This window comes from Labrus mixtus, chromosome 20 (assembly GCF_963584025.1).
Source record: "Labrus mixtus chromosome 20, fLabMix1.1, whole genome shotgun sequence".
Classification (NCBI taxonomy): Eukaryota; Metazoa; Chordata; class Actinopteri; order Labriformes; family Labridae; genus Labrus; species Labrus mixtus.
In genome coordinates, this window is record NC_083631.1 from 2902487 (window position 1) to 2972308 (window position 69822).

The following is a 69822-nucleotide window of genomic DNA, read 5'->3' on the forward strand; positions in this document are numbered from 1 at the left end:
TTTATTTTCAATGAGGCTGGTTTGATGGGCTCTTCTTGGACAGAGCCTCTGTTGTTTCATGCAGTGATCACGACTTGCTGAGAGCTCAAAGGCTGGAGAAAAAAAACTCACTTTCTGCTGTAGAAATAATCGAAGCCTTATGATGAGTTCTCTGCAGCACTGCCACCTTCAGCTGCTTTTGTCTGATTTCATTTTCCGCTGTATACATTCATAGAGGAAAAGATTAATGCTGTATTCAAGAATGAAGCTTAGCAGAGAAAATTGAAGGCCATGTTTTACTTTAAAGCTCTTAACATGGAACATTTGAAAATTACTTTTTCAGTTGCTTTAAGGGGTCAGAACACACTGAATAACTGTGCCCATCAAACATTTCTCATCACAAACCAAGGCCAACCTGAATGGAAAGCCTTCAGGTTGAATCACTCCTCCGGATAACCCGAAGAGTGAGTGGGCAGGATGTGCATCAAGATTGCTTTTTTTTTTTTTTTTTACTATTGAGAGGATATTAATGGAACTTGTGGTCAGCTGCAGAACAGTTTAGTCAGAGCTGCGTGTGGGCTCTCTCCATGGTGCTGATTTCACAGAGTCCAGTGTCTCTCACCTCCCCCTCATTAAAAAACGATGCTCTTACTCTTTGTTTCCTCTTAGCACCATGGTGATACATGAGTGTGTAGAGTAGTGGCGCTGATTAATCAGGCTGTGTACACACAAAGGGTCGTGTGAGGATTACAAGTGTGAACAATGTCATGTCTTAAGTTCTGTTTCAGGTCGGTGTTTGAGTCATCACACACACACACCCCCCTCCCCCCGCACTCTTATGGTCATGTTTTGAATCACAACTAGAGATGTTGATTACGTCCTTGCCAGTCTAAAAATATCTGCCCCTGTCTTTTTGCATGCACATTTATTAAATGTTTGGAAATGAGCAGATTGATAAAACAGAAGACAAAGCACTTATTCGTATGAAGAAAAACAGGTTTTTATTATTACAGTAAAATAATACACTTCATAAAATATGAATGCACTGGTCCAGCCAGCTGCGTCAGAGTATAACTCCTTACATAAAATGACATTGCAGCATACTACTACAATTGGTTTTTGGAGAAGGCTCTCAATTCATTGAATCTGACACCTCTCGGGTTTGTTGTGCTTGGTGCTGGAATTCAGCACGAGCCGCAGGTCGCTGGTGAAGCTCGGTCGGCGCGCCAAAGGGTCTGTGGCGGCGCAGGGCGCACCGAGTGCCCGCGTGCGGCTCCATCTCCTGCCCCGCTGGTCGAGGTACAGAGACTGATATGTGAGGAGGGGTATCATCTGATGCCGCGAGGGACTTGTCTCGTCAGGCAGTCCGCCCAGAGTGGCGAGGGCTTTGAACATAGCATCCAGTCCCGTTCCGTCTTTGGCCGAGGTCTGAAAGAACGCGACATCTTCACCGAGGATTTCGCTCACCTCGGACCGTGTGACGGCCCTCGGTGCGTCCAAGTCTGATTTGTTCCCGCAGATCACAACTGGGACTCTGGCAGGATGTTTCAACTTCAACAGCTTTGCTTTCGCAGCTTTGACCTCGTTGAGCAGCTCACAGATGTCATTGAACGACTCTCTGTCATCCAAACTGAACACGAGCAGAAAGGTGTCACCTGGAGGGAAAGAGAGCATCACTTGAGTTATTGAAAATCCACTTGAGGCATAATATTGAATCTCATTGTGAGGCTATGACATCCATAGAACAAGTCATTTGCGTAAAATAGTATTCACAAACTTTAAAACACAGTGATTCAAAGCGCTCACCTGTCAGTATGGATAATCTCCTCTTCGCAGGGAAGTTCCTCTCATTCGCGGCGTCCAGCAGATCCACTTGGTAAGCCTCCCCGTTTATGTGGAACAGTTTCCTGTGAAAGTCCTCCACTGTGGGCTCATAGTCCTCTTCAAATTCTTTACCCAAGAACCACTGAATGATGTTGGTTTTACCCACTTTCGGCGCACCAAGCACAACTATTCTGTGACAGTTCCTTGGCTTGGTCAGACCCAGCTCCAGCAGATCCACGGACCTTTTGGGGAGTCGATCAGTCGAAACCTGTCGATTGCCAGAACTGGAGGATCTACTTTCTCGGTTATCCTGTTGCCTCCAATGGCCTCTGACCGTTTTGATTATGCCCATGCCTGTCTTCGATATGTTTGAGACTTTGGGATGCTGGGTTGATGTGGTAAAGGCTGCGCCCTGGAGCTGGAGGGCTGTGTGCGTAATGTTTGATTGGTGGTGAAGCGAGTTGAACATTTCGAAGATGCCATCAACGGGAAGGTAAAACTTCTCTGTTGTGTTCATCTCGCTGTTCTTTCCAAGCGTCTCCAGGCACCGAGGTATCTCACCGAACCAGCTGCTGCTCCATGAGTGCTTCGAAACAGAGCCGAGCATCGTCCTTTATACTCCCACACCGAGCGCAGCCCCTGCGTCACGATCTCATCCAGAGAACACACTCCTTTTATAGAAGCATAAAGCATCCTCAGGACTAAGAAAAAAAACCTCACAAGCTATCCACTCAAGATTCTTGTTATTTTCCTTTGAAGAAATGACATTAGTCTTGAAATATACAGAGATGAGTTTTGGTAACTTCTCCAATAATGATGTGACTTCAATTATGCATTTGAACATTTTATTCTGACATAAAGGTTTGTTAATTTAAAAAAAAAAAATCTGATTTAAAAGCCTAATTAAATGAAGGGTATTTTTAGCATCACACTAGCAGGGGTTTCCTGCCTCATTCTAGATAAATGGATGCATAGACAGAGTGTCCACATAATTGACTAAATCCCTGTAGTCATGGACACTGAAGGCGTAGAGATTGAGCACTAATTAGCCGTGTTCATTTAGTTCTATTTCAGCACTGTCAAGATGAGGGCTGCCTATTATTTTCATGTATTCTATGTTTGTATAAACGGAAACCAGTGTTTGTCCAACAGATTATTGGAAATATGTGCCTGCATAGTCTGACATAACAGTGCATTTGGGATTTTGTTATTCAATACTTGTGTACAACCCCCGTAGATTTCTGCAGTGCTCACGATGCGCTGATTTGCAGAAAGGCTGGAGAAACAGGCCACTCTCTGCTGCAGGAATCATGAGGTCCGATGATGAGTCCTCTGCAACACTGTCAGTATCATCTTCAGTAATTCCCTGTATGAAGAAACTGTGGGAGCACCCCTTTAAGGGCGTGAATCAATACTGCATTGGAGAGTGAAGGTTTCGGCTTAGAACACAAAAAATGACCATCAAAGGTTTCACTTTCCTGACTTTATACTGAACAGCTGACATGTATTAGAGTCCAAGAATCAGAACATATTGAACAATTGTGACTTTGTACTGCATCAAACTATCCTTACAACAACCAAGGCCACTCTGATGAAGAGCCCACATGTGGAAGCCTAGAGAATGGGTTGCATATGCTGGCATACACAAAGGGAAGGCGGATTGTCATGGAGCTGGCTATCTGACTTCAATAAGTGCAGTACATCTTTTGATCATCAAATGTATTTTGGTCCTTTAGAGGGAAACATTGCTCTGCAGAAGTGTCACCATAAAGTTGGACAGAGACAAAATATTTAGTTTCAGATAACATTAAATAGAGATTATTAACAAGGTTAAAATGTGTATAGATTTCAAAATGACCTCAAAAAGAGGTTAGGAATCATAAATAAAGATGTGTTAGTATGAATGTGCAAATCGAAAATACACACAATGCAAAATGAGCAATAATGACAGCTCAGTAAGAGCTGTGACGATGCAGATCCAAATATACATAAGAGCATTTAAACATGTTAATATGATAACAGTGTAAATAACATCTGATAACAATGATGTGCAAGACTACAGCACAGTGTCAACACTGGAGGTAACTAAAGTTATTTATAAAACTGACAGCAAAGTATTTTCAAAATCCGTCACGATGTTTGGTTTTTATGTAAGATGGATTCTCAAACTGGTCCACGTTTTCTAAACTTCCAATCTCATTTCAACCTGATAACATTTTCAGCAGTCTGCTACAGAAAACAACCCATCGAGAGGCCTCGGCTGTAAAATGTGCTGAAATGCAATGTTTCATACAATAAATTGCTGTGATTTGTTTTGTGCCGTGGTGCGTCAGAGCAGAGTCGGAATTTGATATATATTCGATGCAATCTTTCCAAACCATGTGAAGGATAAAATTGTTTCTGTCTCAAATTTAAAATAAATCCACTGAAATTTTGTAATAAAAACACACAGGAATCCGTCAACTATTTGACCATCCAGAGGTATACAGAGTCCTCCTGGAGGACATTTCATCAGTTTCTCTATACTAACCTAAGCTACCTTACTGACGTCAATGACGGCACGCACAAAAAAAAACACTCTCCTCTGAGTCTACAAGGTGTGGTGATAGTTGTTTTTATATAACTCTGACTCGTCCCATTTCAACTTTTCCAGCAGACTTTTTGGGGCCTAATTGACACCAATGGCTTCATATGTGAGGGGCTTTTTGGGATCTTTATTAAAAGAAGGAAGAATGCTTTAAGGTCTGAACACATTTATGACTTCTTCAAATGTGCAAACATTCATACATTTTGATTTTAATGAGGTCAGAAGAAAGTAAAAGTCTTAAAAAGAAGACTAAATTTTGATTTAGTCAATTATCCCCCCCCCCCCTCAAAAAAAAGAAAAAAGAAAAGAAGTCTGGGAAGGTAAAGTCAATGTGACCTGTAAATATTTATACAGTTTCTATGTCGTGCATCAATATTATGGTCAAACTGCCCTCTCTCCCAGCACAACATCATCCTGCACTAATGGCTGATAATTACACTGACACCCACTGTCGTTCACCTGTTCACTTCCTGGTTACGTGACTCAAAATAGAAACCATTTCCCTCCTAATGGGATACAGCTGGGTTATCGTTTAAGGAAATGATTGGACAACATCATCAACCCATCAAAAAGTCCCTCACTGTAGCGTCATCTTAGACTACATATGATTAATTTTAGCCACCTGCATGATTACAAAACATCAGTCACACACATTATGATGTTAAAAATACCCTGTTAGCAGAGCGTCACCTACACAGTCTGTTCAGCCTCAGAGACTTCATTTGTTACTAGGTCCCCATGGACCCCAATAATATAATGTCAGTGATGTACATTTTGTTGGTACAGAGAAACTTCCCAGCACTCGAAGTTGAAGAAATAATTGAAAGAAAACAAAGTTACAACAAATATGGTAATAGATGCTCCATTTAATTTGCTCTCCTAAGCAAACATACTCCAAATTGTAAGTATCTACTTCTTATTGTCCATGAAATTAAACTGAACATTTCTGCATCCTATCTGCTAATGAAACAAAAACAGACATGTACATATATTAAATTATGCTCTGTGGTATAATTAAAGGCCTTTTCCATTATTTTCAAAAAATAAAAGTAACAGGTCCTATTGATGGAAATAATCCTTGCTTGAAGCCTTCATAATGTTACAATGTTGGTTTGACAAATTGAGGAACATTTCTGAAAACAAAACTTTACAAATGAAATTTTTACAACACATTAAGAAATCAATCAAAGTATGTAGGACCAACAGATTTAGATCTATCAGATGGTTCCTCTTGACAGGAGCTAATTTTACAACAACAACAAAAAGGCCACAAGAGGGCAGCAAAGACTCCAAAGTCTTTAAAAGTAAGCTACTAAAGTGGACAAAAGAGATAACATATATTAAGAAGTTCTTTGTAGCAAGAACCATTCAATGTACAGTATATATTTAAAAAATGTCTCTCTCTCTCTCAGACACACGCACACACACGCGCACACACACACACACACACACACACACACACACACACACACACACACACACGACAAATACAAACAAACTAACTGACAAACACACATGTCCCATTTCCTCTGGTGTGTGATGTCACTGCTCGTGCAGTAGTAGACTGGTGTTACTTGTCAGCTGTCTCTCCTCCCCCTCTGTGTGCTCCCAGACCTTGCCTGCATACCCCCGCTCTGCACTGACCTCACCAGGCCTTTGTTGGGAAACAAAGAATGTTCAGGCATCTGTTTTCAGGAGAAATAAAGACACGGGATGCCAAGACAGAGAGGAGGAGGGCCGCAGGAGGTGTCTGAAGTTGAGCGGGATTGACCTGATCAATGGGAGTCATACGAGAATCAAACAGCTGCAACAAGTAAATGTACACTCCCACAGCGAGGAGAGCACACTTCAAACGTATGTGAACCATATATGAGCTATAAATATCAAAGTTTATCTTCACTTCTTGATAAGCTTCTGATTTCTATACAGTTCGCCCTTTGTCGTCTTCAAGAGTTGTGCCTTTGTTGTTTCAAGGTGGAGCTGGTATTTCCTGTATATCCTGCTCAGTGAACCAGCAACAAGGCCTACACTGCTCATGTCCTGCTGCTTCTCTCTCTCTCTCTTTAGGTAATCATTATTCAGTTGAACCCAGTGATATGATCCGTCTGTACAGTGTACTCTCATATTGATAACTTGGGTTTGGCCAAAGATTACTTTGCACAACTGATTGAAATGAAGCCAACATACACACAGAAGAGATTTAGGTCGTGTATAATGTATAAGGACGTGACTTCACATAACATCCCATTAGTGGTGATGAATAAGTAAAGAGCAGGGATGCAATGATGATCTTCCAAAAAGGAAATGTGGCTTTTTGTTGAATCCCCACTGGGGCAGCTTTCACTTTCTCTGGAGGAAGCATTACCAGCACATGTCTATGGGATATTAAAGGGTCTGGGGTGCACACTTTTAAAACCACCTTATTTTGACCTTCCATTTCTAAAGTGTTACATCCCTTTATATTTATGCCTGTACAATATGTATTGTGTATATATTCTTTTATATTAAATTACTTACAGTTTTGTTGGGCTCATTGATCTGCTGAAATGTAATCCAGCAGCTGAGGCTATCACTGTAATTCTTCAGGCTATGTGATAAATGGGATTAGCAGTTGTGGCTGAACAAATTCAGGCTTTTGTCCAAGTGTTATATCTCTCCTAAAACATAGTCTAAAATTATTTATGTTTTGTGCTTGTACAGTAAAATCCATGAGTGTGATTCATCACCTGCCCCAGTGAGCACAGATGCTTTTTACAGCCGGCAGTGAAAGGGTTAAGTCTGACTCTGCATGCACCGAGCAGGCCTCCCTCCCTCCCTCCCTCTCCTCTCCTCTCCCTCTACATCCATTTTCACCGTGTGTGTGTGTGTGTGTGTGTGTGTGTTTTTGTCGGGGGGCCTGTTCCATCTGCAAGCCCAGCGGATTTGTGTTATGAACACACAACTTAGTTTGATAAGAGAGCAGCTCCGCCGCGCGTTACTTTTGGATTGGTTCTGAGCGCGCGCGGCTCTGCGCGGATGATTTCCTCTGCGGTTGAACAATCTTTTTTGGACTCTTGTTGGTTTCTCGCTGTCCGAAAGCTCTCCGGGATATGTCGAGGGGCGGAGGCATTTCTCCTTCCACCCGAAGCCTCCCCAACTTTGGACCCCGCTGACGCGTTAAATGACATGAAGGTAAGAGGGGGGAAATCGAGGGCTGCGAGTCGAATATCGAGTCAGTTTGCTTCTTCTCCATTTAGACGAGATTGCAACTTTTAAACTCCGAAACAACGCTGAGTCACGGTCCCGTACTTCACCTTACACGATCGTCCTATTTGACGCAACGTGAATGATAATGTCCCGAGCAGCCGTCCCAGTGTGGGACAGAAGGATATGTCAGAGAAGTTAGACCTGGATCTGCATGCGTTCATGCAGCGATTTATTGTCTTTTTATTGTAGGACACATAAAACATACCTGGCCCAGCCTGTAGCCTATAGGCCTGATCTGGTAACAGTTCAGACTTTGTCTCGGAAACAGGGCTCAGGAAAATATGCTTGAATGACCTGAATGACAGATAACATACATATTTTAAAATGCCTATAAAAGGAGAATGCAATTTTGCTACGGTTTTATTCTGATGAAATCCAGAGTGAGGATGTATGTGTGACAAAGAGTATTATGTGTGATGCCTCTCTACAGTAGAGTATCACTCTGACTTAAGTGATAGTAATTAGTGTTGCCCCAAAATATATTATTTCCTAATGAGTGTAAGCACAACAGTATGTAGATTGGATTAGAACTCTGCCTAGAGGGACAGTGTAATTGCCTGTCTTTGATGTGTAACTACATCAAAACCCTTTCTCCACTTGAACAACTCTAATTTGAGGAGAATTACAGCAAGAGTGCATTTAAATGGACTATCTTATTATTACTCACCAGCCATATAATCCCCAGGAACCAGGAAGCAGGAGCTAATGGGATTGGATGGTGAACTGGGCCACAAACATTTCCTCTGTCATCACCACTTAACAATCTATTTCCAGCATTAAAGCTCACTCATAGTACGACAGATACCGCAGTCCGGTTTGATGCTGTCACCTTTTATTCATGGTATCATCAGAGCCTAATGAGGGGCGTTTACACCCTAAAATGCTTTCAGCTCTGCATCACATCTTCAGTGTGGCTGATACCAGAGCTAATAAAGATGTGGATTTTCTTGCTCTAACACACCATTTTTTCTTCTTCATATTATTCCCTTACCCCCCTACAGTTATGAGCTATAGAACTATAGAATGCAGTTTCTGCTATAAGATCTCCTCAAAGGGCCAATATTTTTTTCATGTAACATTTTATGCAGAAAACAATGGCCTGAGTTAAATAGTGTCGAAACATAGCATGTCTGCAGTCACATGTACAGCAGCAGATGGTGGTCCATACTAGAAGTGGTTGAAAATGTACAATTATGAAATAATAACATTAAGTTCTTAAATTAAGAGAACAGCTCTCTTAGTACATTTGCATTCTCATGGTCAGTGCACAATGTACAGTAAACTGTCTGCATTATTCCCTAAAACTAATAATAAATAAAGACAACTATTTTGGTAATGTGTGATTTTTTCTTAAAAATCATGCATTGGCGTGGCATTTCACCAAAGGGGCGGATACCAACCACTATAAAAGCCGTCTCTTATCTCATGCTCCTGTTTAATATTTTGTAAGTCAAAGTGCTTACTCACGACACAGCACTTGACTCTCAAGAGAAGAGATTGATTGTTTGTGATCATGCATCTCAATTCTGAATACACGAGACAGATCTGGGAGTGGAGAGTTAAGACTGACTCACTGCCCTGACTGTGAGGGGAGTAGAGGTCTAATGTCCAGGGGGAAGTAACACTGCACTGACTGTACGGTACAATTAAGACGATTATCATGATTATTAAAGCGAGCAAAAGGATCTATAGGTGATTCTGACAGACTGATGTGTGGATGATTTGGCCTTTTTTGTTCTAACAGTTTTTGGAGTCTTGGAATAGTTTTGCTGCTGTGATGATGTAATCAGGTCAGAAAAAACAGGAGAGGTGGAGCCTCCTCCCCTCCCAGAGTTTCTGATAACACAGTCATCAGGCCTGAAACTAATCATTTCATTATGAATAAGAAGAAATCATTTGTGAAAATTAAATTCAGGGAATTGGACACCAAAATGGTCACTGATAAACTAACCACTCAACCAGATCTCTTCATTTGTTTCAGGGAAAACTCATCCCCGGTATTTTATTTCACATCGCTTATTGGTGCTGAGTTGTTCTTTCTCCTTTTAAACACAATGTTGAGCTGTAGTCGCCAGTGTTTTAATAAATGACAAAACAAGGAGCACCAATACTAAAGGTTTGGATTGCTGCATTTAAATGTACCATTATGATATTAAGAATAATACGGAGTGTTCCAGTCTCAAATGATCCTTTTTTGGGTTTCTTTTCAACAGGAGCAAACCTGTGGACGTCACTGAAGTTCCCAACAGGAGGACGACTTTATTGCATTCATCTCTAACGTGCCACCTTGCTCGGGGCAACACAGTAGGCTGGCCTGCTGTTTGACTGTCTTTCTGCTGCTCGTGAAACACTTCCGCCATCATGCAGACCTCGTCGCTCCGCCGCCAGATGAAAAACATGGTCAACAACTACACGGAGGCTGAGATCAAAGTCCGAGAGGCCACCTCAAACGATCCCTGGGGTCCCCCCAGCTCGCTCATGTCTGAGATTGCAGACCTGACCTTTAATGTAGTGGCTTTCACCGAGGTTATGGGCATGATCTGGAAGCGGCTTAATGACCATGGTAAAAACTGGAGGCACGTTTATAAGGCGATGACCCTGCTGGATTACCTGATCAAAACAGGCTCTGAGCGTGTGGCTAAAGAGTGCCGGGAGAACATATACACCATCCAGACACTCAGAGACTTCCAGTACATAGATCGAGATGGACGAGACCAGGGCATCAATGTCCGGGAGAAGGCCAAGCAGCTGGTTACTCTGCTGAAAGATGAGGAAAAGCTGAAGAAGGAGAGGAGTCAGGCACTCAAGACCAAGACACGCATGACAGGTGTCACCAGTGGTTTAGGCTCCGGATCCCTTCCTCCTCCTTACCCGGGGCGCCGCACCAGCCAGCCCAGCTCATCTGGGGGTTATGGGGATGAGTTAGGCAGGTGCAGAGACTCGCCATCCTCTTTTCACTGTGAGTAGTAGCAGGGATAGCTGATGTTTCCAAATCCACTGTGATGTAACTTTGTAGAACCAGGGCACTCAAATTGAAATTAAGTTCCTAAAAGAAAACATGTATCTGAAGTTTGCCTGCATTTTTCTTTGGCATGTGATCAGTCAACTGTCAGGAATGCACACATGACAGGTCACAGGTTTGTCAGATAATTTCAGAACTGAACTTGTGGGTGACGAATGAAACTGAATAACAACATTCCTGCACTTCTTCCTTCACCTAAAATATTCCATTTTGTTACAGAAAGGGATTTATGGAGATGCTGGCAGCTCAGAATTGACTATCCTTTAAGTTTTAATTAATGAGTCTGTAATTTCTCACCAAGATATGTCAGCATTTAAACCCTGATAAGTATAGATTATTAAATATAGTCTTTTGAATTGTTGGTGAATCAGTTTTGCTCTGACATCTGCATTCCTGTCATTCGCCTGTTTACAGTCACGTCAGCTAAACTGGATTTACAAAAGAGAGGAGGCCCTGTGTGTGTGTGTGTGTGTGTGTGTGTGTGTGTGTGTGTGTGTGTGTGTGTGTGTGTGTGTGTGTGTGTGTGTGTGTGTGTGTGTGTGTGTGTGTGTGTGTGTGTGTGTGTGTGTGTGTGTGTGTGTGTGTGTGTGTGTGTGTGTGTGTGTGTGTGTGTGTGTGTGTGTGTGTGTGTGTGTGTGTGTGTGTGTGTGTGTGTGTGTGTGTCTCCAATGTGAAAGCACAACTGGATGCCATGTTGACTTGAGCTGATACAATCTGATACGCAATAGCAGAGCCCTTACTTAGCCGGTTAGGACATCTGATGTCTTTGACTTAACTACTGCCATAAACACTTTCAAACTTTAGTGATATTGTGGAAAGCATCAAGTAGCTTTATGCACAGTGGCATTTGTAAATGTGGTTTTACTGGTGTGTACCATGATTTGCATGTCTGTGCGGTTTGTGCACAAGCTTCTCAGCTACTTTGATGTCTGAGGCTGGTTTAAACACCGACATCTGACTGTTTCGTTACCACTAATTTATCAAAGACTTTTACACTTGAAACACATTCCCCACGCACTTTTCAGGGCCTGAATGTGTGCCAGCGGAAACATGTGGCAGAAACAGTCTCCGCCTCCGGTTGTGTGGTAAAGCTATTTTACAATAGGAGCATGGCTCGCTAAATGGAAAAAAAAAACACACACCCCATTTTCATCTGATATCATTACAAAAATGCTAAGCTAAGTGAAAAGCCTCAGACAGAGGCTGCTTTCATGGTGGATGACCACGTCTGTTTCACACTCGGTCAGTCATGGAGAGAAATTAGAAACACTTGGTTTTTATGCAGACAGGAATGCGACCATAATATTATATTTGCATTATTTTGTGGGAGCAAAATAGACTCATGTGTACATACTGGTGTAAAGTTTGTTTGTGTGCATAATGCAGGAGTTTCTCATTCTGGCTTTTAAATGTAAAGGTGATCTCCGCTTTGGCACATGCTTGGCGGGTTTGACAAAATGATAATGGCTGATTTGGGTATGGGTCAGGAGTCTGGCAGCAGCAGATTGCCAGTAAGCATTCTAGCTCAGGCGGGGGGATATGTGGGGGCAGCACAGACAAAATGATTGCTTTATGAGATCTGACTCTGCCAACATGTGACATGCAGCCTCCTCTTAGCCCCATGACCCACAGCCTGGCACCCCAGTCACCCCCCCCCCCCCCCCCAGTGATGGAACCCACCAAGACGATTCAGGGTAATAAGATGGGCCCCACTCCAACCCGTCCATTCCTCTCCCCTTCCACCAGCCTAACTCTCCACACAGGCGCACCATTGTTCTCTGACCGTGGCAAGCAATGCCAGCAAAGGCCCTAAACAACGTGCCATGGAAAAACTTAACATGCAAAACATGGCCAGCTCTTTTTTGAGCTGGAAAGAAAAGATCAGCTTTAAGTGTTTTTTTTAATTGTTGTCCATTTTGCCCCCTTTACACTTTGACATCCCCCCACTAAGTGTCCCCTGCTTAACACACCAATCCCTCTGCTCCTTCTCTGTCTTTGTAGCCTCCTCTTCCTCACCTCGATTCGCCCCAGACCTGGAGCAGGCTCGGCCCACGACCAGCGGAGAAGAAGAGCTGCAGCTGCAGCTGGCCTTGGCTATGAGCCGAGAAGAAAGTGAAAAGGTACCTCTAACTAAGATTACATGCACAAGCCAAAGCACAAACACACAAACCTCTTATCCTCAGAGCACATGCGCCTGACAGAAAGAGGCTTCTCAGCCGCTCTGCTGCCGACATGTTTTGTTTTTATACTGTTATAAAACATTTAATGGCTCCCACTTCCCAGCTCGATCACTGTCTATCAAGGCGAACAAAAAATCCTTTGGCCTGGCTCTTCTAGGCCACCGTTTCCTTTAACCGAAAATGATATCATCATCCCTGTCTGCGATGTGGTCATTAATGGCACTTTGACCAATCAGTGTCAGAGAAGGGCTTTCTCACTGAAGAGTGAGGAGGCAGTGAGTGAAAGAGTGAGAAGCCAGACAGGATGTGTGCATTGATCCACTCCTAAGCATCCACAGCACGCTCTCGTCTCCACAGCAAGGGCAGCCATTGCCCTCTGTGACTTCTGCTCAGCTACTGCGGGGATATATTGTACTGCACAGCAGCTTCTGCAATCAATCCAAACAGCTCTGATTTTATTGAACAGACTGAAATCCATACATCTGATTTCTGTGAAACCCCTCTCGTCAGAATCACCTTAAATCCTAAAAAAATATTTTAGAATCTCTGCACTTAAATCAAGCGTGGTTTAAAGTTGCCTTTGATCAGTCTTACCCATAATCCTTCCTGCTTGACCCTAGCCGCCTCCCACAGTGGACATGGATGAACAGACCCAGCTCCAGATCGCTATGACTCTCAGCAAGGAGGAGGCCCAGAAGGTACAAGTATGCTGGGACTAAGGACAACACTTAATTTGCATCTTTTGCCCTAAAGCACATCTCCTGTTGCTTCTATACACTGAAACCAACCTCACTGCCAAGGCTGGGCCCTCCTGAGAAACAGCTGCATGTACTAATCACTCTCCTCCCTCAACCCTGAACAGCCAAAGGACATGTAACTTTCTCCGGTGACTAAACAAAAGAGGCTTCATTTTTTCTTTCCACTAACCATTTAATCTCTCCTCCTCTAGTCGGAGATGCCCACATCGAACACTGACTTCATCTGGTGGGGTGTCAGGGAACCTCAAAGAGTTGACCTCCTTTACTCTAACTTTGCTCACGTTTAGAATTGCATGCATTGTACAGCGAGGATGCGCTGGCATTTTTTTTTTTGTCCACATTTGTTGAAACCAAATACTGATTGCCCTTCCCTCCTTGGTTAACACCTTCACAGCCAGTCCCACGTGTCGTACCTCCAACAGTGGATATGGATGAGGACACCCAGCTGCAGTTAGCCCTGAGTCTGAGCAAGGAGGAGCACCAGCAGGTAAGCGTTTGGGTCTGGGGGGTTGAGGGCAGGGATATACTTTGCTCATGTACAAGCTGCCAAGCACTAATGGCAGCACAAGTTTTAAAATTCAAACTGATCAATAGTGGAAGACTTGGCATCATAGATTTAAAATTCAACTGTTTATTGAAGGAATATAGTCGAAGAAAATACTGCAGTGGTTGCAAAATGCTGATTTGTACTTAAAAAATGGGCGGATGATGAGGAAGATCTTTGGCTTATTTCATTCCTATATGAATTAATTTAATACATTGTAACCAAGCTTTTATTGACGGAGGAATGTCCAAAGCTTCAAACATCGCTGGCCCTGTCAGAGGGCACTTTATTCAGTTTGGCTGCTCAAAGACTTTTAGTACAGTGAAAAATGATTTATAACAACAACGGGAAGATTGAAGCAATGGACACAGAAAAGGCATAATCATAGAAATATTTCTACCTGATACCATGTAAAAATGAAATAACATCAGTCAGATAATGGATGGAATCCATCCTTCCATTATCTATACTGCTTTTCAGGGTCGGGGTACACACTGGACTGTACACCAGCCAATCACAGGGCTGACATATACAGTAGAGAAAGACAACCAGCCACATTGACACCTACGGGCAAATTTAGAGTCACCAATTAACCTAACAAGCATGTCTTTGGACTATGAGAGGAGAACCCACGCATGCACAGGGAGAACATGCAAACTCCACACAGAAAGGCTCCTGCCCGACAGGGATTCGAAACCTGGAACCTCCTCGCTGTGAGGCAACAGGGATAACCACTGCACCCCTAATCAGCTAATGTAATTCATATTATTCTCTGCTATATTAGAAGCAGATAGGAGCTATAAAACAAAGGCAACATGATCAGACAATAAACCAGTGGTAAGCTATTCATGTGAGCACTGTTGTTATGAGTCCTCTGTTAGAAGCGTTAATATTGGTCTCTAGTTTTAAACTGGGAGGTGAAGAGTTAGAAAGTTTTGCCCAATTTGCAGGGAAAGCAGACTGACCAACAGAGGTCTAGCATATTGGGACAAGACAATCCGCACTGATGGAGGCTGGTGTGATTGTCCTACGAGAGCTTTGACGCCTAATGGCTAATTCAGAAACCAGTGATGACACGTGTTTAGTGAGACATTTGAAAACCAGTTTAAGGTTACTCAAACTGGTAAAAATGTCATAGCTCATAAGCTTGTAGTTAGTCTTTAATGGATATTCCGTGACAGCAATATGAATTGTCTATTCATGCCATTGTCAGTTCAAGGTTATTTGACTGAAAAATAGGACTGTTATGGTTTGGTGTGTAAAACAAGGGAGGTGGACCCAAGTTATTTAAACAAAAAGGCAAAAACTAAAACTATCTATCAAAAATGTCCAAACTGAGAAAATCCAGAAATTGACAAGCACTGAGGAACACTAGGAAACACTGACACTCTAACATATGACAAACAACACTAGCAACTTACAACAATGAACTGACACAGAAGGGAAGACACACAGAGACTAAATAGACATAGGGTAACCAGACACAGGTGAGACTAACAAGACACAGGTGAGGACAATCAGGGCAATCACACTGGGAAACACACAGAGGCAGGAATACAAGAAACACTGAGGACAAACTAAATCATGAACCACACAAGGGAAAAACCAGCAACACTGGGACAAAACAGGGAAACCCAAACACAAAACCAAATCATGACAAGGACACTACATTGAATGCAGAGCAAATTAAAAAGTATACAGATCATTTTATTGGCATGTGGCATAGGGCTAGTTGGATTTTTATTGCTCATGTATTAGACCAAAAACTGTTACTTTAAGTGAGGTTTGGTGTGAGTTCAGACAATCATGAAGGGCCGGTGGAGGTTTTTCAAGTCCATAGATGACTCTGAGTTTTGCCTTCTTTGAAGCACTGGGGCTTTGAATCTTTTTGGCACAACTCGAAATAGTTCCAAAGCTTCAAATTCTAAAGTCGCCCATCAATAATTTGCAGTCTCCATCTTTGCTTGAAGTGCAAACTAGCACAGAAGCTACAACACAATAAAAGAGTATAAAAATACAAGTGCACTGCAGAGGATGTTTTGGACTATAGGGCACATTTTACAGGGTTTTGGCTGACTCAGCCGCATTTATCCAAGCAGAGTATGTGACTGAAGAAATGCTGCAGATTAAGGTAGAATCTGTGGTTTACAGTAACAGTGGTCCATGATAATTTAATCTATTTTGCAAAACTAAAACTCAACAACTCCTACTCCAACTCTGCATGATCTTTGAAATCAGTCAGCGGTCTTAAAATATGTAAAACAACACAACAAGGCTTCATGAGGGTTATAGCTTAAAGCTTGGATATTAATTATGTAGCGTGTTCCCACTTTAACCTCATTATTCCTGTATTATTGTAGGGAATTTGTGTTTTCAACTTATTTCCTTTGATGATAATCCTGGACATTATAATGCAACACTTCTATTAACACCCTCTGCTTCCTTTGCCTTGTTGTTCTCTTATTGCTTTATTGGGGTAAATCTGGCAACCTTTTTACTCCATCTCTCTCTCCCACTCACCCTATCTTACAGTCTCTGTTTTTTTCTACTGTATGCTAATATACTGTTGCACAATAGAACTGCTCTGACTTCTTCCTTCCTTGACCAAGCAACTTTCTGGTTCATGCTCATAGCACTCGTCTGTCTCAGGGTCATGTGTTGCCGGGGAAAATCACCAGCTGGCGTTTGTGTTTGTGTGAAGCTGCTGAGTAATAAATATAGTATGACGCCGACAATATGTGATTTTTGCCTGAAGATGTCTTGCCTAAAGGAGTCCATGTGTCTGTATGTGTTAACAGGAGCAGCTAAGTCGCCAAGGAGACGAGTCCATGCTTCAAAAAGCTCTCGAGGAGAGCAAACGTGAGATGGACTCTAAAGGCAAGGTATGAAATATTGAGGTATGGAATATCTCAATGGGTGTGTGATGACATATAACAGTACATTGAAGTGAACATTAAGCATATCGTGCTTTGAGATCAACCCAGCCATTTAATACACGCCATATCCTCAACTGACTCATACTTTTTCCTTGTTTCTTTGGTCAGACCGCCTTCATGGACCTAGTAGATGTTTTTGCAGTGCCGTCAGATCCGCCTCCTGTTGACCATCAGTGGAATAACAACCAACACCAGGCAGCTGCTCGTCTAGGGGGAACAGACCCCTGGGACTCCCTGGGTGAGCCTTCAGTCTGCTACAATAACCAAAGCAGGATTTTTCATCTCAGAAAGCATGTGTAGCTGATTTAATTCAGGGCCATCCTTTACTTTTCAAAATAGATTTACAGTGTTTAATATGTTCCACTAACACGCTACAATTAAAGCTCAGCTGTAGAATAAAGGCCTTTCTCTCTTTTACTCAAATCTATGCTAATGAAGAAGGAAGCACCAACACCTCTAGAGTGGATCCTCCCTGGATGGCACCTCCAACATCTAACAGCCCCCCTCCACCATGGGAGCCCCCAGCAGCCCCCTGGGATGATCCGCAGAGCAATGTCTCCAACCCACATGCTGCAGGCCAAGTGTGGGCTTTCCCTGGCAACACAGGTCAGTCTTGGGGTGCACATACAGTCTCAAATCAGCTAAAGACAATTAGTACAAGCCATTCCCATACTTAAAAAACAAAGAACTCCTGAAACTCTGTTCCATTATATTTTTTTCTTTTGCAGGTGCCTCAGGAGTTGATCCGTTCATAGCCTCATCAGCGCTTAGAGGAGCTGCTAGAGTACCTTCTCCCAGAATGGGAAGCCCCTCAGGTAAATAATACATTTCTATACATCTGTGCCACCGACAGCAGTGACCCGGGGCGTTATGTTTTTCATTTGTGCGTCAGTCTGTTCATCCCATTCCTGTAAATACTGTATCTCAGGAGCAGCGGAAGGGATTGTCTTCCAATTCTGACATAACATACACTTGCTCTCAAGGATTAAATGTAGAGTTCGGTGGTCGACAGTCAAAGTCACTGTGATCTCTCAAAAGAGCCATAGCTGTATTTTAGTCCTACAGCTCAAAAATTCACAGTATAATTAAGACAAACATCTCTGAGACCCAAACATGTCAAAGGTCAACTTCACTGTGACATCAAAATGTCTATCATATCCGTCTGCTTCTTGTGAATGTGATAAATCAGGAACGAATATCTTCAGCTTTGCAGACACACACATTTTGACTCCAGGAGAAACTGATATATTTGTTTAACATAAGTCAAGGTCCCTTTTACCTCACATTCTTGTGAATGATATATCCAGCATTAAGGGAATTTTGCTACATGTGGTTCATTTGTTTTATTTCTCTGCTGTAATGGGAACAGTCTAATGGGAATTATAATATAGAGAGTAACTATCTCTGGAAATGTATCCCTCCTGTAATGATGTTGTGCAACCTCTTTAGTATAATGTAGGCTAACTCATGCTGTTTTTTGTTATGGGTAATGTATACTTCCAAATAGTTTTAAATTACAAATCCATTTTCCATCAATGTCCCAGTTATACTATTTTATATTAGATCATTTTGGGGGCTTTTTATGACTTTATTCAGAGGACAGCACTGTGAGAAATGGAGAATGGCATGCAGTAAAATGCAGAGGAGAGTAACATGTAGTAAAGTGCAGAGGGGAGTGACATGTAGAACAGCAGGTCAGAGTTCAAGGACTATAGCCTCTGTTGGGGGTCATTCTATGGAAAACACAACAATGCATGTAAACTGAACACCACAGGTTGGTAGAGACATGCAGCTGTTAGGCAGTAATTATAGTTTGTTCTCATTTTGTAGTTTTACATCCCATCTGCTAACGATTCACTCTTTTTCTGCTTGTCAGATGGGGATCTGTTTGATGAAGCCATGGATGGAGGTCAGGTGAATGTAAATGGCCGAAGGGATGGCAGCCCTGAGATGTTTGACCTCTCACGTCTTGGAGAAAGCCTGGCTGCACCCAGCCCTCGAACGTGCAGGACACCCGAGGCCTTCCTGGGCCCCACAGGAGCTTCTTTGGTGAATTTAGACAGCTTGATCCCAGCAAACCCTCCAGCCAAGACAAAGAACCCCTTTCTTTCAGGTATTTGTTATATAACTGGTTGTAGATGGAATTTCTGTTTAGTTTAGGAGCAACTTAGTTTAGACTTTTGCATTTGTAGCTAATTAATTGTAGATTATCTGTAGATTAGTTTCAGCAATTCACTGATCTGAGCTGTAGAGTTTGCAGAAGAGTCACTACATGAAACTGTGACGCAATTCAAGTCATTGTTAAAAATAACAAACATCTTATGTTCAGTCTTAGAAATGAAAAATCTTATTTTTAAATCACTATAGCAATACTAATTAGTTATTTTTCTTTCTGTCTAGGCCTGAGTGCTCCCTCACCCACCAATCCTTTCCAAACTGAGCAGCCAAAACTTAGTCTGAATCAACTGGGTGCGGGCTCCGCTTCTGCAGCTCCCAACACTTCTCTCCCATACAGTGCCTCCTTGCCCCTGCCTATGAGCCACCAGCCTGCCAGTCTCCCATCGTCACTCACTCACCCCACCCAGCCTGGTTTGGAGCTGCCAGGGAACCTCCCTGAGCCCTTGTTGCCCTTCTCTTCGGCCAGCGCTGAGGGATCACTGGCTAAACACGACAGCCAGAACCCTTTCTTATGAGGACCAACGAAACTGGGAAATATATTAGATAAAAGTGAATGCCTTCAGTTTATGCTATTGAAATATAACAAACTGAAGGCCGAACTACAGACCGAAGGACCTTTACAAAAGCCTGATTTTTGTTGATTTTATATTGTGGTATAACACAGTAACCCTTAGATTGATGAAAGCTGGTTCTCCGCTTCACTGCAACAATCTGTCCTGCTCCTGATGTCATGAATGCAGTAATATGATATAAAAGGGATGATGCTTTTTTAACAGAAAGTATTTATATCACTAGTGTCAAAACACTCTTTAGGGACATAGCACATTGTGAATTGACTACAGCTAGAAACTCACACAAAAGCACAGTTTGACAACATTTTTTCACCTCATCGCCTGGAAAATGTATTACAGTATTTTAACTAGTCACTAAGTCTCCTGCTCACTCAGCTGGTTTTTGTGATTGGCCTAGCTGGCCACTGCTGCTGTCATATACTCTGGAAACAGGAAAAGAAATGAACTTCTGATCAGATACAAGAATAGGATACCTGTCCAGTTCTTGAGATGAACTTTGTGAAGCTTCTGCTGGACCCGATCTAAAGAGGAACATCTGGGTACACACGATTTTACCAAAATGAACTGAAATTCTGGGGTAAACTGAATTGAAATATAGTTTGGGATGAATGTGCTTCTGAATTTACCATAATCAAGGTATTAGAAAATGTATGAATCATGAGTTCAATTCATTGCTTGTGAACCACTGACTCTCATCAAATATAAGGGTATCATCAGAGTATTGCTTCATTATTCAGTTGCTTTTACTGTTTTGTGTTTCCTCGTTTTCTGTGATATCAATACCATTTATATGAAGTCATCACAACTCATGCACACACACCCAGAAACGGTAGAACTGTTTTTTGTGCACTTTATGCCCCCTCCTGGTCATGACTCAGTACTATGATGTTACAGAACTCACACAGAAATCTATCCGAAAAGCCATGGTCTGCTAACGCGTTTCTCACTTATTAGTTATACAAACTAAGGGGAGAGAGTTTATTTTATTTCAGAAAAAATATAGTCCTTATTCAAAGTAGCATAATGTTAGGAACAGATACAAATACATGCTATGACTTTATTACAGTTAGTCATTCAATTTACTGGTTGTGTCTGAGTTGTGTTGAGTTTTAACAGTAAAAGTGACTAATATAAACAATTGTTGGTCACAAAGGAGTGTTGGGACACGTCTTACAATAGCTAATCAGTGTCATTCCACTTTGCCATGATGTCAGCAATATCTCATAAAATACAATGGCAGGTATCTCCTTCCCCATTTACAAATTTTAACGTAGCTTATGTATTACAGAAGACACACCATGAATACTTTCTTCCTACATGTTTTGACACTTTATCCAGAGCATCCAAACCTAGGCCTGCCATTAAAAATTCACTTTTTGTAAACAGTTTTGTACACGGAGCAGCATTAAGTCATTCAGAGTCCTGTGAGAACAGCATCTCTTGATAAGATGTAAACCTAAGAAAGTTCACTTCACTGTGGTGGACTCTAACCAAGTCAGCACCTCCTGGAGTCCCTGTCCAGTGCGAGCACTGAGTTCCAGTGTTGTGATTGGTTGAGAAGCAGATGCAATAATGTCATCCATTCTGAACAGAGACTTCATCTCTGTAAGGCTCATAGAGCAAGGCATGTCCCTGGAAAGGATGGAACACAATAAAATTAGAAGGAAGAATCATAATACTGAATCTATATAATGTTGAATCTGCTGACATTAACATAATGACAGGTGTACATTTTGACGGCGAGCAATGATGTGTGTCACCTTTTATTGAAGACAATAAGCGCTGGGGCTCTGCAAAGAGGCTCAGCAGAGAGCACTGACAGCAGCTGGATACAGGAGGAGGATATCTGAGCAATGTTGGATGAGTCCACCATGAACTATGAAAAACACAGGAGGGAAAAAACATTCAAAAAGTTTTTTTTTTTTTACCTTTGTCAAATGTTGCATTTAGATTCAGTACATATACAAAGTACATACAATCACAGAGGAGCAGTCTTTGAAGTAACTTGGCCAAATAGGGCCCATGCAGCCCCCCAGCTCTCTTAATGTCACTTTCTTCTTCTTCAGTGTCAGGTCAGTCAGGTTCGTCCCTACCTGTGGAGGTTTAAAGAGACGTGAGGCATTACATGGAGGGGTTATCTCATTATAATTAAGCCTGTGAAATGATTCAAAAATAACTTATATTATTGCTTACTGTAGGCAGAGTAGAAGGAGGTGTCCCCAATTCACCTAATCCATGCAAATTGAGGTGTAAACAATATCTATTAGGGAAAATATCCATAGCAGTCAGTGTGGACACATTTTAACAACATATAAGGCAAAAGACAAGCCAACTAAGAGTTCAATATTAAATGTTCATAAAGTAGTATTTGCTGGGTTATGTTTAAAGTAGCATTCGGTCGAACATGAATTTTAATAGGCTATGCAATACGAATGTAGTTCTTTATTAAACTAAAACTCATCTATAGCCAATGGCGTAAAATATTAATCTACACCTGCATTTGTAATCAAACTACACCAAAACTTGTGAGGGGTTTGACCGATATCATTCATAATACAAGTAAATCAATTGTAATAAGTATTGTTAAGGAAAGAACATCCACGTTAGCTCATCAGACTAGGTTAGCTAAACACTTTAAATGTACGTTTCTTACACTGCATAACTAAGTTCTAGTTCAAAAAGTTCAGCATGCTACAAAGGATATTTTGTAGACGTTTCAACAACAACGTTTTTCCGACGCTAGTCGCCCCGAGAAGCAGACAAATGTCATTGTTGTTCATGTCTCTCGTTTAGCAGAAGCATAGCGAGGCCAGTGTGCGATGTAGCCTCACTGACACCATGGCGACGCTCACGTGACCGCGATACGTCATCTTGATAGGACGAATTACAAATCTGTCATTTCCGCCTTGTTTCTTATTGGCTACACTAATCTCTCGTGTTAGCATAACGGAAGCAAAACAAGACCACCATATCTGAACTTGAGCTGCAATGATTCTCGTGTTGGTAAAAATAGCAGTTGTATAATAGTACAACAAAGTGTGAGACAACTGAACACCATGGAAGACAAGTTAAAGAAGGAGTTGGGGACAACCATGCTGAAGTCCACGGGCCACTCAGGAGGAGGATGCATCAGCGAGGGCCACAGTTATGATACTGACACTGGAAGAGTGTTTGTGAAGATAAATCACAAGAGTGAGGTATTCAATTTTTTAATCTTTTAATTTATGAGAAGGACTTTTTTGTACTCGTTGCCAAATGTGTTTAGCACAACAATCATGAGGCGATGCTGATCCATTGGTTATTATCTCTGAACTTTGTGCACATTGCGAAATGTGGCCCACATTAACATTAGACTGTAGATCTGTGCTACTGAATTGCACTCCACATCTATTGTTTGTGTGTTTGTTTTGTTGTTTGTTTGTGTGTTCACTTTTTTTTAAAGGCCAAATTGATGTTTGATGGGGAAATGGCCAGCTTGGAAGCAATTTCAAAGACAGAAACTGTGAAAGTGCCCAAGCCTGTGAAGGTGATTGAGCTTGACACAAGAGGATGTGTGTTTGTAATGGAACATCTTGACATGAGAGGTCTCACCAAGTAAGAAATCTGATTAGAATGTATAAGAATAGAAAGCATTTTGAAAATAAAGTAGATTATGCTTTGCAAATTCATTTTTTAAAACATTATTTCCACATTCAATGTTTAGGTACTCAAAGCACCTGGGAGAGAATCTGGCAGATCTGCACATTCACAACAAGAAACAACTTGAAAAGTTAAATAAAGAGAAGCAGACAGTAGGTAATATGTCTTAACATTCACCTTAACATCTCATTAGAACATGCAAATGTGAACAATTTCATAAAACCATCTCTCACACTCCTACACTAAAATAGTGGTTAACGTTCAATTTTTATGTTTGAGTTAATTACTAAGTCATTATTATTTCCTATTTAACACAGGGAGAGGAGCTGGGCAGTCAGAGGTGACAGTATTTGAAAAATATGGCTTCGGTGTAACTACATGCTGTGGATATCTGCCACAGGTAAAAAAAAAACAATAGAAGATGTAGTAAGTAAGATGGCATAACTGGACTGCATCGTGGTCTGATCTTGTATATTTGTTGTAGGTTTCAAAGTCTGAAGGATGTCAAGGCTTTCCTTAAAAATACCATGGTATCACTGTTTTCTTTGTCTCGTCATACTCTCACAGGAAAATGAGTGGGAGGAGGACTGGGTGACATTTTTCTCCAGGCACAGGCTGCAGCAACAGCTTAACATGGTGGAGAAATCCTATGGAGACAGGGAGGCCAGAGAACTATGGGCAGAACTACAGGTTCATCTTCCCTTATACCTGATCAAAAAAATAATATGAAACACTTCAGTACAAATGTTTGAACGATTCAAAGGTGCAGCATGCATTTTTTTCTGTTATTTATTTACAGAGGAAGATCCCCCAGCTTTTCACAGATGTGGAGATAGTCCCTGCTCTTCTCCATGGAGACTTATGGGGTGGCAATGTGGCAGAGTGTGCAGATGGCCCAGTCATCTTCGATCCAGCGTCCTTCTATGGACATTCAGAGTATGAGCTGGGTATTGCAGGGATGTTCGGTGGCTTCAACAGCTCTTTTTACTCTGCCTACCACGAAAAGATACCTAAAGCACCAGGCTTTGCACAGAGGAACCAGCTCTACCAACTCTTCCACTATCTGAATCACTGGAACCACTTTGGTGGTGGTTACAGGGGCTCTTCAGTAAAGATTATGAAGAGTCTACTGAAATAATTGCACATGCATTCACTTAAGGAAAAACTTCCCAATCTTAAACTCCAGACAAGTATTCTATGTGTATAAATATATTGACTGATTGTAATTGGACCAAAAATGGTATGGGTAGATTCAATCTAATGTCCTCGTATGGCAATACCTATTTAATTATGTAGAAAATACAGAATATGTATAAAAAAAACTATATCTAAGGCATTCTTTCCCTTTAACCACAACTAGATTGAATTAAGCTACTTTACAAATGACATCTGATTTTACTATGAATGCAGAACTATATACTTTATTGAGTTTAGGTTTTGATCTCATACAAATCAAAACACTACTTCAAAATGTTACTGTTTAATGACTCCATGTAATATGTGCTATCCACTGCATTATCTCAAATAAATCCTGGGATGATTAAAAAGTGTTTGTCTTGCTATATTTATTATCCACATGTGAAGAAACAGTAGAGAATCGGATCAGCATTACATTAAACCTTTCTACCCACAATTCCCATGCAACTTAGTAAAATGGGCTTATTATTCGTCCTTTTACTTTATTCGTTTTTTTTTTCTATTGCTACTTTGAATATAACTGTATACTGCCATATTATACTCGGCTGCTTAAAACACACTTTTATGGCTTTCTATATCTTCAAAATACCGTGCCTTCAGTCGTAATAAGTCTTACCTTGTTGTAGGCTACTACATTTTTCAATTGCATTTATACGTTTCAGGTTAAGAAAAATAATCCAGTTTATTGACTTAATCGTTGACATGTAGGCTTACAGTAGCCTACTATTATTTGTTTTAAGTTTTAGCATATTTCCAGAAATGAGACGTCATTAATCGCTTCGCCCAACATTCAAACTGCGACGAGTCTGAGACAAGTCTGAACCTCCTCGTTTCCCGTACTTGGGCGGGGCGCGAGCACTACTGCTTGAACACCAACAGAGACATTGGAAATAGTTCCTTGGGTTTATGTAGTGAAATGTATTCGTTTTAAGCATTATTTTATGTTTGGTTTCTTAAAAACTTGCTCTGCGTCGTAGCTGTTTATATAATACATTTATATATATATATAATTTCTCTGGCCATTTGTGTGTTTTCGTTAATTTTGCGAAAAACACATGCTAATATTAGCTAGCTATATTGGCAACAACAAACGTAGCTGTTTTAGCATCACACTATAACATTACAATCAATACCACAGACACTCTTCAAAGTTAAAGGCTGACAAGATGGCTCTATCTGCCGGTGGTGAAGGAGGAGAACCCGACGCTATTGTAAATACGTGTTTACTGGGTGGCTTCAGTGAGAGCCGAGAAGTCAAAGCCCTCCTCTCCACCCTGCCGCAGGTCCATGGGGACCCTGTGAAGAGCGAGTCCACCACACAGAGGTTCTTGGGTGAGGCAGTCATCCATAAAGCATATACATGTGTTGTCTATCAGTGCTTTGTTAGCTTTTAATCACTCTCATATCCCCCCACAGTGATAATGAACAGATATCTAGAACAGCCAAATCTCCTGGATCCACACTTAGGTACATACCTGGTGATAAGTATATCTTTAATTTCAACTGTTTATAGTTTTTTCAATTTATGGGGAGAATTGACTTATTAAAACACACTGTGTTCATTGTCAATTGCCTTAGAGTGGATGCTGAATATGTTACTGGAGTTTGTACGGAGTGACACATCTCCCCCTTCATTGGTTCATTTGGGCTTTAAGTATCTCTACATCATCTGCAAGGTCAGTCTACAGTACTCTGGTTTACATTAGCTGTGTCTTTTTTCTAAGTCTAAGTCTTTTTTCCAAGTTTTCCACCTCAGTAAGTTCTGATTTGTGAGACTTTATCCAGGGTGTTTGTATTTCTTTCTGTGCAGGTCAGAGGCTATAAAATCTTCATGCAGCTCTTACCCCATGAAGTGGCAGATGTCCATCCAGTTCTGGACCTGCTGTCCAGACAGGATCCCAAAGACAGTGAGGTGAGATTGGCATTACTTTACAAGTCCTAGTACAAATCATCTAAAATGACACAACTGTACATTTTCATCCCACAGCCTTGCACACTACTATTAATATCTACTTAAGAACTATTTTTTTTTCATCTTTCTAATTCCAGACTTGGGAAACTCGCTTCATGTTGCTTTTGTGGCTGTCCATGACCTGCTTAATACCATTTGACCTTTATCGCCTGGATGGTGATCTGGACGCAGAGAGTGGCAAGGCGAGAGAGTCCACCATGGACCGCATTCTAGCTATTGCAAAGGTAGAGTATATAATTAATGTTAGAGAATGGTCCTTATATCAAACTTTTACTCCCTGTATTGGCTTGGTTCAGTTATAAGGATTGTGGATCCTGATATGTAAACATATGATATGCACCATTAAGGCATTAGAAGATATTCCAGAAACATAGTATCTTAATGGGATTTTGATCATGGACTTGTTTGTAGTTAATTCACCCCTTTTTTTTAAAGACTAATGATATTGTTCTATATATCTCAATATTATTCAACAAAATGATTGTTTCCCCCCCCAGGCTTATCTGCTTGTTAAAGATAGTCCAAGGAACGCTGCATCTGTACTGATTTCAAAGTAAGTAATAATACAGATAATCAGTTATTTTTTCTCCATTTGGAAAAATGATACCTGTCACAAATGAAAATGTCTTTCAATGGACTAATGGACTGGCAAACATAGTGTCCTTTTTAACCATGAGATACACCCGGACTTACCCAGATCTTTGATAGACACTGAAGAGCACATGAACTGTAATGATCAGATACAGTAAGTACCTCTGAAAGCTCAGTTGTCAATGATTTCAGTAATAGCCGAAATAACAAAGCCTTCTCAGACTGTGTGAACTCTGGTAGTAGTTATTGAGTACTTTCATATAACGTTAATTACTACAGTATATATAATTAATAAAACATCTCTACAGTACTTCTTCCACTACTATAGATCTGTTTAATTGAAGATGAAAGGATACATCTTAATCTCTGTGTATGTTTGGCCTGGTTTTATAAGCCCCCACTTGCTCCCGTGGTTTCCTTGAATGTAACAGGATTCAGGAAGTAAACTAATCATGTCAGATGTTGCGATTCGGTACGATTTTTGGCTGGAAAAAGTGTTGAATGTCCGAGCCACTTTCTTGCTTTTCGTTGCATGTGCTAGCTATGCTAGCTGTTTTAGCTCCCACGGGTTCGTCTCCCCCCCGCATATTGTTCTCCGTGTCGTCTCACCAGGTGAGTGTTCAGATTTGTTGTACTGCCGCTATACTTGATAGCAACTCGGCACAACTTACAAATAGCCAGAGTTTTATCTAGTTTCCCATCCTTCTTGTAAAATCCAAACGACTTCCACACTCTGGACTTCAAGTTTGATGGCGCATTGAAAATATCGTCAGCGTCGGTGGACACTGATTTGTTTATGTTAACATCTTGCGCGCTAACTTTACTCTCGTAGTCTCGCGAGAAAGGTTCAAGAGTTATTCTCGCAATCTCGCGTGAAAGGTCAACGCGAGAGAGATTTCACATCGCCTGAGAGACACTGCAGAAATGCAGCGGCTCAGCTTCTGTCACCCGATTTTTAATTTAATAATCGATTTATTGACCGGTTGATGGTACATTTAGATCGACCCAGGGTTCCGTATATCGACGTACTCGCATCTGTAACATTTAAATCGGATTCCGATGTATATCGGTGAATCTTTACACCACTAGTTTATACCGAGCTGTATGCCACTGTCAGTTGTCGTTTGCGTTAACAGCGCAGAGCCGTTAACGGTCAATATAAATATTGAACTTGTGCTTCCACCTGAATATGGACGAAAGGTCAGTGAAGATATGGTTAGAACTAATGTGATGACAGGGTTATATCCAACCTGAAGGGATTGCTCTGTGTCATGTTTGAAAACAATAATGTACGGGATAAAGCCCGACGAGGACCAGTAGATGTAGCTGTGCATGTTTTTCACAGCTTCTGTGCAGTTCGTAAATTCATAATTATAGGGACATCGCGAAGGGCATACCTCTGATTATACCACAGTCACTTTATTGAGAGAGAAAATTAAAAATGTGTTCTCAAGTTTTTATTTGTTTTTTGGTTATTTTGCAATCAACATCTTGAGTTTTTAACTCGCGGTGACTCCACATCCCCGGTATCTCCCGGTTTGTCCTATACACGCGAGAAAATGAACTGCCACGGCTGATTAAAGTACAATGACAACTTTGCTGGAGGAGATGTTTGATACGACATGGCACCGATAGGTATTTCGAGTATTTCTGAACGCTTTGGCTGAGCTATGCATGTTTTCAAACGCCCGATTCAAAGTCGGTAACATTGTATACGGTGTTTACAGTATATTTAATGACAAGGTTACCATAGCACACAAGTCATTTTGTGTCTAAATCAACATAAATATTTTCAAAAACAAATGATCCGCCATGTTTCAGCCGGAACTCTTTAAAATGATCGCTGATTTGATCATAAGTATAACACACAAAGGGGCAGTGTATTTGATGCAGGGTATGTGTTACAGGCGCCATCCTGTGGTGATGAGTGTAAGGAACCATACTCAACTATAACTGATGTGTCTACTTTTCAGTCTCTCTTTGCTCAGCTGCACATAATCGTCGTCATATTCTCCAGATTGATTTAAAGTCCTTGATTTTTGTAATACGATGTTTGCTTTTTAAGGAGAGGCATAAACAGTGTAAACATGCATGTGAGGTATGGGGTTGATTTAGGGAGGCAAAAGGAACATTTCCACTGGACTGCTTCAGAGGTGTCTTATAAATCTCATAAATCTGTTTTCAATACATAACGTTTTTGATGAAATGTAATACTTGACAGCTTATTTTTGTGAAGCTTTTAATTATGTAGAAACCGAGATAACTTCATTTTAATCTTCTGTTTTTACATTTTGTTGTATACAATGGCCATAAATTGTAAAGGCCTTTCTTTTGATGAAAACCAATCAACATGTTTTACAAGTGAATACGTGCTTATAACCAAGTTTGTTGTGTACATTAATACCATATGACTCTCTAAATTTTGTCTATAAAGAAAAGGATAAAAGTACAACCTAGGTTAGGTTTTTAACTGTAATTCTTTTTTCAGCCAATAGGTGGCAAGGTTTCTCTTTGGATGTCTCAACTGGTGCCTGTATTTGTTTATGCTCAAGCTTCTAACTTTCTTGTTTTACTGCACATGACTGCACAGGTTCATGACACGCCCCGATGTGAAACAAAAGTGCCTTGGGGACTTCTTGGACTGGAGCCTCACCACCATATCTGAAACCGATGACCAGTCAATGGAAGGCATCATGGTGCTGGATGGTGCTCTGCAGTCTCTGGTAAACACTTCTCTCAGACAGCAATCACACTTAAGCCTGCGGTGCTGTGTGTACGCCTGTCTGTGTATGCTTAATGTTAGTGTAATCAATGTGCACTGTTGTATAAAAACCTGCACAGGGTAATTTACAGGAGCTGACATGACTGGTATGTCTTACACAATGCCTCGTGGTTTTGGCAGGTGTGTAATACACCTGCTGTGTGTGTGTGTGGGATCTGCTTCTTCAAGTGACTTATGTCTGTCTAATCCACTGCTGTAAGCGAAACGGTACTTCAATGAGTACATGCAAATGAGAACAACTATAAGGGTACTTTGTTTCAAGGAATTCCACTTTTCCAACTGGATGCCTTGTGCATTACACCTGTTCTCATAGCACATTTTCAAACCACTTTCTGTGGGCTAAGGTAATGCAATGCAGCCCTCAGGCAAGTTTATTACTTTCATATCAGTGGCATATGAACTGGCATAACATGTTGAGAAAGTGTCTTTTAGTAATTCATTTCTGAAAGGTGAACGTGTTGCTTAGGGCGCTCCAAACTGCCTCTGTTTTGTTCAGTCCACAAGCCTCGAGGACCCATCCTTTCTTGGTTTATTTTTTGTTGGTTTTTTAGGGTTTGTGTGTTTGTTTAGATTGATGTTAAAGTACTGCGATACTAATGTGTGTTGTTTTTATCGTTAGAATTATTTTTTTGTTTGTCTGTTAGTATTTCTTAAATGTTTTACACCTGCTCAGTTGTTACAGGAGAATCTTGTATTGATTTGTTTTCTAATTTGTGTCCCCTAGGCGAAGCTTTTCAAACATGGCAAAAGGGATGACCTCCTCCAGTATGGTAGGTTCCCTTTTTCTGTCTTAAAGGTCACACATTATCCTCATTTTCAATCAGTTCAAATAAGTCTCAGAGCTCGCCAAACCATTTCTTTGAAGTTTCTTGTTCTAAATCCACTCTGATCCTGTATTTGATCATGCCTATAAACCCCTCTATTTCAGCCCTGCTCAGAACAGGCTGTTTCTGTGTCTGTAGTTTAAAAATGTAAATGAACTGTGTCTGACCACGCCCCTCTAGAAGGGCTTGGGTGGCTTGGGATTTCTTGCACCATGCCCTATTGTTAGCAGTTGAAAGGCAGACTCAAAGAGCAGAGCAAAGACCTAGCTGTGGGAGTGTCACCCACCTGGGGGAGGAGTTACTGCCCTTTGTGATGTCATGAAGGGAAAATCTTCAAACGACCTGTTTGAGCACACATTTTCTGAAAAGTGGAGCAGGCAAAAGAAGATAATTGGGTGGTGTTGACAAGTTAGGGACACATATTAATGGTCAAAATAACATGGTTAAGTGTATTATGCATAATATGTGACGTTTACATTTACGTACAGTGATTGCTCAACAATTTGCTTTCTCATCTCCAAGTGGAAGTCAAATCACACAGTTTTGGTAGCATAATTCGTAGTCTTTGTTCAGTTGCTTATGCCTGTGGTAACAGAAATAATCTTTCTTTTACCTCTTGCCAGATACCTACAAAACCATGTATGGTATAATCTTGTTAACAGATAATACATAACAGACTATATGCATGCTGATGTTTATTTTTTTATTTTCCAGCTCCTACAATCCAGCAGTGCCTGGAGAAGAAACATCTATCGGAGAGCAGTCAGGCCGTGCTGAGGAAGCTGGGTGTCAAAATGATCCAGAGGCTTGGCCTCACCTTTCTGAAGCCACGTTTAGCTGCTTGGAGGTCAGGCAACAGAGCATCTTAGTATATAAAATGCTGTAAATACTGGGTCTTAAAATAAGTTAGGTTGCAACTGTTATCTTCATCATTCATTAGGATATAGTCTATTACCATAAATACTATGTACATTTGGTCTTAAAAATAAAAAAAATAAAAAATAAAAAACAAGAAGAAATGCACATCACTGTTTTCCAGAGCCTCAAGTACACTGTTCAAGTTGCCCCTTTTTCCCACCTCAAATTGGAAGACCTAAAGGCTTTTCCTTTACTTTAATAAATGGCAAAGAAAAGCAGTACACCTTCACATTTTAAACCTGGAACACGTAATTGATTTAAAAATGGCGGTTATGATCATGTACTGTGTGTTATATACAGTCTATGGTGATGATTGATCAATTTAAAGAATAGTTGGCTGTAGATTTTCTCCTACAATCCATTTGTATATCACATTGATAGAAAAAAAAAATCAGTGCGTGTTTCCAAAAAACAACAGCTGTCTTATAGTGAGTAATGCCTTGTCACAACAGGAGAGCCTAGAGCTGAATGCCTTTTACAGTTTTTTTTTGTGTGCATGTTTTTCAGGTACCAGAGAGGCAGCCGCTCCCTCGCAGCGAATCTCTCTATGTCCCAAAGCGATGCAGTCACTGCTGCTGTTACTCCGGACGTGGAGACACAAGAACAGGAGGAGGACTATGACATTCCTGAGGAAGTTGAGACTGTTATTGGTCAGTTTCCAGCCTTCATGAAAATGTTTGTTATTGCAATACCTCTACTTTGGAAATTCAATCTGTATGTTATCTTACAGAGTATCTTCTGGCGGGACTGAAGGATAAGGAGACGATCGTGCGCTGGTCTGCAGCAAAGGGGTAACAATGTGTTCATATGTCACCTAGTAAAACTAAACTGTTGACCACAGCCTTGGTGTAACTTGTATTTTATATAAACAAATGCAGACCTGTGCATTGATTATCATTTTGCATATTTTAAAGAGCTGAAGTTAACTTACTGAAAGCCCAGCCTGAATCTAAACATTTCATCTCAAAATGTGTTTGATTGTTTTCCAATTTAAATCCTGTATTGTCTGATCAAATCAAAACTGCCTGGGAGGCTGATCTTGGTGGAGAGTTCCCTCAGTTGGTGTGGAGGGGGGGGTATATAAAGGATACACCAAAGTTCAATTAATACTAGGTTGCAACTGATTCAGTTTAAAGCTATGCATAGATTCCCCTAGTCTAAAGAAGAGATGAACTACATTTACATGTGCTAAAGAGGACATTAGGTCATACTTTTAGGTCATACCCAAAGATTGAACCTTTTTGTCAGGACGTCTTTAGCTGGTGCTGTAAAATGTATGATTTAAAGATGGAACCTGATTGCCTTGATTGCCTTGTTTGGTTGCTCTGAAGCTTCTCTTACATTGCCACATAATGTGCAGCAGACTGTTGTTTTTGGTACGTTAGTGGCTAAGAGAATAATTGTAAAGGAATGGAAGGCTACCAGCGCTCCCTGTTTTTCTAGATGGATTAGCGAACTAGTGTCTGGAATACATCTTAAACTGCATCATAGCCATAGACATGGGTTTAGTGAAAAATGTGAACAAATCTGGGGCCCAGTCAGGAGACATCTTAATTCTTCCACTTTTTATTTGTAGTCTCTGCTTGGTGACATCCATGTGTTGTGTCCTTTGACATATGCTATTTTGAGGCTGAAGCTTTGCTGTATTTACCCTTAAGATTGGCTTCTTGTGTTTGTCTTTTGTTTTGTCCGTGTCTTGTTTTTTATTTTTATCTTTTGTGGAGTATTTGTGTTGTGTTTTATTGTGTTTTGTCTGTAAAATGAAATCTAAATATAATGGCTCATCTGAAGGGTTTTGTGTGTTATAATAATCATTTGCTTTATTTGACCTCTCAGCATTGGGAGGGTGACTGGGAGGCTTCCCCAGGAGCTGGCAGATGAGGTGGTTGGATCAGTGCTGGACTGCCTCTGGTAGGCTCAGGCATAATGGCCCTCTCCTCTTGTCACACCATTTTCGTCATCATTTCTTGGATATGTTTTAATTTTGCAAGTAGCCGAGTATCCCTCTTAACATTTTTAATGTTTGACCTGTGTTGTGTGTGTGTGTGTGTGTGTGTGTGTGTGTGTGTGTGTGAATTCATCTTAAAGCTTCCAGGAGACCGACAATGCTTGGCACGGAGGCTGCCTTGCACTGGCAGAACTTGGTAGAAGAGGCCTGTTGCTGCCTTCCAGATTGACAGATGGTACGTGTAAACAAATACTAATTGGGAAACAGTTCTCGTAAGACACTTGGAAGTTGTTAGCAATACATTTATTCATCATATATACATTTACAGTACAGTCTTATGTTCAATCTTCTGTTGTAAAAAATGTACTTGCTTTCTTTACATACTTGCTTTGTCCAGCTTTAAATATTCAGAACCCAAATAAAAGTTGCCTTTTACCTTGCCCAATCAAGTGTCAGAACAATACATAACATACACTACCTGCACACAACAAGTCAGTGTGTAACCGTTTTGCCGCAGTGTTTTACAGCAGATATTACAGTCACATTTATACTGCTAGAATAAACAGATTTTTCAGTGCTTGATTTAGGTTCATTAAGTTCATTTAAATCCCATTCAGGCTTGCAGCAATAAAGGTTGGAAATATTCTGTCCTTATTACCAAATATACAAAGAGTCAGAGTTCAGCTGTTAGCAGCATCGAGGCCTCCTCCTCAGAGCACGCCCTGCTGCTTTTGCTCTCTTTTTTGGTTTATGGCAGTTGCTTTCAGCCTGGCCACTACTTGCTCTTTTCATGCCAGTTGCTTTAGTCTTAGTTGTGTGTTTGGTCTTCTTTGGAGAGTCAGGCCTTTTAGCCTCTGAGAGCTCATCCGCAGTGCTGAAGTCACATGAAGAGGCAGCAGAGCTTGCAATGGCTAGCTGACACAGCGCTAGTGCTGCAGTCTGCCTTTGGTCAAATGGTTCCTCTTCCTGCTCAGCGTCTGACCCCAGCTCAGGGTCCTCTGAAGTGCCCAAGGCAGAGCCACGTGCTGGGCTATTGCAAGAGACACGCAGGCTGAGGTTCAGAGGTATATCCGCTGACTTTAATTCCTTGATTTCAGAGCACCTCAGTCTACTGTCAGATGAACTGTTTTCTCTCTCCTGATTTTTCATCGAGAGGTTGAGAGGTGTCAGATCTTCTCTGCTGGCCTCAGTATTCTTTTCTGATGTTGTCTGTGGACAAGGCTCAGAGACTGACATAGGGGGACGCGTGCGACTCTCAGGTGATCTAGAAAGTAAAGGCAAAGAGAAATAATTAAGAACCATAATTACAAATACAACATACAGCAGCTCAATAAAGACAGGAAATAAATGACCAATTTCTGAATAATTACGTACCCTCCGTTCACATGTAGGGTTCTTAACTGCAGCAAGCTTTCTGCAGACTCCTCGCGTCTCTCGTCAGGTTCAGTGGGTTGCACAGCATTATCTGTGTGTCCTATTTGGGTGGTTGTCTGTGACATACCTATGTCGGTGTAGTGGCGACCATCTGCGTCTCTCTGGATTATGTGGGCATGACTTGGTCTGTCAGGGGACCCCAAGGCTGAACAGCCCTCTTTAGGACTTAGCCTGGTTTCCTTGTCTCCGCTTTGCACATGGTTGTTCTCTTCTTGTGTGGATGTGTTGAGGCTGTTGTAGCTGGGATGTGAATGCATGTATATTTCATAATCTTTAGGCCCAAGTGTTGGGCCGTACAACTCTAAAGGTATATATCTGGGTCCTGTAATTGCCATAGAAAGCTCATGGGGTCTGTACAGGGTGTAATGTAGAGGGGGGCCTGCACTAAGAGGGTGGCAGTATCTGTATGGGTACGGGGGAAAGAGGTGAGGTGGAGCAATTGGTTGTGGTACTACAGGCCTTTGTGGATCCAGGAACTGTGGTTGTAAAGAAGATGAGTTTGACTCACTGACGTTATGGTTTCCTGAGAGGTAGTATGGTGGGTACAGCGACCGGTCAGGCAGGAGATAAGGGGAGTATTCTGGAACAATCGGAGGAGGGAATGGTTTCAAGGGGAGGGATGATGAAATTTTTCCCCATGAGAAGCCTGGGTGGTTGAAAGAGGGAACAGAAGCTGGTGAATCTTCTGACTGCTGCACAGGTGTCTTGAAGGCTTCTGTGCTGTCATTTTTGGGTGTGACAGCATAGAAGGCAGAAGGGCGGGGTAGAGACTTGGCCTCAATGCTCTCGTTGTTCTCTCTCTCTGTGTCTGTATTTGATTTTGTCAGACTGCTGTCCTTAATGAACGGACTATCACGCCCAACATCTACTTCTTCTACTTCTTCAGTGTCGTCTCTGCTCTCAGCTCTGTTCTCCTCGGCTCCCCCTTTCTCAGGGCTGTTTTTCAGAGTTTCTGGTGGGGGGCTTGGACAATCCTTTGATTTTAAAGGGACTTCTTTTGCCACAGCCTTGGCCTGTCGGGCTGTCGGCCCGCATTTCTGTGACATCAGGGAGATGGAGTTTTTACACAAGTTGTATTTCATGTGGTTGAAGAGATGGGACTTCTCATTGCAGGTGAAAGGACACTGGAAACACTGGTACTTGAAGGGCTTGCCTGGCGGCCGGGGAATGTAGTGTGGCCTTTTTGGTTTGCGTTCCTGAGCAGTTTCCATCTTGAACGGAGCACTCGTTTTCTGTATCAAAAATAAACACATTGTTAGGTGATTTAGATTTTCTAGTAGTTACACTTCTCCAACAATTGAAGCTGTTGGAGAAGTTTCCATTAAAGCATACGAGACAAATGTAAGAGTCACTGTTGAATCATCACAGCTTTTGTATCAGCTCTCACTGAGCTGACTGTCAACGTATTAGGCTAATAGTTGTTGGACTGGTTCAGTTGGAGAGTGGCTTGCATTGGAAAGTTTTCCTGCTTCATGTGTCTTAAGCTGCACAGGCAGAAAAATCTCTCGCTGCACAAAACGCCGCACCCTCAGGCTAATGTATTCCTCCAACTGTTACTTCAAATTACTGATGAAAACCTGTGGACGGTATGCAAAACCCTCATGTTTGCATAGTGCAGTTTTAAGGTTGATTGGCAGCTACCTCCAAACGCCTCTGCACAGCTTGCCCGTTCATCTGGGTTAGTGTTCTGATATCATTGCACGTATCTGTCCTGTAAAAGTTAGAGCTGTTGAGGTACCTGGTAGGCAGGTGCTGGGCAGACTAGGCACTTACTAACACAGACCTGGAGGGCATGCAGAGACTTGCTCTCACTCTAACCTTACTAAACTCTGCGCTGTCGGCGTGGGAACCAGCAGCCACCTGCTTCCCATGACTACACCTGCGGGATGTGCTCAGCTAGCAGTCATCTTCATTTGATTATTGATGAGCTCACCCGCTCTGAACATACGCAAGTATGAGAAGTACTTTTTTGAAAAATCTTCCAATAATGTTTCCAGCTTATTATGAGCAGTGATGGTTCAAACTAGCTATTTCAGTAAAGCAGGGTGGCATCTGAAACTCTTCAGCTCTGCCTTTGAAATGAAACATCACCTAAAGCTGTGAGTTAAGTGCTGCTGGGCGCTGCACGGAGGAACCTGCTTGTCATGCGCTGTCGCAAGAAGTTGTCACTCAAGTTTCTGTGCAACTGTAGTGGCACGCAAAGCCACTCCCTTTTTAAGGACGAACTTTCATTCCAATTCTCCTTTTTAAATTCTGGATCGCTACACTTATAACCCAGTCAAAAGCCCTGTTTTTCATTTTCACAAATAATAGGTTTTCATCTTAATATTTAATATTAATATTAATTTGATCTCTATGAGCTCAGCCTTTCTACAAATTATCAACCAGTCTGTAAAATTATTCAAATTGTAAAGTCCAACAAAAGGAAATGCTGTCTAAGGATATGCATTTTCCAGAAGGTTTACTGTAAGACTTTTCATTTAGCACTCTCTGTGCATCACTGTGGTAAGGGAATAGTTCAAATCCATAGGTAACAGGTGCATGTGTCATACCTACCCTAAAGCCACCCAACAAACGAGCAAAAACACGACACACAGGCGTTGACAAAGTGCTTTAAAAAGTTAATGAAAGTAATTAAATTTAGCTTATTTGGTAAGATAAATATATATATATATATATAAAATAATAATAATAAAAATAACCTTACCTGCTCTGGCCGTAGCAACAGTGTCCTCTCCTGAGCTGCCCCACAGTCCACAGCCAGCGTGACTATCTGGTCAGGACGTCCGCTCCAGTATGTGCTTAAAGTTCAGAGTGTGTTAGTTAGTGTGAGTGATGTTGGATTTGTCTGCTGTATTTGGTTAGTTGTATGGTGAGTTTCTTTCTCTGAGGTGTTGTCTCACATGTGGGTGGGGCTTCAGCCCAAACAGCAGGGCCCTCAGGCAACATTGATGTACCTGATATTAGTCAGGCCTCAAGCGATGATTTACATGATGAAGCGGGGTGGGGGCTCTCACTCCTACTTCCTCTTTAAAGTGGATTAAACATCTTTATGTTGAGTTTAACTTTAATTATTTACAAGCCGTCAAGGTTGACATGATATTTGCATACTTATGTCCTTTCTAATGTGAGCAGTGTTCAAGGAGTAGAGTATTACAGATTTAAAACTTCAAGAAATGTGAGAACGCTCTAAACCACTTACCTCCCAAATTAAAGTTTTACTTTCTTATTATGATAACAAAGGCAAGTACCAATTATTATAACGAGGACAAAGAAGAGGTGGTCGGATATGCCATGCATTCAGTTTGAGTTGAAAGAGATGGACTCAAACTGGAAAATCATTTCCAGCCACATTGTTGTGATGCATGCACACATTTTTTCTGTTGTGTAAGATCTGTTAAATCTGTCATTTTGCTCTATTTTATTTGTTCTGGACATTTTTCTTTCTGATGCTTTAAATCAGTTCTTTTAGGAGGACCAACTATCAAAAACTTAAATTTCACTTTTCTGCTTTTGTCTTATTGTGCTGTTTACCAAGTTTTGAAGCTAAGGTTATCAGAATTAGAAGTAATATCCTTGAAAAAATCTCTACAGTAGACACTAGATACTACATGTTGGGCAGCATTTTACATATATTACGTCTTGATCTAGTCATCCAATTTTTTTCTTTTGCTTTCAGTCGTGCCGCTGATCATCAAATCCCTGACCTATGAAGAAAAGAGGGGAGCATGCAGCATTGGCGCCAATGTGCGTGATGCTGCTTGCTACGTGTGCTGGTCTTTCGCCCGGGCCTATGAACCCAAAGAGCTCGAGCCTTTCGTCACCCAGATTTCCAGGTAACCTTCCGCCCCGTTTTATTTTTCTATAAATCATTCACTCATAACTCACAGCAAGAATATAAGTTTACTGTAACAGTAACATAGGAACAGTTTTGCTACTGTTATGCCTGCCCTGTAATACTACTAAAGTCTCATCCAACTCGTCTTGCTGCTGATTGCTGTTAATATATTGTCATGAACATGTTAACAACATTAATACCATCAAATATCATCATTGATTTTCCACACTTGCCACCACTACAAAATAAATCTGCATTTCCCTGATCAAAAGGAAAAATAATGTCAAATATATAAAGCAGAGAGAACTGCAGCCTATAACCATCTTTTTTTTATTTACATCCACACTGTCACTGACGTATATATCTGAGGTTAAGCCCATAATAAGCCAATGACATGACCAACATACTGTGATTAGAATCCCTAAGTGTTTAAAAATGTAATGACTGCAATCAATAAGAATAAACAGTTTGAGCATCAGAAGATTTCTTTGAGCTGCAGCCTGTTGTGTATTTGGTTCTCGTCTTAATTTGCATAGACACTGGGCGGTTTTGCCTCTAAGCACATATTTAATGCCTCACATCAATCTTGCATATCTCTACATAATCAGCTAGCTAGATATGTGTGTGCTGTTTTTGTCCCTTTATTTTGAAGTAGGCTGCAGTCGTCTTTAACTCAGTCAATCAGACATACATCAGTCAAACACAATCGTATCAAAAGGCAATCATCACAGGGGCGGGTGTGGCTCAGTTGGTAGAGTCTGTCGTCTCTCAACCTGAAAGGTGGGGGTTCGATCCCCACCTCCTGCAACAACATGTCCGATGTGTGACTGTGCTTGAATGGGATTGGTCACTTCACATAGAAACCTCTGCCATCAGTGTGTGAATGTGTAGATGTGACCTGCGGTGTAAAAGCGCTTTGAGTAGTCAGAACACTAGAAAAGCGCTTAACAAGCTCAAGTCCATCTACCATTTACCATTTACATGCTTTCTGACTTCAAAGGTAGTTATGACAAAAATTGTTGGGTGCTGTCAAGTACGACATGCTGTCGACCGATTAGCTCAGTGAATGCCCCTTTTTTTCTAAAGAATTAACAATTTTTCTTGTGGGCCTTCAAATCTTAATTTCATAGAAGAATCCAAATATTGTAATTTAATTTGCTCCTGATGCAAACTAAGTGCAGTTTCTTTTAATCAGCTTTGGGACATTCAGAATTTTTTTTACAGTTAACTGGAATTATAACCACTGTGAAGTTTCTCTCAAGATCTACTGAATATGAAAACACAGGTTTAGAGGGCATCATAATAATAGTTGTTTGCATGTAAAATCGTGAGACTAAATGTTAAATTGCTATCAGGTTATTGTGAAGGAGCACATGATTTATCAGAATCACGCCCCCTCAATATGACACATTTTCTTTAGTTCTGTGTCTATAAATGGTTTGTAATCCATTTGACTGGCCTATTCTGATTTTTTTTTTCACCTGTAGACACCGTACATAAATGGTCTTTATTGAACGCGAGGCTTGCTTGTAAAAATGACTAATAAGCCGTTTTTCATTCTCAGTAGCCAGCTTTAAAAAGTCATGAGTAACATTTTTAGACATGAAATCAGAAGCTAGTGTAGAGAAACTAGGATGCAATACCAGCCAATGACGTGCGTTCAGTCAATAGTAACGGTTTGCCGCCTCCTAGATCTCTTTTCTCTCGGTTGGCGTGTATGGACCTGCGTCCTCTGACTGTGCAGACCAGCTCTGCAGTGTCAGTTTGTTCCCTTGCGACTACCGTTATCATCAGTCGCGACAACACCCTCCCTTCCCCTAGCCTACAGGATTGCCAGGTTTCGCCTGTTGCAGTAGGTTTCGGTCGCCGTTTGGCAGCAATGCTCAGACAAGCTGGTTCCTGTTCTATTCATCACAGCCTGATGACATTTACAGAAAACTCATTTTTCTTAGTGTGGGACTTAGTGACTTGGGGGCACTCTCATACACACACAAGTTACAGTCACACTGTATACTTATTAAATGTAGCAGCCACAGAGATCATTCAGAATCTCCTCTGGGGCATTATCCAGAGTGCAACCAGGATTGTTTTTGTTTCCAAGCCTTTAGGGCAAGGGCAGTTAGTAAAGCCAAACTGTTACAGTTAGTTATGCTGTAGACCTGGATTTTGATGTTTGATTTTGATGTTTGTTCGATCAGACACATCTTTCAGTATTAAATGGGGAGTCATGATTAATCATTTTGTGGCTGCTTTTATGTACTGTTCCTGGAAGCCATGCACCGCAAACCAATTATCTTATGATGATACAATGTAGACATTGACTTTACTTTAACTGGAGTAATTACTCATAACGTATAGATACATTGTGTTGCACATTGAATTTGAATTTTTTGAATTTATTTATTTATTTAATAGGGACAATGCAATTTAACATAATTTCAATACAAAGCATGACACTGATGTGCTGCATAAAGAGTATATAGCTATTGCTAATTTCCAACTTGTGTCCCCAGTTGGGCCTTTGTGTAAACAACAGATTAAAATTGTGTTGTATCTTAATACTAACCGATACCTGGCCATACGTCTGTACAACACCTCACGGTTATGACAGGGAGAGAGCACTCAGTGACTCTTGGACTAAATCTTCCTTTTTCCATTTCCCATCTGCACAGCTGTCCCAAGAGTCAGCCTCTAGTTGGACACTTTAATGCTAACCTCACAATTATTTAAATCGCACCTTTAATGTTTGCACTGACTGTTATTTAATGTCTGTTTCTTGATAGTTTTGCACTACCTTCTTTTGAAACATTGCTGTACATATAAACCACACAACTTCAGAAGATCAACACTTTTTTTATTTTTATATTCAGGTCTAATTACAGATTTTTTCAGTTTTGTGGTTAATTTGTAACAAATGTTTCATGTCATGTACGTCTTTGTAACCTGCTACTGGATGCTTTGAATTTCCCTAGGGATCAATAAAGTATCTATCAGTAAATATTTAAATAATGATCAGAAAAAAGCTAATTTTAAACCTAAAAAAAGCCTAGTGGGGGAACCCATTAATGCTTATATCTCTTTTCTTTTCATGACATCACATTTGTCTAACAACATCATTTTTATAAGCTTTCTTTCACTGAAAACAATTAACTTTTACTGCATCTTTGATCAGATCATTTAATCCCTACTAATCTGTCATTATGTTTCTCTCCACAGCGCTTTGCTGATCGCAAATGTGTTTGACCGAAATGTCAACTGCCGGAGAGCTGCCTCTGTAAGTTCTCCAGTCCACATCCTGCGATGTCTGATGTAGAGATGTGCTGCTTCATGACAGATGTTCATTTTTATGTCTCTCTTTGTCCCAGGCTGCCTTCCAGGAGAATGTTGGAAGACAGGTTTGTGACCGCACTATTGACTGCCTGTCTTTAATGACTAACAGAATTACTGTGATTTGAAATGTATTTGCTGCCAAAGATCCCGGCCTTGCTCAAACTTGCCTTAATAAAAATCTAAATTCTCCCAGTACAGCTACAAGCAACCAACAAGGAGATAGATCTATTATTAGAAATGTCTTTTATTGCCTTTTAATATTATGTAATGAAATTTGAATTTAGTATAAATAACATGTGTCTTATTTGAGAACTGTCCACTCAGTGACAAACAACATGACAATGTTTCTTAGGGCGCACTCTAACTAGGCCCAGAACCCCCCCCCCCCCCCCCCCCCCATGGTTACCTCTTGTACATAATGTAGTAATACAACACATGCATGGCTTTACCTGATCATTAAACATTCATAGTTTACAAGACAGGCGGACTCAGGGACACAGGGTCGAGTCCCCGTCCGCAAATCAGAGAACAACACAGAGAAGAAGACAGCAACTTTACTGACTTTGTGGCTTATTTTGAGTCAGTTTAGTCAGATACAGCCGTAACACTCCGGTATTTCTCAAGAATGAAAGGCAATCCACGTTTCGTACCCGTGCTCGTTCTCGTGAATGAGCAGCTGTACCGTGCCACAGCACAGCTCTTCCAACCATGCCAGGGCCAAGGCATAGAGCACTCACACTAGTCAAATGAACTGGACTTCAGGGGTGAAGCGTGCTTGGACATAGTACATATTGCCTAGTGTAAATGCTTTTAGTAAATGCACTCAACATGTCTCAGCTGATGGTTTCTTACTTCTGTCTCAATAGGGGACATTTCCTCATGGGATTGACATCTTAACTGAAGCCGACTACTATGCTGTGGGGAATCTCAACAAGTGCTATCTGAGCATCAGGTAAGAAACAATTAATTCTACACATCTGCTTTTTCTTCTCATTTATCTTCACTCACAGAATACTTGTGTTAAAAGGCTGTACTTTGCTTTGGGCCATAACTTGTTCTAGCAGCCTTAAAAAGATGCTATGGGTTTGCAGAAGTGACAGTTCAGATTGTCAAACTTTTGTTCTAGTGTCACTTGTGTTCATCAGGGATTTGTCTCATTGCCAACGTGACTTGCAAATAATTACTCAATAAGAAAAATAACCTCACCTCAAACGGGTTTAGCATGCAGACTGTTTATCAATCGATTAATTTCTCTGCTTTTTACAAACAATAAAAACCTGTTTATTATCCATAAAAAAGTGTTTATATTACACCCAGAATATAAACCTGTAAGCTCACTAACACCATCTAGAAAAGGTGCAGTCGGTGTCATACAGCCAGTTTGTTGCAATAACTTGTGTAACCTGAATGTTTCACCTGTTTTAACCTGAACAGATGGCTGGAACAGGGGTTGCAAATCAGCCTCGTCTAGAGTTATACATGCCCTCTGTTGCATTGCTTCTTCCCATGCACTAGTGTTAATGTGAATGTCTGTGTAAAGTAAACAAACCAATAACATAAACATGGGTAGTTTGTAAACTTAATGTTGTTCGGTAAGATAAATCAACTTCTTAAAAACTGTGTTCACACATCAAGTCATGTGTTCATCAAAACTACCTCGAAGACTTTCGGGAGATGTCACCTATGGCATAATGTTGTCACCACCTGCTAATCAAACACTGTAGCAGTTAAAACGAAAAAAAAGATTCTAGCCTCAGGGTGTGTCTGCCTGTAGAAAGGCACCAAACAAGGAAGAAGGTATAATGGTTTATAACATGATATTAGGTGACCCCCACTTTTTCATTGGTTACATAGCATATTCATGTCCAATGATTTTCTGTCAGCAGCAAAACTTTCTTTTTTTTGTTCCCCAAAGTGTCTATGTAGCCAGTTTTCCAGAGTACACCAAGGCCATGATAGATCATCTGATAGCCATGAAGATTAACCACTGGGACTCGTAAGTACTTGTATAGCTCTGCTCTTATAAATGTTACTAAAACAAAGGGTGTAATTGTTATTCTTTGTATGTTTTCTTTTTGCAGCGCTATTCGAGAGCTCTCCGCTAAAGCACTCCACAACCTGACGCCTCAAGCACCTGAATACATGGCGACAACAGGTAAACAATGTCACCATACCTGTTCCTCAGGCAACGAAGAAAGTACAGTGCTCATGCAAAATGCTTTAAAAGAGAAGGATGAAAACCTGTAATTATTGTTCATGACTTGATGTACCGTGCATTTTCCTCTTTGTCAACTTCAGTGTTGCCGCAGCTGTTGCCCATGGCAGTGGGCATTGACCTCCTTGGTCGGCATGGAGCCATCCTGGCATGTGCAGAGATCGTGCACGCTCTGTACAAGCTAGGCCTTCAGACCAACAGGTAGACTCTTAAGTACACAGTCAGTATGGTTTTTGGGTTAAGTTGAAAATGCCCTACAATACAAACGGATCATTGGTCGTATACAGTGAAGCAAAGCTTGACCAATCAGCTGTTACAGATATGTTTGTATCCACATGTGTTTTCTGACAAGGGCCAATAAGAAGACTTATTTCTACAGAGAACTGCTCCAACTCCAGTATTTACAATATTTGCTGCACTGTCTGCTACACCTATCACACAGCTGCACAGACTGTGGTCCACACTTGATACGAACTGATTATGTTATATACTCTTACATTAAGTAATTTATTAAGGAAAGATGCCTTCTTTTTACCTTTACATATTTGTAACAATGCAGATTTGTTGGACAGCACACTTAGAAATGGTCTATTTTCATTCATGATCAGCCAACATGTGTGTACTCAGTGTACAGAAGCTCTTAAAACCTTGTGTGTAACTCAACTAATGAGCACAGTATATCAGTTAAAGGTCACATATTATACAAAATACACTTAACCATGTTTTTCTAACACTAATATGTGTCCCTAGTCTGTCACAAACCCCCCAATTATGAGAAAATCACACCCTCTGAGTCTTTTGTCTGCTCCACTTTTCAGAAAATGTGTGCTCAAACAGGCTGTTTGGAGATTTTCCCTTCATGACATCACAAAGGGCAGTAACCCCTCCCCCAGGTGGGTGGCACTCCCACAGCTAGGTGTTTGTTCTGCCCTCTGAGTTTGCCTTCTCACCGTCAACAATAGGGCATGTAGCGAGAAAGCCTGAGCCACATTCCCTTCCAGAGAGGGGCGTGGTCAGACACAGCTCATTTGCATTTAAAGCTACAGACACAGAAACAGCCTTTTCTGAGCAGGGCTGAAATACAGGATCAGAGTGGATTCAGAACAAGAAACTTCACACACATGTTTTGGGGAGCTCTGAGACTTATTTAAACTTGTTGAAAAGGAGGAGAAGATGTGACCTTTAAAGATTTAGCCTTTTTGATAGAATTGTTGCACAAATAAGTCTCATGTGAGCTCTCTCTGGTTTCTTCCTACAGGATTGTGGTTGACATGATTTCTCCTGAATGTGTTGATGCATTGAAAAATGTTCATCAGTCGGTAAGTGTTCATAAAGGAGTCGACACTAAATATTACAGTAATTTGTGGTCATGATGTCCTGTATTGCTCAGGTTTCAATTGTTTATTACTTTCAGCTGCATGACAGGAAACAGTACAGGTAAGAAGACATTTCAGTATCAGTGTGATTCAAAATTTCCAACATCGTTTTTGCTTTCTCAACAAACTTGTGTTTTTATTTTAGGGGTTTTGGTGGAGAGCTAATGAGGCCAGCAAGTAAGTTGAAAATCAAACGAGAAAATGTTGTTTTGCATTGTTTTTAACAAGCGATTCCAAAACCCATGGATGTCTTTAAAACCAGTTTAATGTCCTGGTTATTCAGTAGATGTCATCAGTCTGATCTTTTCCCACAGTGTTCAGTCTCATAGAAAAGCTGTCCCTGTCCAAAATGCCTTTCAAGAACGAGCCTGTGATCGGTAAGTCATTTCTTTAAAACTGTTGCTCTCATCTGTTTCATGTTTGTTGTTCGTTTAATGTCCATGCTAATAGTAAGCTAATACATCTAATGTTGTGACACTTTGTTTCAGCTGGCTGGCAGTCTCTCATCGATGACACCATAAAGACTCTTCATTTTATTTCTAGTGGCGCAAAGGATAGCATTATGGTAACCTCAATTCCGTTTTTTTACCTGCTTATTAAACTCTACAGACATCCATTCAGAAATAAAAACAGTTCACATTATGAATGCGTTGCCTTGGAAAACTGTGGAATTAAAGACTTCCACGAGTTGTTTATACAAACTGTTTATTTATCTGGTTTAAAGATCTTTATCCTTTTGTCGTCTGCAGACTGCAGCAGTACAGGCCTTGTCTGCCTTGTGTGAGGAGCACTACCAGGCCGAACCAGGAAAGGCTGACACACAAATGCAGGGTGAGCTGATTTTTATCCCCTCCCCTAAACATTGTATTTTATTGTATGTCTGAATTTGAACATCACCTCATCAGCAGAGTGTGACTTTGTGTTTGTGGTTGTTTTTGCACCTGTGTAGATGTCCTGGTATCTCAGTACATTGAAGGGCTGAAGAGTCCTCAGATGCTCACGCGTTGTGGATCTGCCCTCGCTCTCGGCTGTCTGCCAAGATTTATGATCCATGGTAAACTGAAGCAGGTGTGTTTGGAGGCCGTGCACATTTTCTTGCCATTGTACATCTCCCTACCTCAGTATATATGTATAAAGTGTTTTTTATTTTGTGTGTGTGTGTGTGTGGTGTGTGTTGCTGTGATAGATCCTTGAAGGCCTTCAGCAGATGTGCGCCGTCAGCCAGAAGAAGGGAGAGTTCACTGAGGCAAGGAGGGATGCAGTTAAAGCCATTTCTCAGTGAGTATCCCTTTATATTTATTTTTGTTTTATTTAGTTCCTTGGATTTTGACCCATGTCGTAAAATTCCGTTGTGTCTGCTAGCTAAGCGTTGTTGTGCAGGCAGTAATGCTAAATTAAACAGTCAGCTGACTATACCTGCAGGACCTGAATGACATATCCAGCCATTCTTTCATACAACTTTTTTTGTGTGTCCTGGATCTCTTCTGGTTCCCCTTTGTGAATGTTGTTATACATCTTTCTTTTTCCTCCTCTGTCAGAGTGTGTGCCAAGGTGGGTGTTGGCGCTCACAGCTCCCCAGATTCTTTCCTTTGCTCTGAGAATGTCGCAGAGGTCTATGGCACTCTGCACGGCAGCATGAATGACTACACGGCCGATAGCAGAGGGGACGTAGGGGCTTGGTGAGTTAACTCAAATAAATACACAAACACTCAAAAATAACAAACGTACTCTTTTATTTTGCCTCGGGGAGTAGGAATGCCCCATTGCCTGGAGCCTCTTGGTGTTTGTCTGTCCCTGTTTGCTCCTGTCACTCGTAGCCCAAGGCCATGCTTACCATCAGGAATGTCACCTGGCTTGTCACTTGGCCTCACGACACGGAATGTGCTGCTTCTTTCTTACAGTCATGGAATCTTTTGCATTAACTCAGTCTTTCTCTTGAATCTGGTTTTGTATTGTTTTTACATCCGGTTGTCATTTTATCTTTTTTTGCACCACTTCCTTTTCTCAAGGGTGACAATTGTCTCTTTTATATCTCTCATGTATGACTTAAATGTTTGCCAATAGGCCAGTAATACACAGCTTAACTTGAGGCATGTGCACCTGTGTCTTGGTTTGACTTGTGAAAAAAAACCTGATTAACATTTCACACAAACAAATTGTGCCTCTCAGCAATGATGGTAATTTGAATATAACACTGACAAATCAAGTGACACTCAATCTCGATCACTTGATATATGTCCATGTGACAGCTCATGTCTGTGCTTGTTCCTGCTCCTCATTTATCAAGTATGTTTCAAAAGATTGCTTCATGAAGTGCTGCTGCTGAACCCAGCACAAAGTCTGTGAGGCAGATTTATGTCATTTAGGAATAATGTGTGAACTCTTTCTGTCGTGTCCCCAGGGTGAGAGAGGCAGCAATGACCAGCCTGATGGAGGTGACTTTGCTGGTGGCTGGCAGTGCTCCAGAGATCCTTTTACCTGACCTGTGAGTCGCAAACTAAGGCCAATGTCACACATGCATTCCTGAAAATTCTGACAGGCGGTCCCTGAAATCTTTGCTTGCAAGTTGCTTGGGCAGGACATGACGTGGAAAGAAAGACACGGAAATGGGGGACAAAGCGGTAGAGTCTGACGCTATGAGGACAACTTTTGCCTTTATAACAATGCTGAAATATTAATTTGTCCCAAAAAAGGAACAAACTAGCAAGCAAAACACATAATAAAAGAGTTTCATTACATGCATGGTGATCACTCTGGTCACACATTGGTTGCAGGAACACCCCCACCATGAATTTTCCTGAATATTTCCTGCTGTGTTCTATCATTGGCTCACTCAGACTTGATACGGAAAAACATGAAAAATAATTTCAGAAGCTTTCTGGAGTTTTGTGCTCGTGTGAAAACACCAAAAAAACATGATTAACACCACTCCTGGATTTCTTTTCTTTGCCTAAGGGCACGGTCACACTGGCCATCCGTACCGTGCCCAAGCACGCTTCAACGCTAAAGTCCAGTTCGTTTGACCAGTGTGACCGCTCCGTATCGTGCTCAGGCACGGTACACTTCCTTGGCTTTGGCACACTTCAGAGAGGTGTGCTTCGGCACGGTACACTTCATGCACGAGCACAAGCACAACGCTGACAGCCTTCATTATGGAGAAATCCAGAGTTTCATGGCTGTATCTGACTAACATGACTCAATACAAGACACAAAGTAGCTGTCATGTTCTCTGTGTTGTTCTCCGATGTGCGGGCGGACTCGGCCGCGCATCTATTTTATTTTTGAATTTATTTATTGCTGTGTCTGATTAAAATGGCTTAAAATAAGCTGTAAAGTCAGTAAAGTAGCTGTCATGTTCTGTGTTTTTCTCTGATGTGCAGACCCGGACTCGACTGCACGTCTCTTTCTCTCTCTCTCTCTCTCTCTCTCTCTCTCTCTCTCTCTCTCTCTCTCTCTCTCTCTCTCTCTCTCTCTCTCTCTCTCTCTCTCTCTCTCGTCCGCCTGTTTGTAAACTGAGCACGCTTCATAATAACATAAAGCGTGCATGTGTTGTATTACGACGTTATGTACAAGAGGTAATCGTGCTTTCAGGCACGGTTAGTCCTGTGTAGTGTGTCGTGCTTGGGTACAGCACGGTACAGATGACCAGTGTGACCGCGCCCTAACAGGTAGAAAAACTCAGGCCTGAGTCTCATGTCACCAGCAGGTGACCATAGAAGGTGTCAAGCCTCTTTGTTGGTTCACTGCCTTTCATCATACTGGCCGATGGTGAAACAAATGCCAGCTAGGTGGCTAACTTCACTTTAATAAACAGCTTTCTTAAAATTATTATTTTCTGGAAGATAAATCAACTTCTTCTGACTTTTTTCCCACTCCCAATAAGACACACCCTGTTGTCTCCATCTGTCTCCCTGCCCACAAGCACCCCTTTTTCACACGTATACTCCAAGTTCAAGGATCACCTCCAAAACACATTTTACCTTAAAGAACAGGCAGGGCTCAGCCTTACAAACTTTAGATGTCTGGATTCAATTGATTAGCCTTCTGCTACAACAACCTGGCCACGGAGATGTGAACCATTTCTAAGAGGCGGAGTACGGTAGTTAGTATAAGACGTGTTTTGCAGGTGCCTTTGTGAAGTTTAATGACAATCTGCTTGGCCTCCTGAGTCTGTCTTCTGATTGTTTTTGTACTTCTGTCTGTAAGGGTGAAGTGTACAATGTGCTGCCTGGCCCAGCAGGCTGCAGAGAAGATTGATCGCTACAGAGCTCATGCTGGAAACATTCTCCTTCGCCTCCTCCACAGCACAGACCCTGCAGTACCACACATCCCCCACAAAGAGGAGCTGCTGAGCATTTTTCCTGCGTGAGTAACCCCTGCTCTTAATTTGCAGCTCATCCAGCAGCCTAACAGGCTCTGACAGCTACAGGGATTTTAATCAGTTAAATATGAGAGTTTCATGTTGAGGGATTGTATGTGACTGCACTTTTTATATATGATGATATCCGTTTACCTTTTTTTTTTCAGTGAGACCCTAACCAGTCTGAACTGGAATGTTCCATCCCAAGCTTACAAGTATATCACCCAGCTGCTGAGTCTGCCTCAGTATCAGCACCACATCCTGCTGGGCCTCACTGTGTCAGTAGGAGGGCTCACAGAGTCCACAGTAGGTCAAATTAGAAATATATTTTTTACAGATATGAGAGAGGTTTTGAGAAATAAGCAAAACTGATGCGAAGATGGGAAAAATGCAGTTACTGGCATACATGCACAAGTGTAAGTTAACGTCCTGATGTGTAGGATTCATGCTTCATGCTTTACCAGCCAACAGATATCAGTCTTATCGACCGTGTTTAAAAAAAAAAATATATATATTCAAAAGCATGGTATTATGGTTAAGAGCATGACTTACTTAACTTTCCTTTCAAAATGTGTAGTGCACTCAGATTGGTTCTGCTTGTGCTCAAAATAGGCTTGCACATAGAAGCAAAGTAGGTTTATACTGTAGGTTTATACAGTATGATGCAGGAAGTGGATGAACCCTGCATGAAAGAAACTACCCATATGGGACGTATTAAAAGTAAAGCAAATACAGCTCTGATGAGACTGGAACAACGTGCATCATATTGGATTGAGGATTTAACGAGTTTAGTGTATAAACAAAAAATAAAGCGTTTTAGAGCAGACTGACAGCGAGACAAAGTCCCAAACCCATGATATATATATGAAGCAAAATCCATATCCACCTTTGTAGGTGCCTGTGCAGGGATTAAAGGTAAACATTACAAAAAAAATCCAAGCAGAAAATTACAAATCCCCAGCTCCTTCAGCAGCATGTCCGATGTGTCCTTGGGCCAGACACTTAACCCTGAATTGCTCCCGCTGCTTCGTCTGCGGCGTATGAATGCCTTTAAATGGGATAAGATACTTCTGTTGGTCTCACTACATAACAACCTCTGCCATCAGTGTGTGAATGTGTAGGTGTGACATGTGGTGTAAAAGAGCTTTGAGTAGTCAGAAGAGTAGAAAAGCGCTATACATGCTCAATAATATTTACCATTTACTCTTTCCCCCATGGTAGTTTCATAGGAGCGTAAAAATGGGTTTACATAATAATGCTGTAAACACAATCTTTACGTAAATGATGAACATGGGGGAAAAAAAGGATGATGGATTGTGGTATGTATGAAGTTTAGTTATAAATAGAATACATTTTTTATACATGTTCCAACTTTTTACTGCCGCCATAAAATCTAGAATTCATGAAAGTGATTTATAGTACAGACACTTAATGGTGGGGAATCCTTCTGCCAATAATCACAAAGTCAATTCTTGGCTGTTATTATTAAAGATTAATTTAGGCCAACAGGGGGCGCCATGTGTCTAATGTCCTCTGAGCTGCAGTCCCTTACTCTCCCTAGAAGGGCGGACTTTCTATGAATTGTTATATGACAGGTATCATGCTGTGTTATTTATCTACACCTTTACCCTTCTGCCTCCACTGCTGCAACCACCTGTAGCTGAAACATTGATCCAGATGTGTCCAGAAAGAATGATCTCACAGGGCCCTCATGGTACAGTCTTTTCCCATCATTTGAAAGTTGTTAACTTAGTGCTAAATAACAGCTTTAAAGCGGGTTTGCTATGTTCCCCTCCTGACCTCTTGCACACTATCACTCTGGAGGCTCATATTGGCCCCTAAAAGGGGTTGATCAAGCCCCCATCCTCATTTTCCACTTTGACCTGACCTCTCAAAACCAATCATTGGAAAATGGGTCCTACCCACAAAGATTTATGATAGCTTTGGTATTTTTAACATTCACTGTTTGTGGATATAATAAAAGAAAAACAAGTTTAAAGCCTGTAACAGCAGTGAAATCAGTAAAGCTGGCCTCATCTGCCAATGGAGGCCGTAAACATAGTCCCTATGAGACTCTCTGGCTCTCGTTTGACTTTTACCTCCTGCTCTTTCAGCCTCAGAGACGTGACGGACTGATATGTTTGTACAGGGCTGAATGCAGGAAACTGAGCCAATGCTGCATCGATACGTGGGCCAAGATTACCATTCTCACACCACAGGCACATATTCACACAGACCAGAGAGAGATGAAGCTTCCACTCACTTTCCAGGAGCTGCACTGCAGGCCAACCAGAATGTCGAGAAACTAAAGCCAAACGGCAGAAACTCACCGAGTCCCAAAACTGAGAGAAATCATTTTTCACAACAGTGTTTCACATGTTTACGTTCTTGGCAGTATAAACTCTAAATGCTCCAAATCAGAAATCTAGCCTTTCAGAGTCTTTTATCAAAACATCTCAAACACAAGGTTTCTTCAATGTATCCTTGTGTATCTCTATCAAACTGTGTTGCTAAGTTGCAAGTTTCAAGGTCTCCCTGCAGTCGGATGGTATCATAAGTTCAACAATGTATCTTCTTATGGCATTGATTCAGAAATAAATAACTAGTATAATGTTATTACGATTCACTGATGAACAGTCCATTGTGTACCCCGCCTCTTGCCCAATGACAGCTGGCATCAGCCCCCCGCGAGCCCGAACCAGAAAAAGGGGTATAGATAATGGATGGATAGATGGAATGTTATCGCGACCAAATCTTTATTATTTTTTACTTAGATTGAAATACCTTTGCATCCGTTTTTAGGTACTATCTGTTAAAGGATCCGTACCAGTACAATGAATCACAAGTCACAGGCTTAAAACAAACCTCTATGACTCACTCTTTACCTATCATCCTCACACATTATTTCCCTAAGAAAAGGTAAAGAAAACAGTCATGAGTACCAACCAGGCTCACCAATATGAGTTTGAGACCATATGTTTTTTACGTCCCCTGTTTCATCATCCAGCCTGCTGCTGCTGCATATGAACTGCATCTGTTCGCTTCCTTCTCTCCTTAAGGTTCACTTTTCATCACAATGGTTGTTCGACTACCTGAGAGTGATCCAGCGTGACAATGCGGCTCTCTCAGAGTTTGGAGATTCTCTGCTGAGCGTCTTCAGAGACAATCTTAAGAATGACAGGTAGTTTCTTAATTTTTTTTCATTCAGGTCCTTTCAGTGTCAGACTGTAGGAAGTGTCAGCCTGGTCTATTTAAAGCCATGTCTCAAAAGGGAACTTTCATGGATTTTTGTTCACATTTATTTGTACTTGTTGCAAGCATAGATTGGTTAAAAACTAAGACCCTTTCTAATGGCCATCATGGGGTGACTCCCCATTTGTTGGAGAAAAAACATCTTGTAAAAATGTCCCCAATGTGTCCTTTTGTCAATCACTAGTTTTGAGTTTTCTTCAAACCAACATGTTCCTTTAATCAATTTTAATCCCATCCTGTAAAATAGGCAATAAAGGTTTATGATTGACAAGCTGTTACCATGGCAACTTGTTGATTAGTATTGAGGGATGGCAATGCGTCATGTCTGGCTCTATTAAAGGCTTCACTGACTATGTCTACTTCTTTTATACACTCTATGGTTTCTTTTTTCTCTCTTCTATGCTGTGCTTTGTTTCCATTTAATCATGTTTATTGTTACTTTTTGATTATGCTTTATTTATGAGTTTTTAATTTTATTAAGGATAGGTATGCAGTATGATCTTTAAGCTCCTTCGTGACAGATTTTTCTCATTCTTCTTCTCTAGGGTGTCCACTCCTTTTCTTAAGATGCTCAATCAGATACTTGCCAACAGCTGCTTTGAAATCTTCACCACACAAGAGGAGTGAGTATTACCATAACTGTTGTTCAAAAAGTAGTAACAACAAAGATTATACCTGTGGAGCTTAAGTTCTTCTGTCTCTGTTTTCAAAGTCATCCGTTCTGTGTGGACGTTTTGACTCTTTGCAAAGAGTCAAAGAAGGCCAAAGATATTTTCAAGCTGCAGGCCTGTATATCTGTGTAAGTCTTCATCTCATTGAGTACACGTGTTATGTTGGACCGAGGCAGAAAACACCATCTTGTGCTGACTGTGCTGTTTGCTGTTTCTCAGCTTTTGTGGGCTGGTCCAGTTCCAGGGGGAAGTGAGGAAGAAAGTCTTGTCCCAGCTGTTGATGATGCTCTGCCATCCCTTCCCAGTGGTAAATTCAAAAGAGAGGAAAACTCTCAATTTTTTTATCAAACTTCCAAAAGGTTTTATCCACCTTAATTGTCTATGAAACATGTAAGGCTGCTGTATAAGTCATTTATATTGTGTTACTATGTTCTCTTTCCAGACTATTAGTGTAGCTTTAGGAGTGCAACTGTTGATTGTTTGATCAAGACAGGTCCTGACAAAATACGTCAACAGCTATCAGATGGATTGCTTGAAAAATAAAGATTCATGGTTTCCAGAAGATGAATCCTAAAAACTTTGATGAAACATGACGCTGATCTTAATGTCTTGAGTAACATGACTCATTCAATGTTTTGATGAATTAACAGGAAATGTGTACTTTATATTAGCATAACGAGCACATTTATCAGGTCTCATTCATTAAGTACTTTAGTTTACTTTTGACCAAATACAGGCAGAACTAATAGTATATATTCTACTGATATTTAAACATCAGCACATAGCCTTGACATTGTGAGTATGATAACATGCTGAAGGTATCATTTTTGTCTCTACTGTTTCATGAAGCCTCTATCATGGCTGTCATCACCTTGTGCTTTTTCTTTACTTTGCTTTGTGCAGCATCAGTTACATTAGAGGAAAAAAATAAATGTTCCTCTTATTGAACTCTAGATCAGGAAGACCACAGCCAGCCAGATGTACGAGATGCTGCTGTACTACGATGATGTCATAGATCCAGAAGTGTTGGATGATGTCACTACCCTGCTAAGTGACACTAATTGGTTAGTGTTGTCATTTGATTCAATTATTACAAACTTTCTAGTTTTCAAATGCGTTTTGTTTGTGTGTGTGACACTCACTGTTGTCTGTCCCTTCCAGGGAGAGCAACCTCGCTACAGTCCGGCCCCACAGGAATCAGCTTTGTGATTTGTTGGGAGTCTCCCGTCCACAAGTGGTTGCCAAGGTAACCACTTAAGTGAAGATTCAACCAACAAAATGTTTTTTATGATTTATCTCCTCGTTGGACAAAGCTAACATGTCAACTGATCCACAGAGTGCTGCCCTGGTTTCCTGATCATAAGAGGCTGTCAAAAACCTGGTTGTGGGCAACAAGCTGTAAGAGTAAAGACTGGACTGTTAGTGCTACTCCCCTGAAGCTGCCTTGTATCAGGTTTTCAGAAAACACCACATCTAACTAAAGAATAACACTTCTAAAGAAAACTGCACTTCGACGGCTGCATGTTAAAAAGCTGACGACTAATAAAAGCACTAATGTATGACAGAGGTGGAATATTGTTTAATGTTTTTAACAGCTGATGCTTAACACCATTAAAAGATTTAGGTACTAGAAATGGAAAAATAATATTGACTCTTAATGTTTGATTAGAGCTGAAAGAATAATTTCATTCTTCGAGGGTTTCAAATGTTTGAGTTGTAAAAGTTCTGTACGTTCCCCTGAATCATTTCAAAGAAAAAGACCTTGAATGTTTTGAAAAGTAAGATAGATCATCAGGCCGGATCATCATTCCTAACTGTTCCCGACTGTGATTTTTTTGTTTTGAATACTCACCAAGGAATCACAGTCTGAATGGTTGCCATGACAATAAATAGACAACAGCATCACATTTCTTTTGTTATTGGTTATTATTACAACATAATTCTTGCATGCGATCAGGCCAAACACAGCACACTGATATCACATGTACCTACTTTCATTAAGGATGTTTCACCTGTTCAGTGATGAAGCTCTGAACATGAGAACAATCAACTGTCTGCTTCTTTTGTTGAATCGTGTCTTTCACACATGAAGGCTGTTATTGAAGTTTTCTGTACAAAACACCTCTTATTGTCCTCCTCATGTCAGAGTCTAGTGAGATTCGAGACATGTTCTTAACAGAGCTGTTTTCATGTAACCTGTACCTGGAACTACTTAGAGAGGTGTAACTGAAACTATTGTTTGCGTACACTCCAGGGAAATACTCACCATGTAGCTGTTTTGGGCACAAACCATGGAATCACTCCGGTCCTGCGTCCTCCTGGGTCCCATGCAGACCTACTTTTTCTGCATGGTTGGTTGGAGGTGCCAGGGACTGGAAGAGTCCCAGCTCTGATAGCAGAGCCTCCCAAGTTGTGGAACAGGGCCTGTTGTGTCAGACTTTCTCTTTCGGAGTCTTAATAGTGCTCACATTGTTCAAGCCAACTTCGCTGTCTCACACAGATACAATTGCTGTATTATTAAAGAATTAGGTGGTTGTTTATAATATGTTGCAGAGATGCCATAGCCTGGTAATCACTCTATTGCATTATTTTCAGTCATATGATTCATTTAACTAGGTTTAAAATTCCCCAATGATCATCATAAAATGGGGAAAACAATGTAATTTCATTGTTTATCACGTGTTTGGCGTTGTTCTGCTGCAAAGTCCTGAATAACATTATGGCCATTACTACCTTGTTAGTCTTTTACAGTTTAATCGGGAATAAACAGACTTTTCCTGCCAAAACTCCATAAACATGAATCTTCTGGTTTCAATTTTCACGTGATCACATTTGACTTCCATAAAGAAACTCTGGATGAGGACAGAAAAATCATGCCTATAAGAATAAAACCTCCAATTTGTTTTCTGTAATAATCAATCCAATTAAAGGCTGGGGTGGTTATTTTCTAAAACTAGCATGATTTTGAAAGTAGCATTCCCTCAGTGCTCGATCTACACCCACCCCCTCCCCTCTGTGCTCCCTCAAAAGTCCCGCCCCTCATTTACATGCACGAGTGCCATCGCTCCAGAAGCGGACCTCAGCTCATCGCTTGCATTGTGTAGAAACTATGTCCTCTCATGTCTCATTCAGCGGTAAGTAAGAACTAAACATTATCATAATACATGTAAAAAAAAACTGACTATTTTACTACTCGCAACGGCCAACTCGCAGTATGCACTCAGTCATCGTTGATGCACTTTGAGTGTGAGCTAGTGCACGCACAGGTAGAAAACGAGCAGGGAGGGGTGATTGGTTCATCAGGTTAGTACCTCATGGCAGACATTGGTCGAAGTTTTTACAGGCTTACAATTGCTACAGATGACGGATTGTCTTCGTTCCTTTTTCAGAGCAGATGAATTATTAATTTATTTCGGGACCTAATGACAATTTCAATCAAAATCTTAAAAAGTGTATCTGAAAAATGACCAACCCTGCCTTTAAATGTTTAAATGTAACATAACATAGATTTAAATCTTAAGCCACATTCAGTCATTCTTTTGGAAACAAACATTTAAAAAAAAAAGATATTGTTGAATTCAGTGACTTCAATGATCATTTGTGTCCAAAGAAACAAATGGATTTATCAATGCTCACTTTGTTATTTGTCTTACGCTCATCTTGCCTTATTACTGCTGAGGTAGAGCCCCCTGACAAGTGGCTTTTCTGGCCTCTCACCATGCTCATTAACAACTCCGCATTCACTCGTACCCTCTATGGGTGTTGTTGAATTTGTCTGGGCAGTCCAATATTGCTGCAGCCCATAATTCGACTTTAATTAATTCCCAGCCAGATGGAAATTCCTGTAGTTTTCCAATGAAAGAAATGGTGTGTTTCTCTCAAGGCGGATTGATGGCAAAGCGAGCAGCTTTGCTACAGTGCTCGGGGTAGAGAGGAATGCTAATAATTCTTAAAGGCTTACAGTTCGTCGGCAGTAGCCATGGCAATTCTTCACATACAATGGTGGCCTTTTAGAGCATCGGAGAGAGGAGGGGGGGGGGCTGCTCCTTCATTGACTACATTTGGTGTGATATTGGGAAAGACCTCTTAGCACTTTGCACTGTTCTGGTTATTATGGGATTAAGTGGCACCCAAAGCAGTTTACTCAAGAGAATGATCATGAAGGGAAGGGGGCAGACCTCTCCATATAGAGTATTGGCAGGATGTCTATAGCATTTGTACTGCGCTAATACAGTTTGAAGTCTACATATTGGAACTTCCTCCTATGATACTTGTTAAAAATATACACATTTGTTCTTCATTTTGACAACTGGGTCCAATTTTCTCTCTCAAGACACACAGCGAGTTGTAAAACCTGCAGAGCTCATGATTCTGATTATGGTTCATCCGTTTATATGCAACATATGATGGAGCCTGTCGGAGGACATGTGAGCGCTTCTTGCACTTTTACAAAATTTTTAAGAATTCAGGCTCTGTACATGGACTGCTTTTCTGTTTTTTGCTTCGAGAAAAACAGTTCGTTTGTAATTCCCCTCATGATCCACTGATTGGTATCAACATCACAGGAGCATACATAATGACAATCACTTCCCCTTATACAATCAATGACTCAACTGTGGTTTTGGACACACAGGCCAATGTTAGACTAATTGCCCTCAGGATAACCTTCTGTTTATTCATTCTTTTTTTTTTACAGATTATGTACTGGTTTAAACCAACAGCCCATTTCGAGTACACTCAAAGGACAAGAAGACAATCTGCAATATTCACTTCTTTTTTATAACATATTATGAGCGACAGAAATGCAATATTTACATGTGTGGTTTTGTGCAAAGATCGCAGTTAGAACTGTGCCAAACATGTAGATGTATGTGGTGTGCTTTAATGGGAGTTAAAACAAAGTGTCATGGAGAGTTAAGAGGTGAAACATTTCCTAATGCTTTTCTACTGTTTCATTGTTGATCTCTAGATAGTTATTGTTTTGTGAAATTGAGCAAAATGACTTGGTTCAAATGTCCCCGTCTGCAGAGGTGTATAACCTTGCGTCTTAATAAAGGGGCCTCCTGATGGCTGGTGTCTCCTGTGGCTATTACATTTACTATTTACAAGGCCTCAGATCTGCTGCGTTGTCAGTTTCTAGATTGTTTGAAAGTGAGGTGGAGATGGCATTTCCAAAATGGCGACTGACAATGCATCCCTGAGACTACGTCTGTGTTTAATATGGTTATGCATAACTCAACTTAATATGAACAAAACAAATAAGCAATTAAAGAATTCAACTGCCGTGTTGTTTTTGCACATAAAGTAAGAAGCATTTAGACACAACCCATTTTTTTGTTTTATCAAGCTGTAAACATGATTGTTTCTAAATCTGCATTTTAACATGGGACCAATGGGGATTCCTTGGCTTTTGGAGTCAGACTAAAGTGGACACTTGAGGATCTGCTCTGCTTGGCTGCATTTCTCAACACTGGAGGTTGCTGATTGGTGCCAGAACACAGCGCTTCAAATCAAACCTTGGGATTGTTGCGGAAATGTTGCGTTCACACCGTACAAGAAGCGTAAACATACAGAGAGACCTGTGTAACAGACCTGCTCTTAATAACCATTAAGAGGTTTATATAAAGTGCACCTAAACAAAACTAGCCACATTAAACTTCACTTTATATAGGCTACTAAAACTTTTACTTATATATTTTGTTTAGCCCAGCCCAGGGATCAAGCTATTGTCTGCTGAGTTTATTGTCCCCAGGTGTTACTCCTGCTGGGACTTTCTGTTTATGGCTACAACTACATGTACAACTATGTACAACCCCCCTCCAGCTCGTTAGACAGTCTCATTAGTAGAGCTCCGGCCTAAATTGCCCTTAATTTATGGAGCTCTGGTGCAGCTGTTACAACTAGCTCGGCTTTGGGGTTGAGAAGCCCTCTAATTGAATAATGATAGTTTTCACTGCTCCAGACCTGTGTCTAATGTTTATGTAAGGACAGCAGCAGACCTGCTCAGACGGGTCTTTCTCCTCATTTAGAGAATCATAAATTTGTCCTGACTTTGCAGTACAAATATCAAGTCCAGCACTTAAAGAGCAGCTTGTGCTCATAATGAGTGTAAGACGAAAAGCTTCACTCCGTATAGCAGAACTTTTGGAAGTTGTTGATTTTTAGGAAATTGCCAAAACAAATGGAGATAAAAATGACTGAATGAATGAGATAATTATACAAGTGATAGAAATAGCAGAGATAGGATGATTATATGATTGATAGAAATAGCAGAAGTGCTGTAATTATGAATATGACGGCTGATGCGGTCTCCCCTCCAGGAAACCACAGTCTTTATACGTTTCCCAAACAGCCATAATCAGCAGCACACCAGGCATACGCTCTGTGCCCAGGAAATTACCACGTTGTTTAGAATTATAGTCATTTGGAAATGGAGGCAGCTGGGTAAGATTTGGGGAATGTGGGTAAAATGCTAAGCCTGTGTCCTTGCTAGAGACCGCAGGCTAATGGGCAGTGTGTTTTTATATCAACAGCACACACAGATGTTTGTAGATAAATTGGCTAATTGAATGGAAAGGTCATAATTCTGCTGCTGACCCCCACAAGATTGCTATTCCACTTCATTTCCTATATGGGACACATGGCCACTTTTCTTATAAGAGCTCCCCAATATAGCTGTTAGCCTCTAGTTAGCCTGCCTTGTTAGCTGATTTTAACATGGAGGAGTCTGACTGTCATTATCAGCTCCTGCATCTCCCAGAATCCACCTTTCATTTTGTAGTATTTTTACATAAATAGCCTTCATGATTACGGTGTGTGTGGCTATACAGTGTCTGACAAGTGATCACAGAGGGACAGATGCTCTGCAGGCTTTGCATAAGAGGAGGTTGTAGTCCAGCGGGGTGTGTTGGGGTGAAAATGATATCAAGAGGCCTGCTGAGAGTTGCTTGCAGCCTTCTGGGAAATGTCTCCCTTTGTTCTGTGTTTGATGAAATAAGCTGAGGGCTGCTTACTTACTAAGGATCATTTGGAGTTTTTGGGGTCAGATAAAACTTTCTTTTTTTCACAGTATCCTGTTATGGGTATAATCAGACTAAATTTAGCACTAGAGACATGCTGTTTTTCCAATGTCATGTTGCCCTGAAAGCATTTCCAGTTTTATGACTTCCTTCACATCCATACTAGCTACTCATGTTTTTCATTGGATTTAGAGCAATCAAGCCATCAGTTTCAGTCTGAGTCCGGTTAAGATCTTTTCCTGTCATCACTCTGGCCTCCAATGACACTTAGAAACAATCAGGACTTAAGCCTTTGTATGCAGTAGAGATTTTCCCCAACGGATACTGAATCAAATACTTTCACAGGGTAGGGGTATTTAGTGAGTAATCAATGCTGTAGTCTGATTTCCATAACCCATTGGCACCCCAACAAGCTGGTTTAAGGTAGATAATGGTGTGACAAAAAAGCCCCCAAAAAGATCCTGACAGTTCCACACATGTTCCTCACAGTGGGAGGCGTTCTCTGTCGGACGGGGCAGGTGGGGTCTCAGGGGGGAGAATATGATGTTAAAAAAGATGCTGCGGAAGTCACAGTGCAATAGCTGTGACTCATTTCAGGGGTAGTATTCTTTGAAGAACCAGGTCTACAAAGGACCCAGCCTTTGTAGCCTGTGAGGACCTCTCAGGCCTAACTGAATTGAGAAGCCTGGTTTTAAAGAGGATTCTCCATTTGCATCCACCTTTACCCTTTCATTTCTAAGTGAATGTGCTAGCTATAGCTAACATCACATAATTTAACCAATTATTTAAAAGATCATTTGAAGTTCCGAGGCCCCTGTTGTTTTGTTTTTTACCAAAAGTATTGGTATCCCTTCAATAGAGTTGAAACTCAAAAAAGCGTATTAGTCGTCCGTTTCAGAGTCCGTCATCTTGTTTGAATTGGTGCACAATTAATTACAGGATATATTGTGCTGCAAAGGTTGCACCTGATGCATCCTCGGTTGGCACCATGGAGTCATATGTTACCGTCACTTGTTCCTCCATTTAGAACAGGGATTTGAAGACCACTGTCCTACACATACACATACTGATAAGCGACACACCACAGAAAACATATTGCAGACTACCGGGAGTTCTGTATCTGATGTTTTTTTAACGGTAAATAATATATAACCAGTAAGTACCCAAGTTCTTCCTAAGGTGATGAGAGTACTTGAGATTACTTTAAAATCCCATCCCTAGTCTGTAGGCCTGTCAGCAGAGACCATGTGCTGCTGCTGCTGCTACTCTGTGTTGATCTATGCTTGCAGAGTGACTTCACGGAGACAGCTCAGACGTCGGGGGCCTAGCTCGCCTCTCGTTTGGACTCTTGCCAAAGTGAGCTCATGCATGACAGCGAGTCCAGCTGCTCGCTCCTAGGAGTGCTGTTCTTTCTCGACCTCTGCACCCAGCCCTGAACCCAGGAGCTGGCTGGTGTGAGGATAGGGGGGTTAGTGTTAGTGTGACACCATTCCCAGAAGCTGCGGCAGGGACTGACCACTGGCAGCCTGCCGCCCCCTCGGCGCCTGCTAAGCACTCCGGACTCGAGCCTCCACAGTTCCCTACGGAGAGGCCCAGTTTGTTCTGGACACACGCCAGCGCTGAGCAGTAGGGGGCATGGCCGGGTCAGCTCTCAAGGGTGGTCCTGTAGTCCATGTGTGTGAATGCATGACTATGTACGATGTGTTTGGAGCCATAATGATTAGCTTGTGTTTTGTTTCGGTGGGATTCTATTATTTTTGCTTTGGTGTTAAGCCTTCGGGATGTAAGATCTTGTCAAGCTTCCAGTGTGTCCTGGGAATATAGAGGAGGACATTGCATGAAAGATGTGGCTTCATCTCATTCAGCTTTCTTAATAGAGATAAATGCGGATTGGCTGGAGGAAATGTTGTGTTTTAGCCAGGAGTGCTAGCTCCAGCTCAATGCTACATTAGCATTCTGAGTGAAGAGAGTGTCTTTATCAATTAGCACAAGTTAAAGATAACTGGAGCATTTAAAGATAACTTCACTGGGCTATGTTTGAGATTATTCTGTCACTCAGTCATCTCTTGGAGTAACACCAGCAATATGGTCTCAATCTGGCTAAGCACACGGGCGTGGGGGCAGCCAAGGGTCAGAACCTGAGGAGTCATATCTCTCTGCTCCCCCTCCTCCTGATTTTTGTGCTCCCTCTCCGTGGCCACCTCCTCCTTCTCCTCCAGCCCTGAACCGGCTCCTGCCCAGGCTCACCACCATTTGGAATCCATTATCCAACCAGGCTTTCTGATAATTAAAAGGAGACGTTCTCCAACGTTCTCCCTGAGATTAACGGCTGTTCCCTGGGATCAGTCTGTGGGAGGGCGAACGCAGCAGGGAGGTGGGTGCTGTGGAGACTCCAGGGCTGGGAGAAAAGCATCTAGGGAATGGGTATGGGTTTAAAGTGGTGAGCCAAGTCCATGAGTTGGACAAGCCAAATTAATTTTGCTGTTTGGATCTGGGATTTGGGAGTCAGTGAGGGTCTTTGAAAGGATTTTGTTGGAGCATAGAGGCAGAGGGAGAGGTGTTCTTTGGGGTATAACTTGGATGAGGTTATGGCTGTGGTTTGCAGAAAAAAAAAAGATTAAATAAAAAACATCTGTCATATAATGTAGGTCCTATTCTGGGCCTGTGGGTCAACCCTGAACACAGTTGGATCTGTGTGCACTGTTTGGCATTTGGCTGGGGAGTTTGCTGCTCGACACAGAGGTCAGAAACTCTGTGATTGCAACTCATTGCTACGGTATTATCAAACCGCCCCAACAGAAGTACACTTGGTCATATTGAGTTCATAGCACGTCTGTGAAATTGTGTTTGACAGTGTTGACTGTAAAATCTTAGGTTTTGGCTTAAACTGGTGTTTGAGTTCCACTTCTCTTTCCCCATGTTGATGACAATGTTAGCAGTTATTCCTATAGCAAGGTTATATGAGACTAAAAAATCAACTGCATAGATGGCAGCTAGAATTAACATAAAAAACCCTTGTCCAAATACATTTACTCCATCTGATGAAATCATAAATAATGTAGATGAAGTGAATGTTATGCTAGAAAGGTTTTGGTCTGATGCAACACTCGAGAGATGTACGACCATGAACTTCTAAAATAGTGTTGACCTTTTTTTATTAGCAAGAAAAACAGATGAAACGCAACCAACAGATAGCATCAGTTCATGTGGGTATCACGATCTCTGCGGGGCATTCCGTGAACCGTGGCTGGTCTTGAACTTGTGACACTTCAAATCTGCAGGGCCTCAAAGACTATCACAGGACTCTCAGATCAGATGGTTCAGCGGTTGATAAAGTCTTTTTGTCTGGCTTGTATGACATCTTCTTCACAGTTATACTCTTCTGTCATGTGATTTAAGAGGCTGCGTCCATATTTCTGTAGGGGGTGTCATCCTTTAATATGTGCTTTATTTAATTCACAGCTGCATCCTGTGATCCTTATATAAGAGGTTACAGTGGAGTTCATTCGTTTGTAGGCTTTGGTGTAGTCACGTTCAACAAAGGTCAAGAAATCTTTATGATTTAGATAAATGTTTTTTGAGAGGCCGTGGTTGCAAGGATTGATATGAATCTCTTCATAGCCCGCAAGGGCAAGCCGCTTCAAAAACAAATGGATTTTGTGGTTTAGTGCATCTGCTGTTCTATACTAGTTAAAGATGCATCAAAACCAAATTTGACATAACAGCTGACCTCTTTTAAAATGTCTAAATCTGTTAGTGTAATGAGATTTGTGTTTTCCTCTCAGTTCAATAATCCTATTTGTTTGTCTTTGTAACAAAAGTTTGAACATCTAAAATGTGGTTGTGGATGATGTTTAATCTTGTTTGGGTAACCTCAGCGAGACAGATCAATGACTTGTATTCAGAAGATGCCTGTCTCTTTGTCCACAAGGCCGCCTCGGCTTTCAAATATCCGGGAGTGCCAGTTCTTCATCACTTTTCTGCTGTTATTGTAGCAATCGCCTTGTCTTTTAGCAGCAGTCTGAATTACAGGGCTGGAAGCTGTGACTTTCAGGTGGTTGGAGTGCACACACACACAGTGTAACCTCTGCTTCCTTTGAAATCAATCAGCTGTTCATGCCTCATTTCCTACCAGCCTCCAGTGAACACAACAACCAGAGCAGCTACATGATGCCAGACATGTGTCTAAATATCTACATTATCACAGTAAATACAGCACTCCTAGAAAAAACATGGTTTTTCCGAAAAAACGGAGGTTCTGCCCAGAACGTTCTGATTTCAAGGAAAACTTTTTCCTTTGAAGAAACTGTTCTTTTTAAGGTACATTTTTCCTTTTTGGAAAAGGAGATCTTTAATGATTGCAACTTATTACAATGCTGTGCTAAATGCTTGATTCTGATTGGCCATTTACACATAGCAATGGTCTGCAGTCCCTCAATATATCAGACTGTTGTTAAGAAGAGGAAAACTGTTACTAGAGAACGACGGTTGTTAAGGACATGACTCTTATCTCTGATTCTGGAGAACTAACTGTGATCATATCAATTTGTAGAAAGAAGTCCTTTGAATATGATGTTGGTCGTTCTGTTTACTGTTGGAGAAGGAGAAGGAGAAAGGATTACAACTGAGAAAGGAGGTTAAAAGACACAAACTCTGTACGCTCTGACAGAGAAATATACAAAACTGAAGATTGCCCATGAAGGCAACACTTAACAGAATGTGGCATAGGATAGAGCAGTATTTAAAGACTGATGAATGGAAAAAGGACAACAAGGCAGAAAATCCAAGTCAGGTACGATTCATCCTCATTTGTTCACCTGCATCACAACCAGTTGAAATATTCTGTTTCAGTATTATTAATCCCTGAGGGAAATTCAGTTTTTTACTCTTATTTAGAGACATGCTTCTCACACACATAGGCCCAAATCACACACATGCACAAACAGGACCTGTGGACATGCTTTATTGTAGAGATGTCAGAGTGGGGTTGCGACACACTGCCAAGCAGCGAGCGCACCAGACCGGGTGGGGGTTCAGTACCTTGCTCAATCGCACTTCGGCAGTGCTCAGTAAGTGCCCTGGCACCTCTCCATCTACCAGACCAACTTCCATATTATGGTACGTATCGGGACTTGAACCGTCGACCCTCCGGTACCCAACCCAACCCTTTGGACTGAGCTACTGCCTCCCCAAAAGAAGATTATATGAAGGTGATAGTGTTAACTGTTGCTATGGAAGCAGCTATAGTGAGTGGGGTTTTACCACAAAGGCCCCTTCAGGATGAGACACGACCAAGCTCAACCTTTCAGGGTTTCATTCTGTGATAACAACCCAATCACTACACATTATCCCTTACCCAAAACATGGTGGGAAAGTGTTTGATTAAGAATCCTTGTGTTCGCTATCGATGCAATCATTGGAAGAGTTTTGGTTATAACCCGATAGGTTGCTTGAAGAAATCCTTGAAATATAAAAAAGAACATCTTACTATAATCCACTGGCTGAGTTCTTGTCAGAAGAAAAGTGTCTGGGTGGAACCTTTAGATCACTGAAGGGTTAACTGTAGAACAGGGAGTTCTGGGTGGAACCTTCACACACAGCTCAGAGATATAACTTTCATGCTGAGTTTGAGGTATTTAACTCTGAAAGGGTAGGAAGAGCCATTCTACAAAGTTCTACCGGTGATCAAAAGGGGTTCTCAAATGGGGACAGCTGAAGGTTGAACCCAATGAGGTTCTAGTTAGTACCTTCTATTTCTGAGAGTGTACAGGACTCAAACACATGGTTCATATAATCCAGCAGAATGAAAAAGATGTTACAAGACACTAAAATAACTCCAAAAGCCAATAGTTGTTTGCGAGTTGGAATCTACTGATAAGATAAGATAAGATAAGATAATCCTTTATTTATCCCACAATGGGAAAATTTAAAAAAATAAAAAATAGATCAGCTATTTGACAAAAGTATAGTCTGTAATATTCAGTGTAACACAGACATGCACACAGTGCACATAAAGTGTAACATGTTATTGCACAAAGTGGATTGATAAACATAATATAACATTATTATTGCACAGAGTCAGAGTGAATTGTCCAGTTGTGTGTGTGTTTTGTGATCTACTGGGAGCAGGCTTGGTTAAACAAGCTGATCATGGGTACACTGTTTGTTCTTAAATTCACGTATAAGGAATGTCTTTGACATTAAAGAGACACACACAACAGACGAACTTGCATGATTAAAAAAAAAACAGGTCTGCAAAACAAGAGCCTAAGCAGGGGAGAGGTGCTTCTGAGTGAGTGATGCCATACGGCTCTCCATCATGGCAGGCCTGCTGCCGTGGTCGTGGGTCGACATCGGCCTAATAACAAATTGCTGCTTTGCTCCAATCAGAGGAATTCAGACATCCGCCCGTGCTGGCCGCCTGCCTCTCTGTTCCTCTATTTTAAGAGCCAGATTGAGGGGGGTGGAATTACACTCCAATAAACGTAATTATTTCCATCAGTGATGTGGGATACGGAGGAGGGACTGAACTCTTCTGCTGCTCCAGGGCTGTTTCCATGAGGCACGTTCCTTATCCACATTAATGTCCTCAAACGGTTCAGCGGAGATCACCGCACAAACTACCATTTGTAGAAAAAAGCCTTTGAAAACTGCCATTGATTTGCGTCACTCGTGCTTTTTGAGCAAGCAAGAGTGGTGCAGCATGTGCTGAATAATTCTAGTGCAGTAGAAGAAGAGAGAGATGAGATTTAGAATGAGTAGACGGAGGAAGAAGGGACACTAGATGCGGCTGCAGTGGTTTACCAGCAGCTGTCATCCCGAATGAGTGACTCAACGCTGGGAAGTGGCTTTTGATATCAACTCTAGTGTAAAGGAAGTGTGCACAATGCTCTACACTGAACAGTTTATCAGCTCTTTATCCTCTACAAGGCTGAATGTGCCCAGTGTCAAAGAAGCAGTACTGCCACTTAGTCTGCTTTTTCTTCGACCCCGTAATGATGTTATCATGCTTTGTGAGGCTCCCAAGACGGACAAGAAGATAAAGTTGCAGGATGTGGGATTCCCCCTGTGAAATGATTTCCACTCATCTATGTGGTTAAGTAAGAGAGGGAAGCAGAGGAAGGAAAAAGTGTGCGCATGGGCACAGGCGAGCTGTTGGGAAGATCACAGGGACTTTGGTACAGGGTGGCTGTGATGTGGCGGCCCGCTGACACACATGGCTACCATTCTGTCCCCGGGTGGCAACAGTGGAGTGCTGCTCACCGGAAAGTCCCGGCCTTCTGCTGCATGACACCAAAAATACTTAAAAGGCTGCTCTATGAAGCCTTTAATCTGAGACAGGACAACTGGTCCTGATGCAACATCTAAGCAACTTTAAATGAAAGAGTTTACTGATAGGTTTAAATGTTCTTTGTAAGACCAGAAGATTACAGACATAATAACAGTTTACTCATTTATAATGCACATTTTCACATCAAAATGCAGCACAAGTATTTAAAAACAAGGAAAATACAGTCCACCACATGTAATATGCAGAATGAAAATAAAGATGTAAATTAAATATATTACAGGTTGTACCATGACCACAAATTAATCTCTCGTTACACTGTTCACAAAACTCAATTAAGTCATTGTTGACATACAGGTGCAGACAGCTCATCATCCTGTTCATGGCATTGGTCCAAGTGAATCAGTCTTTCATGTCTTATTACTGGCTGTCAGCTCGACACCTCCCTCCACACAACTGACACACTTCTTGGAAGTAGTGTTGAAAAGGCAAGTCTCTGCATGTGGCTGGAACAATAGCAAGAGTTTGTCATGAAGCCAAGACATCCAAGAAGGAAAAACAAAAATGCAACAGGCCAGTGCTTCGACACATTACTTATTTATGGCTTTCAAAGAACTTTTGAGTTTTACTGTGTGTGTCCTCATTTTTCTGCATTCTTTTTCTGTTATTTATAGTTTACAGTATGATGGACATGACATGCAGGTATGCCACATGACATACAGACTGCAATTTGACATGCTGACTTATAGCAGTTTGAGTCAGACTTGCTTGATTTCGCAATGTGTTAGGTGACAGTAAGAGGATGTTCTAGAAACGTGTTTGTGTGAGATTAAGGACATATACAGATCAAACATGGCCTCCATATTCACTACTGTGGTGCTCTATGCTGGTTGATTCTAATAAGTTTAGCTACAGTATAAGTTTGTACCAAAAATCATTTCGATAGCAGCTACACAGCTTTTCAGTTTTTAGTCATTAACATGGAGGTATTAGTCCATGCTTTTAATTCCCTGTAGAGCAGTAGCCGTATTATGGCTGCTCGACTCTGCTGTTTACAGTCTGTGATGGCCTTTAACTGCACCCCCACCCCCTCCGTCCCTTTCTTGCTGACTCCCTCCATCAAATACTGTTTTTATTAAACAGCCCACCACCTGTCTGTGCAAGAGGAATGTGTGCAGGGCTCAAGAAACTGCTGCTGCTGCTGCTGCCAGGTCCTGCCTCCATTTTGGAGGAGACCTTAGAGGGAGAGGCAGCGAAAGGTTAACCACTGGACTGCTGCGGTTTTTAGGCCTGCCTGAGCCTACCATGACGCCTGCTGGTTCTCTCATTAGCCTGCGTCTTT

At 41.3% G+C, this 69822-nt stretch overlaps 6 protein-coding genes across 9 annotated transcripts; 3 read left to right on the plus strand and 3 right to left on the minus strand.

The window, feature by feature from the left end:
* Positions 1-979: 979 nt before the first annotated feature.
* Positions 980-2718, minus strand: rasd2a (RASD family member 2a). Its single transcript, XM_061026539.1, has 2 exons — positions 1786-2718; positions 980-1634 (listed from the first exon to the last, which is right to left on the minus strand). The coding sequence occupies exons 1-2, from the start codon at positions 2408-2410 to the stop codon at positions 1117-1119; spliced, it is 1143 nt and encodes a 380-aa protein (XP_060882522.1). The 5' UTR covers positions 2411-2718; the 3' UTR covers positions 980-1116.
* A 4527-nt stretch (positions 2719-7245) lies between these two features.
* epn3a (epsin 3a) lies at positions 7246-20544 on the plus strand. 3 transcript variants are annotated; one of them, XM_061065292.1, is made up of 11 exons: positions 7246-7561; positions 9850-10595; positions 12660-12778; positions 13459-13536; positions 13991-14083; positions 16939-17022; positions 17185-17314; positions 17515-17682; positions 17805-17891; positions 18953-19189; positions 19477-20544. In XM_061065292.1, the coding sequence occupies exons 2-11, from the start codon at positions 9998-10000 to the stop codon at positions 19767-19769; spliced, it is 1887 nt and encodes a 628-aa protein (XP_060921275.1). In that variant the 5' UTR covers positions 7246-7561; positions 9850-9997; the 3' UTR covers positions 19770-20544. The 3 variants fall into 3 exon arrangements, with proteins under 3 accessions (XP_060921275.1, XP_060921277.1, XP_060921278.1); XM_061065294.1 differs by lacking the exon at positions 13459-13536; XM_061065295.1 differs by lacking the exons at positions 13459-13536; positions 13991-14083.
* A 115-nt stretch (positions 20545-20659) lies between these two features.
* Positions 20660-22680, minus strand: arl16 (ADP-ribosylation factor-like 16). Of its 2 annotated transcripts, none has more exons than XM_061065297.1 (5): positions 22530-22680; positions 22020-22074; positions 21803-21919; positions 21587-21702; positions 20660-21458 (listed from the first exon to the last, which is right to left on the minus strand). In XM_061065297.1, exons 1-5 carry the CDS (start codon positions 22604-22606, stop codon positions 21293-21295), a joined length of 531 nt encoding a protein of 176 aa, XP_060921280.1. In that variant the 5' UTR covers positions 22607-22680; the 3' UTR covers positions 20660-21292. The 2 variants fall into 2 exon arrangements, with proteins under 2 accessions (XP_060921280.1, XP_060921281.1); XM_061065298.1 differs by having other exon boundaries at positions 22020-22054; positions 22480-22642.
* Positions 22681-22755: 75 nt separating this feature from the next.
* fn3krp (fructosamine 3 kinase related protein) lies at positions 22756-24928 on the plus strand. Its single transcript, XM_061065296.1, has 6 exons — positions 22756-23023; positions 23269-23420; positions 23530-23621; positions 23783-23865; positions 24033-24155; positions 24265-24928. Exons 1-6 carry the CDS (start codon positions 22883-22885, stop codon positions 24601-24603), a joined length of 930 nt encoding a protein of 309 aa, XP_060921279.1. The 5' UTR covers positions 22756-22882; the 3' UTR covers positions 24604-24928.
* A 567-nt stretch (positions 24929-25495) lies between these two features.
* On the plus strand, positions 25496-56080 carry tbcd (tubulin folding cofactor D). Its single transcript, XM_061027405.1, has 39 exons — positions 25496-25994; positions 26079-26129; positions 26241-26338; positions 26473-26574; positions 26712-26858; positions 27132-27187; positions 29816-29948; positions 30732-30777; positions 31546-31678; positions 32257-32399; positions 32480-32540; positions 33586-33660; positions 33838-33932; positions 38811-38967; positions 42186-42243; positions 42335-42364; positions 43166-43251; positions 44215-44295; positions 44381-44454; positions 44598-44715; positions 45773-45833; positions 45929-45951; positions 46036-46067; positions 46205-46267; positions 46379-46455; positions 46640-46721; positions 46840-46958; positions 47077-47168; positions 47429-47569; positions 48292-48375; positions 50097-50255; positions 50418-50556; positions 53310-53431; positions 54048-54125; positions 54215-54301; positions 54393-54480; positions 55128-55237; positions 55335-55419; positions 55510-56080. Exons 1-39 carry the CDS (start codon positions 25829-25831, stop codon positions 55528-55530), a joined length of 3573 nt encoding a protein of 1190 aa, XP_060883388.1. The 5' UTR covers positions 25496-25828; the 3' UTR covers positions 55531-56080.
* Positions 33984-37999, minus strand: znf750 (zinc finger protein 750). The gene is made up of 3 exons (XM_061027406.1): positions 37839-37999; positions 35072-36363; positions 33984-34961 (listed from the first exon to the last, which is right to left on the minus strand). Exons 2-3 carry the CDS (start codon positions 36340-36342, stop codon positions 34385-34387), a joined length of 1848 nt encoding a protein of 615 aa, XP_060883389.1. The 5' UTR covers positions 36343-36363; positions 37839-37999; the 3' UTR covers positions 33984-34384.
* Positions 56081-69822: the final 13742 nt, after the last annotated feature.

Excerpts from the sequence above, each read along its gene's own strand:
- rasd2a (XM_061026539.1), bottom strand. The coding sequence starts at position 2,410 with ATGCTCGGCTCTGTTTCGAAGCACTCATGGAGCAGCAGCTGGTTCGGT. Across the intron at positions 1,635-1,785 it reads GAGATTATCCATACTGACAG|GTGACACCTTTCTGCTCGTG; the intron begins GTGAGCGCTTTG and ends CTTTCCCTCCAG.
- epn3a (XM_061065292.1), top strand. The coding sequence starts at position 9,998 with ATGCAGACCTCGTCGCTCCGCCGCCAGATGAAAAACATGGTCAACAAC. Across the intron at positions 13,537-13,990 it reads GCAAGGAGGAGGCCCAGAAG|CCAGTCCCACGTGTCGTACC; the intron begins GTACAAGTATGC and ends ACACCTTCACAG. Across the intron at positions 17,023-17,184 it reads AGATGGACTCTAAAGGCAAG|ACCGCCTTCATGGACCTAGT; the intron begins GTATGAAATATT and ends TTCTTTGGTCAG.
- arl16 (XM_061065297.1), bottom strand. The coding sequence starts at position 22,606 with ATGAACAACAATGACATTTGTCTGCTTCTCGGGGCGACTAGCGTCGGA. Across the intron at positions 21,920-22,019 it reads CTCCTTCTACTCTGCCTACA|GTAGGGACGAACCTGACTGA; the intron begins GTAAGCAATAAT and ends AAACCTCCACAG. Across the intron at positions 21,459-21,586 it reads CTTATTGTCTTCAATAAAAG|GGACATGCCTTGCTCTATGA; the intron begins GTGACACACATC and ends CATCCTTTCCAG.
- fn3krp (XM_061065296.1), top strand. The coding sequence starts at position 22,883 with ATGGAAGACAAGTTAAAGAAGGAGTTGGGGACAACCATGCTGAAGTCC. Across the intron at positions 23,421-23,529 it reads GACATGAGAGGTCTCACCAA|GTACTCAAAGCACCTGGGAG; the intron begins GTAAGAAATCTG and ends TTCAATGTTTAG. Across the intron at positions 24,156-24,264 it reads AACTATGGGCAGAACTACAG|AGGAAGATCCCCCAGCTTTT; the intron begins GTTCATCTTCCC and ends ATTTATTTACAG.
- tbcd (XM_061027405.1), top strand. The coding sequence starts at position 25,829 with ATGGCTCTATCTGCCGGTGGTGAAGGAGGAGAACCCGACGCTATTGTA. Across the intron at positions 32,541-33,585 it reads CGCTGGTCTGCAGCAAAGGG|CATTGGGAGGGTGACTGGGA; the intron begins GTAACAATGTGT and ends TTGACCTCTCAG. Across the intron at positions 43,252-44,214 it reads AAGTGCTATCTGAGCATCAG|TGTCTATGTAGCCAGTTTTC; the intron begins GTAAGAAACAAT and ends TGTTCCCCAAAG.
- znf750 (XM_061027406.1), bottom strand. The coding sequence starts at position 36,342 with ATGGAAACTGCTCAGGAACGCAAACCAAAAAGGCCACACTACATTCCC. Across the intron at positions 34,962-35,071 it reads ACCCTACATGTGAACGGAGG|ATCACCTGAGAGTCGCACGC; the intron begins GTACGTAATTAT and ends TTTACTTTCTAG.